This window comes from Cucurbita pepo, chromosome 17 (assembly GCF_057944985.1).
Source record: "Cucurbita pepo subsp. pepo isolate OVF chromosome 17, ASM5794498v1, whole genome shotgun sequence".
Lineage (NCBI taxonomy): Eukaryota > Viridiplantae > Streptophyta > Magnoliopsida > Cucurbitales > Cucurbitaceae > Cucurbita > Cucurbita pepo.
This window is the reverse complement of record NC_141814.1, coordinates 9,545,156-9,617,244: the sequence shown is the minus strand read 5'-3', so window position 1 is coordinate 9,617,244 and position 72,089 is coordinate 9,545,156. Positions and strand designations below refer to the sequence as shown.

The 72,089-nt window shown below is 37.6% G+C and overlaps 1 non-coding gene and 1 pseudogene across 1 annotated transcript; both read right to left on the bottom strand.

The window, feature by feature from the left end:
- Positions 1 to 28,802: 28,802 nt before the first annotated feature.
- LOC147787540 (uncharacterized) lies at positions 28,803 to 54,985 on the bottom strand (annotated as a pseudogene).
- On the bottom strand, positions 44,462 to 44,533 carry TRNAD-AUC (transfer RNA aspartic acid (anticodon AUC)). The gene has a single exon. It is a non-coding gene; the product is annotated as a tRNA-Asp (tRNA).
- Positions 54,986 to 72,089: the final 17,104 nt, after the last annotated feature.

Sequence of the window (72,089 nt, the reverse complement as noted above, 5' to 3'; positions counted from 1 at the left end):
GGGTGTGTGCCTCTGTTTGCCGATGAGGCACCCGTCGCACAGCTTGTTCACGCCTTTGATTTCTGGCAAGCCGTGCACCAACTCCTTCTTCTATAGCTTTTTTAGGGCAGGAAAGTTTAAGTGCCCGTACCTTACGTGCCACCTCCAAGATACCTCTTCGGTCTTGGCCGAGAGGCTGACGGGTTGGTCTATCTCTAACTCCAGGATGTAAAGACGGTTTGTCATGCGCCTTGCCTGCGTGAGCAGCCGTCGTTGATTATCGCAGATTTTGAGTAGTCCGCGCTCGATGGAAATGAAGCAACCTGTCTCATCGAGTTGACCCAGGCTCACAAGGTTAACCTTGAGCCTTGGGATGAAGTAGACGTCAGTCAGCTTGCGATGATCGCCTCCCTTACTGACGAACAAGATGGTGCCGCGCCCTTCAATCTCGACGACGGAGCCGTCGCCGAATTTCACCGTTCCACGGATCCTCGAGTCGAGCTCGGAGAATGCAGATCTAGCCCCAGTCATATGGTTTGTTGCCCCTGTGTCAAGGATCCATCGCCGGTGCTCGTGTTGCTCGTCCCTTCCTCCAGTTGAATTGGCTCCCCAGCTGGTGCCACCTTTGCTACGCCCAGCTGGAGCTCTTTCTCGGGTTCAACATCGTCGTCGGATGTAGTTACCATGAAGAGAGCTGGCTCGTCCTCCTCGGATTGGAGCCACATGGGCCTTTTCGGCCTTCTCCTTAATTCCTGAGCTTGCTCCAGCAATTTCTACTCAGGTGTTCTCTCTTCCCACAGTTCGACCATTGGGATCGGCCTGCCATTGGTCGACTTCTTCTTTTGATTCCCATCTATCCTGCGTGTGCGCCCCGTGGGACATCCATGGCTTCTTGCCACCTTTGCGGCTGGAGGAGGACCCGTTGCTCTCGCCGGTGTTGTCGTGGAGGGAGCTTTAGGCGTGCAAGTCATTCCTCCTCCGTGAGGAGTAGACGGTCCTCTCGACGTTACGTAGTCTTCCGAAAGCAATGTCTCAATTGAAATCGTGACTTGCTCGAGGTGATCGGGGACGAACCTGCAACATCTTCTTCACGATTTCTGTCTCACTGATGCCAGGTGGTGGTGCTGTTGGCGAGCCCCGTGATCCGGCATTGAAAAATCATCGACGGATTCACCGTCCTTAAAGCAGATCTCCGAGAGCTTTCTTTCGCAGCATTCCCGCAGCGCCTGTACGTTGACGCGCATCAACAAGGCCCACTCGTTGTAGTTTGACCTTGTCAACATCGGGGTACTGAACGACGTCAGTCGTTGTCTCCCTGTTCAATCTCGCTCAACAACAACTCGATGCCCGTCATCACGGCGTCGGCCTCTTCGTGGTGGTGATGGAGATGCCAGCACTTGACGGTGGCGTGGAGGAGTGAGGGAGCCTGCTTGGGATGGGGACCCCACGATGTGCTTATTTACACACTTTGCATTTTCTTCTACTCGAACCTGAGACCTATGTGTTGTTAGGTCGACACTCTAACCACTTGAGCTATTCAACTTGATTGTTGATAGGTTGGCTCTTCTGTGATGGTATACTACCGATCGCTTCAACCTGGCTCTGATACCACTTGTTGACTCTGGCAACTCGGAAGACAGTGTCGACGAAAAATTGGCCGAAGGTTTCTTCGAAGGAAAAATTAGCGGAAGTAAAAGGAGAGAGAGTGAGAGATTCGCGTCGATTGCTGAAGACTCGATATCTTATTTTACTTCAGTTGAACGGTTTAAATAACAAATCTAATTACAAAAATAGAAAAACCAATTATACAAAAATAGAAGAAGTGGATGAAGACTTCGCCCAAATTGCCAAAACAATGGCCCCTAGAATCACGCTCCTCCATTCGCGTGAATTCAGATGTTTTACAAACCTAACTAAATAAGGCATGGCTTTTATTTAACAGGGTGTCGATACTTTACCGTTATCTTGTTGATGGCTCGACAATCAACACACATCCTCCACGTGCCATCTTTCTTGGGTACCAAAATCACAGGAATCGAACAAGGACTCATGCTTTCTTTAACATATCTTTTATCCATGAGTTCTTCTACTTGTCTCTGAATCTCCTTAGTCTCGGTGGGATTAGTCCTATAGGCAGCCATATTTGGAAAAGTTGCCCCATGTACGAAGTCAATTTGGTGCTCAATCCCTCTTAGAGGGGGTAACCCCGTACATGCATCTTCATGTGGAAATATGTCGCTGAATTCCTGAAAAAGAGACTTAAAAGCACTTGGTAAAGCATCATCAGTTTTTTGTTCTATTGCTAAACACATTGCTTTGCACATAAGTACAAATTTTGGTTCTTGGGCTAACATATTCCTCATTTCTCCCTTTCTTATAACCAAACTCACATTTTCTCTCTTTTCCTCAAAATCACTTTTTTTTCTTTCTTTGTTTCCACTCATCCTTTGCCCCTCACTTTTCTCTTTTTTTTCACTCTTATCTCTCTCTTTTACCTGAGTTTCTTCTCTCCACTGTGGTTCTTCACATTCTTTTCTTTTCTTCTCTAATTTCAATTGGTCACAATGTACTTCATATGGAGACAACGAAAGTAAAGGAAATTTCTTCCCACAAAAAGTAAAAGTACACTTGTTCGTCAAACCATCAAATGTTACCTTTCTATCATATTGCCAAGGTCGGTCGAACAAGATGTCCCCCACATGCATTGGTACGACATCACAAAGGACTTCATCTTTATATCTTCCAAGAGTAAAAGAAATAAGAGCTTGGGAGTTCACCTTAATTTCTTCATTGTTTGCCAACCATTGAAGTTTGTACGGTTTTGGATGTGGATGAATAGAAAGTTGAAGTCTTTTTACAAGGAAGTTGCTTACCACATTTGTGCAACTTCCACTATCAATCATCAAACTGCATGGGTTTCCTTTGATCAAACATCTTGTGTGGAACAAGTTTTCCCTTTGATCTTCAAATTTCGCTTCTTTGATTTGAACATTGAGTACCCTTCTTGTGATCAAAGATATGAAATTACCTTCTTCAACATATTTATCATCATATGCTGCGATTTCTTCCACAAGTTGTGAATCATGATCCTCACATTCATCATCTGAATCAAGTATCCCATTCCTTATCACCATAACTTTTTTATTAACACACTCTTTGCTCATGTGTCCAAATCCTTTGCACTTCCAACATTGAATAGAACTAGACTTCTCCTGTATCGTCTTTGAAGCTTCATTCTTTTTGCATTTGGAACTCTCAGCCTCCACCCTTTTAGCAGCCACAAACTTTTCTTTTGGTGACAACAATTCATTTTTATTCACAAAATTATCCTTGTTCCAAGTTTTAGAATTTGAAAAGGTGTTAGTTCATGATGTGTACCTTTTTTAATGCTCTTTTTCTTCCTTCAATTGGTCTTCAATTTTGAGAGCATAATGATACATGTCTTCCAGATATGGTGGTGGATTTCTGTCAACAAGATGAACAATTTCTCGATTCAAACCTCCAAGGAATCTAGACATGGTATCTTCTTCTTCTTCTCTAACATTTGCTCTTTCCATCATAGTCTCCATCTCTTGATAATATTCTGCCACACTTTTTGTTTCTTGCTTCAAACCTTGCAATTTAGTTTTCAAATTTCTTTCATAATGTTTTGGAACATACCTTTTTCTCATGGCTTCTTTAAGTTCTTCCCAAGTCTCTATTGGATCCTCCTATTTTCGTCTTCTCTCGGATTTGAGATCTTGGTACCAATCACCAGCATGATTGGTAAATTCGGCAATAGCAAGTCTCATCTTCTTATTTTCACTATAGGTGTTGCAATCAAACACATGTTCTATCTTTCTTTCCCATTGCAAGTATGCCTCAGAATCTGGCGTTCCACAAAATGGTGGGATTTTGAGTTTAACTCCCCCATCTCTATCTTCATGTACTCTTTCCATCCTTCTAGGTTGCATAATAGTTGCATGGTTATTTCTTCCTCTCCATCTTCCTTCAACTTGTCTTTTTTGTACTACTATACCTTCATCTTCTTGTAATGTTCGTTCTTGTCTTTGTTGTTGCGCCCTTCTTTTTTGTCTATCTTCCATCATCATTTCCATCATACCTTGAATTGCTTGAGAATGGTTGTATTAAGATCTGGTACTGGTGGTACTCCTTCTCCATTATGTGACATTTTGAGATTAGAATCTTAATGGAGAAGGAGTAGGAGTACCACCAGTACCAGATCTTAATACAACCATTCACAAGCAATTCAAGGTATGATGGAAATGATGATGGAAGATAGACAAGAAAGAAGGGCGCAACAACAAAGACAAGAACGAACATTACAAGAAGATGAAGGTATAGTAGTACAAGAAAGACAAGTTGAAGGAAGATGGAGAGGAAGAAATAACCATGCAACTATTATGCAACCTAGAAGAATGGAAAGAGTACATGAAGATAGAGATGGGGGAGTTAAACTCAAAATCCCACCCTTTTGTGGAACGGCAGATTCTGAGGCATACTTGCAATGGGAAAGAAAGATAGAGCATGTGTTTGATTGCAACACCTATAGTGAAAATAAGAAGATGAGACTTGCTATTGCCACATTTACCAATCATGCTAGTGATTGGTACCAGCATCTCAAATCCGAGAGAAGAAGAAAAGAGGAGAATCCAATAGAGACTTGGGAAGAATTAAATTTGAGGACAAATCCTTTTAAAGAAAGGGGGATGATATGAATCCAACAACTAAACACTTCCATGTACCCGAACGAGCAATTACAAGAAGCAATACAAAGAAGATTCAAGTATTAATTCAAGAAAATAATGGAGTGGCTGACATTGGAAAGTGATTAGAAGACTTGCCATTGGTAGTTGAATTACAAATTTTGTGAAAACCTTCTCACCTCTACAACTGTAGCCAAATAACCCTCTCTCTTCCTTTTTTCTTCAATTTCATCTCTTTTTTCATTTTCTTCTTTTCTCTTTGATTTTTCTCTATTTTTTCACTCAACTCTTGTTTTTCTTTTAACTCTTTTTCCTCAAACTCTTTCTTTCCTCCAACTTTAATTGATCAGGAAATACATTTGCAGAACTCAAAGGTACAAGAGTGGTTTTTCTACCATCTTTTACAAAAGAATACCTATTCAAATAGCCATCATACATAACTCTCTTGTCAAATTGCCATGGTCGGCCCAGCAATATATCTCCAGCTTCCATTGGTTACATCACAAAGAACTTCATCTTTATATTTTCCCAAAGTAAAAGATATTAAAGCTTGAAAAACTACCTTCATTGTTCCACTATCATTGAGCCATTGAAGCTTGTAAGGTTTAGGATGATCTTGGGTTGGAATTTGTAACCTTTTGATCAACATGGTACTCACAACATTGGTGCAACTTCCACTATCAATGACAAGACTACAAGCAGTCCCCTTGACGAAACACCGCGAGTGGAACAGGTTGTCTCTTTGATCATCAACATCATTCTCCGTAACTTGAGTTTAAACAAGTCTTCTTGTTATAAGTGACAAATGAATCTCATCTTCCAGTTCCTCCTCATTCTTCTAGAATTCTTCAACTAGATCATTGATCTCCCTTCCATTTTCCTCGTCTTGGTTCATGATTGTACAAACAGTAGTGAAATATGTTTAAGATCTCAGACACTCAACTCACTAATTTTACACTCAGGGACGCTCGTGTTTATGATGGTGGTAATATAACACATGCGGAAGTAATTTGGATCTTAGGCACTTTTAGAACATTAATTATAGTATATAACTAGCATGTTCATAAGTATAGAAACTTAATTAGTTTAGATACTAACCTTTTGTAGTTCAAACTCCTTTTTCCTCACGAACCGGTTTCGAACCACCACTAGTGTCTTCTCCACTATCCTCCGGCCTTAGAACGGGATTGTGGAATTCGGTGAGTGACTAAACTTGGGAGAGATTTTGTATATGTGAAGAGAGTGTTTGTGAGAGATTTTTCTCAAGGTTTTCCACCAAGAAGAAGAAGACCTTCCATGTACCATGATCACTTTATTTAAAGAGTCATGTTTGCATGTTCATGCAAATTTGAGATCATCAAATTTTGACACTTAAAATTCCACTCAAATGTTTGGGATTATGTGGCAAGCATGCATGTTTGAGTTAACCAAATTTTGACACTCAAAATTCCACTTAAACTTGTGGGGTTTATTTGGCAAACATGCAAGTTTGGTTAAACCAAATTTTGACACCTCAAAATTCCACTAACATGGATTTTTCCATTAAATGAAGTCAACATTTTGACTTTCTTCATTTTAATTCTACAATTAATTTGAATAATGAATTTCAAATTAAAGTAACATTAAATGATTAATTAAACTATTTAATTAATATTTAATATTAATTCAAATGCCAATCCCAATCAATTCCGACACATAATTGATTAAGATATTTAAATCTTATTTAAATATCTCAGATTCTCTCCTTTTGTTTAATTTGTAAATAAAACAAAAATGCGGTTAAATATATCGTATATATGTAGCGCATATTCCCTATTCGAACACTTCGAACTCACTCGTCACACTGTTCTATGGTTTAGTCTGATATGAGCTAGCAGAGGGACCTAATGAACCTATAGATCATGGGCTCCAACGATCCAAGATTAACTGGCTAAACTCATTAACCTTGTTAATCAACATTCGTTAACTACTAGGACACTCCACTATAGCCTAGTAGTTGCACTCCCCTCACTATAGATATATTTCTGTCCATTTGATATAACCATGATTAGTAAGTCGATCCTTCACAGGTTGTTCGTAACTAGAGCTGGGTCAATTTATCGTTTTACCACTAAAGTTACTTCTTGTTCCTTATGTCTCACTGATCCTCTAATGAACAATTGGTTTGTGGTCCAACCAGTAAACCGAATCCCTCTCAGGCCAATGAGAGGGTGGGGCCCCTTGTTCAAGACCTGGAGTCAGTGCTTAAGGGAACTACCTTTCTTTTATCCCTAAAAGTGGGTAGGAGTGAATTCCATCTTGCACCCCACGTCCCCAGCCATTCACCCAGTCTTACCCCTGAAATGGAAGGCCTATTGAGTCGGCGAACTAGAGCCACTCTCACCCATGCAAATCTAAGGATAATTCCGAATAAACAGGAGTTCATGGTTAGCTCAGGATTAAAACTGAGTTACCTAGGTTATCGAATGAAAAGAAAATCAGTCTCAATAGTAAACGACATTATAAAGTGAGTGGTTTTCTTCATGGTTCGATCTTATGAAATACTCATTGCATAGGACGCCCCCACTCACATGTCTCCACATGTACAATTTAGTGATCACATTGTTTATATCATATACAAAAGTGGGCCGCATCCATAGTGTCCCCAGAATAAGGTACTCAGCCTTATCCTTATACTGTAGATCATTTTGACTATATACTTGAACTTGATTCACTCTTATGTCTCTACATATAATTCAAATAATCATACTATAGCCAGAGTGTTCTTAGTTTATTGGATTTAGATTAATGATCGTAAAGTTCACTTTATTCAATAACAATCTTTACTGAATAAATAACAATAATAACTTTATTGAAAATAGAATATATTTTTTTTTTTGTTTACAAACTACGAGTTTTAGGACATAAAACCCAACAATTTATACACACAAAGTTAGGTTGTTTGGGAAAGTGACTAAATTATGATCAAGGTAGGCTAATATATGGGTAAAGCAATTCTGATGGTAGCAAGCTATTCAAGGCAATCAAGATAAGTTAATTATGAAATAACAGCAAAATAAAACAAGAAATGAACAAACAAATAAGAGACACAGATATTTTGGAATAGAGTTGCACACTGAAAAATAAAATAAAAAATTCAAAAAAGAAAGGACGTGAAGATTTTAAGAACGATCTAACTCTCTTTTTACAGAATTCGGAAAATTTTTAGAAGTTATCTTCAAGCGTAGATTATGAGAAAAAAAATATCAAACACAACGGTTCTAGATTTAGATGAATTAAGAAAAAGATGTGAATCAAAGTTTATTTGATCTTCAAATAAACATGCAAATGAAAAAAATGATAAAGATCGTTTATAATCACAATCGTAAGAACAAATATGATAAGATTTTTTTTTTTCAAGATCTAAACATGATCTTTAGGAAGAAAATGAGAACAAAGTGAAAAGTTGATGAATAATGGCGGAAATGACCGTAAGAAAATAAATGAAAGTAATTAACAATAGCAAAAATGAAAGACAAAATCAATTCTAGAGTCGGCCATAAAGATGTAAACCTAGGCTCTCATACCAAATTGATAACGCAATCCTAATCCTCAGCCCAACGATCCAAGCTTTTGTTGAAACAAGAACCCTTGAATCAAAGTAATTAACACCTCCCTATACGAAATTTGGATCAACCAAGAGATAAGGCTAGAATTAGATTACCTTTTATGATCGAAGATCTAGAAGCAAGATTTTGAACCTTGTTCTAAATTGAGTCACTCCACAATCTAACTTGTTCAAGGCTTGATTGAATGGCTTAGGTGCAATTCTACAACAAAAATTGCTTGAAACTTAGAAATGACAAATATGATGCTCGGATTTCTAAGGGAAATGTCTCAATTTGAGAACTAAATTACATTCATCACGAATCTGAATTTTACATAACATATTGTGGGTATTTATAGTCTCCCAACAAAACATGTTTGTGGACGGGATTTATTCGAGACGTTTGTGGACAAGATTTATTCCCGATCCCCTTTAATCTCCACAAAAGAATAAGTCAAATTGACCATTTAACTTTTACATAATTTATGAAATTAAACATAGTTCTTTCTAATAAATGTTGATGTGCTTGAGTGGCTAATGCGACAGGTTTGAAATCAATAGAGCTCTCCGCACCGTGATTCTTATCATAAAAAGTATTGGATGTAGGTTTCAAACTACATCTCTCAGAACGTATGAAACTTTGGGTATAGGTATTTGGACTATAGTGCTCAGAACGTATGAAGCCTTCAACGTAGGTATTTAGACTACACCGCTCGGAACGTATGAGTTCTTCATACTAAGTCACTTGAAACGTAAAAAGTTTTGGATGTAGGTTTCAGACTACACCGCTTTGATTGTAAGAAGCCTTGGGTGTAGGTTTCAGGTTGTATCGTAGGGAATGCATAAAGCCATGGATGTAGGTTCAGACTATGTCGCTTGGAACGAATGAAGCCTTAGACACAGATTTTCGCTTTCATGACTCATACCGTAAATATTAGGATAGATATAAATTAACAATACCCCCCCCCCCCCCAGAACCGTATAAGAAGTTTTCTCCTCGTACGGCTCGAGGAAATTCAAAGTCATGTATAGTATTCTAATTAATGTCAAATGGATTCATAGATTATGAAATCAATTAGACTATGATTTAAATACCTTTTTTCTGATTCTTTTGTTTATTTTTTATTCTCGTCGAGGGGCAAAGCAACTCGATGAGAAGAGGAGAGGGGAGAAAAAGCTCGATGAGAAGAGGCGCGAAGCGGTAAGTCCGAGTTTACGAGGCGAACGCGCGAAGCGGCAGAAGACTGGAAAGGAGAGGAGAGGGTTCCTTCCAGTGCACTCTCATTCATCTTTCGTCTTCTTCCTTTTCTGTACTCTCCTGTAGTAAATGGAATATCTGATTCTGATTCTAGCTTTACCTCAATAAGGTCGTATAAGGTTCCTGAGGTTGAGTCTTTCTTCTTTCTTTTCTTTCCAGTAAACTAATGAATTTCTTCTTTCTTTCAGTTGGTAAAGCTGCTTCGTTCGCTCAATCCCTTGTCCCTGTCCTTTCCATTCCGGTTGAGTCAATTCATTGAATCCCTTCCCTCTTCCTATTTGTTTGGTTTGTTTCTTTCTCCTTCCCCTCGGTCTGTCAGCTTCTCCCCTCTCCTTGCTCCATTGATTGATTACGCTAACGCCCCGCTAGTATACTGGAATATATAAAGGAAGGCCTTACCCGGACCAATGGTTCCTAGACTCAGAGTCAAATTCTTGAGTCCTAAGGCCCTCTTGAGGATTTACTGACAGTGAACTCTCAGTCATAAATAGTCTTTACTGTTTCAATAGGGTAAAGACAGACTTTGATCCCTAAAAATAGGGTAAAGATACACTTTTATCGTAGAAATAGACAGAGGATAGCATTTTATTCCTCAAAATAGGGTAAAGATAGACTTTGATCCCTAAAAATAGGGTAAATATACACTTTTTAATAAAAAAAAAATAAGGGAGAGATAAGACTTTTTAATCCTCAAAATAAACAGAAGATAGAATGAATCTTTAGTCTTTCCTTCCAGTTCACTCTCATTGATTCTTCTTTCGTCTTTCCTGTTTCAATAGGGTAAAGATAGAATGAATCCTCGTCAGCCGATTGAATGGTTGGTTGGATAGCCACTTAAACTGTTATGAATAATGAAAGATGAGGAAGGAAGAGTAACCCCTGTAGTCAGAAATTACTAGACTTCCTCTAGCCCACTCCCTCCCTATCTCTCTCGACCCATTCACCGGAGTATGTTGGGCTGGAATGCCTTTATTCCTATCCCATCCTTGATTTATGATCTCTGGGCTTGGCTGAGGGGGATGTATTTCCACGGTGCTCTTTTTCAATTATGAAGCATGGCTAGGTGATCCTACTCACATTGGCCCTAGTGCCCAGGTGGTTTGGCCAAAGATGAGAGTAACCCTCCGACTGATTGAACTCGCTCGGTAATATAGGTTCAGGTTCATGAGCTTCTCTTCTCTTTCTTTCCTTCTCAGGAGAATGAATCTTTCGCTTGACTCTCCACTCTCCCTGAATTTAGTCTTTCACAGTAAAGGAGAATGTTTGTTTTGTCTTCCTGTTCCGAAGTAAGTAGCTCTACTGTCAAGGTTCTTCATTCAAGTGATTGAGTTCAGTTCGTTCCGTCTCATTCATCTTCTATTGCTTTCTTTCGTCTTTCTCTTTTTCTTTTATTTTCTTCTTCGTCCGGGTAAAGGACAGGTGATTGAGTTCAGCCGCAAATCTTTCTCTAAACTCGGATAGGAAAAGGTGAAGGTCAGGTAATATCGGAAAAGGAGTAAGTCGCTTCTCTTTCTGGCATTTCTTTCCTTTCTCTGATTCTTTCATTTTCTTCTTCTTTCAGTTCTCTTGTAAAGCAGCTAATGAATTGACTCTCATGTTTTTGTTCAGGTTTCGCCCTACTGTTCGTTCCGCTGGCAACAATCCAATGAGTTCTCCAGGTGAACATTAGACATTCTGATGAAACCAACACTTTTCTCATTTAGATATGTCTATTATGGATCTCCACCCCCTGCCCCTAGGATCGAGAACCCTTTTTGATCTTATTAACCAAAGAAAGAGAGAGATACGACTTTGCACTTTAGTTCAGCACCAATCAAACCCATGGAATTCCAATCATTCTTGTTATACGCCAGTTCCATTCCAACCAACCCTCAATTCTCTTTTCTAGGTAATCAAAAGAAAGAACGCACTTCTATCTAATACTTATTACAGGCTTGCTCCAGAACACCCTTACAGCAGGAAAGAAAAACAAAGAGAAGAATATTTTCAATAAATAGGAAAAAGAAAAGAAAGAAAAAAGAGTGCTTTACCTCCGAAGAATCGATGGGCCTACCCTGTAAACTCTCATATAGTATAGGTTCCCTGGGAGAAAGAGAAGTTCCAGAATAAATAGGTATAGGAGTGAAAGAAGGGAATGAGGGAAACAATCTAGGCCTTCTTTTGGAACATCCTCCATGGCCATTCATGTAACAAATCTGAAATAATGAATCTAGCTAATACATGTATCCACCAAATGAATCTAACTTCAAATGTATCCAATGAACCTCCTTTTCCATCCATAGGTTACGGAGTTCACTCTCATTCATCTTTAGTCTTTGGTCACAGAATAATTCACACACAAGAACTGATTGTAATAGTAGATAGAGTCAAAGAAAAGGAGAACGCCTGGTGATTGAATAGGCTGAGATTACCTCCCGAACCGGAACCTTCTTGAACTGGGTCTTGTGGCTTCGCCCCTTTTCCTATTTATTCTGGAACAGTAAACTCGTTAAAGCTATTTTACGGTCTCTCATCTGTTCTTTCCTTTGATTCTTCAGACTCAACAACTGAAGAGAAGCTCCAGAACCGGAGACAAGAGAATGGAAGGTATCTTTTTCGAGAGCATGCCCCTACAACTGGTCCTGCCTATAGTTATAGTGTCGAAGACACAATCGATTTTGTTGTTCTTACGACGGTTGGCAAAGACTGGATCTTTACACTTCGCGACCCTGGTGGGATCCACAGATGTAGTGGCTGGTGAACCGCTTTTTATTCTTCCACGAAGATTCAGACAAAACTGAGCTTGGATGGAACTGAACAAAATTCATTTTCTTTCTGTGGTTTCCCTGATCAAACTAGAAGTTACCAAGGAACCATGCATAGCACTAAATAGGGAGCCGAGGAATACACCAGCTACACCTAACATGTGGAATGAGTGCATAAGGATGTTGTGCTCAGCCTAGAATGGAATACAATCGTGAAGTTGAAAGTACCAGAGATTCTGTCAGGCATACCGTCAGAAAAGCTTCGTTGCCCAATTGGGTAGATTAAGAAAACAGCAGTAGCAGCTGCAACAGGAGCGGAATATGCAACAGCAATCCAAGGACGCATACCTAGACGGAAACTAAGTTCCCACTCTCCACCCATGTAACATGCTACACCAAGTCAGAAGTGTAGAACAATTAGCTCATAAGGAACCACCATTGTATAACCATTCATCAACGGAAGGAAGCTGCTTCTCACCTTCTTTCTGTAGGTCTATGAACTCCTTCACCTGTCGGTTTCACAGCTTCACTCCTACACCTGGACTATTCTTCTTTCACTCAGTAAAGGAGCTTCTGTCTCTCCTTTTCCTATTCATTTCCTCTTTTCCTCTCCTGTAAGAAAGATGAATGAGACAAACAATTGAACAAGGTAAAGCTATTTGATTGAATGAAGAACCTTTACAGTCGAGCTATTGTGGTAGTAAAGGAAGAGAGGAGTTCAGTCGAATTGAAAGCCCGAAAGATGAATGAGACTCAACCTCAACCCTGAGCTACTAAGCTGGAACCTTCTTGCTTTCACTGCTCTTGATCCCGGCTGACGAGGAGAAGAAATTAATGAAATCCGGAACTGAACTTATTCTTCTTTGACAGACTAAAAGTTAGATCAGAGTTGACGTCACTCCTTCCTTCTTGTGTATCGTCCAAATAAATTCCCTTTGTGTATGTGCTTCCCGGAAACGTATAGTACTCGATTCCAGAGTAGCTTCGCTCCGGAACCCTTTATTTAACCTGACCGGAACCTTATACTTTCATTCCCTCTTTATTCAAAGACAAGGTAACATAGGCTTCGCTACTTCTCTTGCTTTTTCCTTTACTGAATAAGTGTAACAACTACAGCTATAGCTCTATAAAGTACTAGAGTGGAGTGCCGACCTGAAAGATCTCCTTCAGGGCTTGGACAAGATTTGGATCTTATCTTGTTCTTGTCTTCTATGCTGGTACACAAGAAACTAAGCCAATCCCTCCCTTTTGGAGCTACCTCTGAATCCAAATCCACTGGCAATGAGAATCCCAATTCATTTTGAATAGGTAAGTCAATCTTCGCCAAAGCTAACATCATCTTTATTGAGGTCAAGAAAAGACAAGTGATTGAGTGAAGGAAAATCCCTCTTTCTTTCGGCTTTACAGTTCAAGAATAGGAAAAAAGGTGAATGAGCAGCTAATCATACAGCCAGTCTATTTCCCTCAAGACTACAAGAACAGAAGTAAGGTAAGTACAATGCAGGGTCAGGAGCAAGCAAAGAGAAGAGACCTACTAAAATCAGGTTACGTACGGTGCGGTTCAGGTTCTTCAAACAAATAGCTTTAACGTAACAACAAAGAGGAAGAAAGAAGAATGAATGAATGAATGAATAGGCCAGGGCCGAAGACATGAAACCGAGTTGGAGAGGGGTGAGGTTTCGTCTTGACTACACTTCCTAACAACCGAAAGAAGAAGAAAAAGAAATAGATAGGTAGGTTCCGTTCCAGATTGAATGAATAAGGTAACATAGCTGAAAGGGTCCGGATCATTAATCATAGGAAATGTCTTATGGAACAGAAAAAGAACGAAGGAAAGAACTTAGAACAAGACTAAGCCTAAGATAAGAATAAAAATTAAAGTACCGATAAAGACCTAAGTTTTTAGAACTTAGGACCCTGAACCTTAAAACTAAAGTCTTTAGATCATTATTAAAGTTAAGACCTCATATCCCACTACTAAAGTTCTTGGACTAGATCATGAAAAGAACCTAGAAAGCTATAATAGAACTTAAAGGGCCTAAGTTCTAAAGACAAGAATTAGAATCGAATCCAAGTATCTTATAGAAGAGACACAACTATCGAATCCAACGACCAAATTCAAAATGGAGATCAGTTGCCCACTAATCATAGATAATATTTATGGCAGAAATTTTATAATATTTAATCTCAAATTCACGACAATCTAGAAGTTTTAATGTCGGTCTAAGCTCCCTCTATAAAGCCTGAAGCAAGGGCTTTCTTTTGGAGTAAGAATCGAGCTAAGTTAAGCCTTCAACTATGAATTGTTATAGCCTTTGAGATTTTGGGTTTCTTACTATCAAATTTAGTCAAAATTTGAGAGCCATAGTCAACCATTTTCCTTCAAACTTGCTTCTATACCTTCTAAATGAGATTACTCACAAAACTCACAAGTTTGGTGAAGAAATAAAGTGTTGAGGGTACCTCAAACACAACTTCCCAATTTTGTTTGCCATTAAAGGAAGAAGGTTAAGCTCGAAAATAAAATCTAAGCCTGCACCCATATTTGTAAAGAGAAACATATCCTGAGTTATTGGAGTATCTTTGTTTGTGCTTGGTATTTGATAGAGTTTTGAACACTTGGATATGATATCTATACCTACAATTTCATGTATGTACCTCAAATAGGAAAGGAGAGAATTAATAAGAGAAGATAAACATGAACTCAAGACCTCCCGCATCCTAAGCGAGAATCATACCACTAGACCAAATGCCCACTTGTGACAAATTTTTTTATTGAATATATTATTATTTCATTCATTTATTTGATTTGAATATCGATAAAATTCATGTGCATGTATTATAATCCTATCTTTTAGTTTTGACAGATGCAACTAAAATTATTTATACGAATAGGTGTAATAACAATTATATAATGATTAAAATCTATATTTTTTTAGTATCCAAGTGGTTACTCCTCTCCCAAGACTTCCATTCACTACTTATAATCCTATATGTTTGGATTGTTTTTTTTTTTTTTAGGTACGGTAGAAATATATTGAGAAAGTGGAGGATTAGATGTTGTATACTAGATTTGTGAAAACATTTGGGTACTAATTTATGTTATCTAATCGTAAAAAAATTATGTTTTTTTTTAATAAATCTCATTATCCCAGTAAATATGACTAATGATTTTGGGTCTTGTAGTTGACCAAGTTTTTTCAATACTCTCATCATCCACAGAACAAAGAAACTGCATGTTTCTCATCATCCACCCCTGGACAAGCAAAGAGAACAAAGGAACTACATGTTTTTTTTTTCTTTTGAGGACCAAGACAGAGCTTCTTCGTTGAGTTGAAACACATAACCATAACTATTTCTTCAATCGTCAATATCTTCTACATAATCATGTCAGTTATGCTATTAACTCTTGATTATCCTCTTTCCGATAAAGAACTCTCAAATTCATAATGTCTTTCAATTATCTAATTTGCTTTTGAAAGGGTACAAACATCATTTTCCCAAGTTCTATAGTTGTCATTAATAAGTAGTCAATTTTCTAGTGGCCAATATTAAGATTAAAGAGCTTCACGTACTACTGAAAATAATAATGAAAACATTCAAATATGTAAAGAGTATTCAATCAATTCTAAAATTAAAAAAAAAAAAAAAAAAGGATTTGAATTTCTAATTTTATCTTTCTTTCTACTCGTGCTCGGAGTCTTATAACATTATATCATAATATAGAACAAAACTTGTAAATCATCTGGTATTGTGGTGTAGTTGGTTATCACGTCAATCTAACACTGTAACGAATCGAAATTTTTAAAAAAATATTCAGTCGCCGGAAATTTCGTGACACACACGAAAGTCGTGTTCCCCCAACCCCTCACAAGGCTCCCTCGACCTTCAACCATTGCCACACGAACGTCAGCAACCCCTCCAAGACACTCAGACCACCTGCAACGAAGAAGAAAGTGAGGAACTGAGAGAGAGAGGGAATTATCGAGAACGTCGACAAGTTCCAAAAATGAAACCCACGACCTTAAACTGTCAGATCCGACATTAAAATGCTTGAAACACGTCGTGAAGAGAAGGTCAACCGTCTAGGACATGTTCCAAGCTGTATTTTTGTCGTCATCGTCATGAAAAAGGAGATCAAAATTGAGTTTCAAAAATATCAAAGATCCGTCATTACAGGTGGCTACAAGCCACGAAAATTCATGGAAGAGAAGAGGAGAGGTCCATAGAGAGATAGGGAGAGAAAATGGAAGAGAAAAGGCGTCAGAAACGTCGCGAAGAGGAGAGAGAAAATCGTGCAAGGAGTCGAGCGAAGAAGAAAAGATCTGTCGAATCTAGTTTGCACTTGATCCAAACTCGATGCCTAGCGAGTAAGCCTGCGACCAAAAATTCGTTGGCCTAGCAGCCAGAGGCTGGTCAAGCCTGTGACCTGCGTACAACCTGCGACCCGCTCTACAACCTGAAACAAACCTATAAACTCGAGGCCCAATCCCAACTCGACCCAAAACCCAATAATAAACCTAGTAGCCCAAACTCATCTGCGGCCCAGCCCACGAAGCAAAGCCCACACCTGCAGCCGACGAGCCGCGAGCCAACAAGAAATGCAATCCAACCTGCAGCCGAAGCCTACACCTGCAGCCGACGAGCCGAGATGTTTGCGTTGTCGTGTCCTACTCAGATGTCGGCACATGTCAAGCTGCAGCGCAAGCAGCCCTTCGGCTTGAGCGGAGTGTACAGCGCAGCGGTGGCTATTCGGCTCGATTTTCCAATTTTTGCCAGATTTCCACCGTTTCGATTGTCTCGAACCTGTTTTCAACCCCGATTAAGGTAACTGAGGTCGTTTTAGAGTCGTATTTCACATTATTAATTTTATTTTTAATTTAATTGTGAAATACTAACAGGAAGTGACGAACAGTGTGATTGGAAACAAACCCTGGCGACCTTTGGAGTAGAAAGCTAGAAATTGTATGTGTTACAATTATGATGTATGAGTTGTATCGTAGGATGCTATATACTAGTATATGATACTGTATGAGTATCTGGTGATGTATGAGTTATGATGCTTGATGATGTGCGTAATATATATTTCGATGAATGACGTACTTGATATGCTTGATGCAGTTTATGGCAATATGATGATTATGATTATTGCATGACGTTTGGCTTAATATGTTGATATTTTTCATATTAAGCATGATATATGATAATGAGCATAATATTGCATCATGTCGATAGACCGACATAGTACACAAACCTAAGAGCATGAAAATGATATTAATATAAATATTCAATGAGCATATGTTACTTAATGTAACAAAGAGATGAGACTAGAGGGTTGATAATAAGGGTATTCATGGAGAGCATGACACCAAGGGGTTCCGTCGACCTCCGGACGTCGCTATAGATTAGCTTAATCAGAGAGGGTCCAGGGGTGTGCGAGCCCCCTGGAGGTTCACACTTGCACGTGTAGGTCGTGTGTAGGGAAGTATTATACATCCATATTAGTTCGGATTGGAGACCACCCTTAAAGAACAGAGATAGGTCTGAAGAGCATGATTGCATGTGTTTGTTAGGTTTTAACAGAAGAATAACTTGATTTTTATAGCTTTACAAATAACCACAAATAGAAACCAACGACAAAGGTTCCAAAATAGTTAAACTAAATACCTAAAAATACTTTAACTACTAAAAAAGAAACCATCTTTATTTAACTATTTTCGACACACACATTAGCTTTGTTTCTTCTATTTGAGAGTGACGACTCTCTTTGGAACGTCTATGTAGAACTGAATTTTTGGATAGCTTAATAGTTGAAGTATTATCCCACATTAGCTTTGTTTCTTCTATTTGAGAGTGACGACTCTCTTTGAGTATCCTCCTCATCCAAACAGTTCAGGCACTAGTAGCAACAAACTCAGCTTATGTGGTTGATAAGGTGACTATAGGCGGCTTATGAGAAGGCCAAGCTACTGCTCCTCCACTCATCATAAACACATAGCCTGAAGTACTCTTGCTATCTTCCATGTCTCTGGCATAGTCCTTGATGAAGTAGGATTCTATTCGACTAAACCAGGTTCTAGGTGCTTATTTTAATCCTTAAAGAGTCTTTTGGAGTTTGGACACCGTGTCCTCACTTCCCTTCTTTTCATAGCCTTTTGGTTGTTCAACAAAAATATCTTCTTTTAACCTGCCATATAAAAAAGCTGATTTGACATCTAACTGATAGAGTTTCCAATCTTTTTGGGCTGCAAAAGCAATGATAATTCTCACAGTATTTATTTTGGCCACAGGTGTGTACACTTCTATATAATCTGATAGGGCAACCCTAATCCTCAGCCCAACGATCCAAGCTTTTGTTGAAGCAAGAACCTTTGAATCAAAGTAATTAACACCTCTTTATACGAAATTTGGATCAACCAAGAGATAAGGCTAGAATTAGATTACCTCTTATGATCGAAGATCTAGGAGCAAGATTTGGAAACCTTGTTCTAAATTGAGTCACTCCACAATCTAACTTGATCAAGGCTTGATTGAATGGCTCGGGTGCAATTCTACCACAAGAATTGCTTGAAACTTAGAAATGGCAAATATGATGCTCGAATTTCTAAGGAAAACGTCTCAATTTGAGATCTGAATTACATTCATCCACAAATCTGAATTTTACATAACATATTGGGGTATTTATAGTCCCCCGACAAAAGACGTTTGTAGACACTTGTTGATCGAATATCCTGGTTGATCGAATAAGATTCAGATTACCTTGTTGATTCGGATAACCTTGTTGATTGAATATCTCAAGGCAAGAACACTTGTTTGAGATTCGAATCACTCCACAAGCAAGATCGATCATGTCTAGCTTGAATGATTCTTGTTGATCAAATATCTCAAGGCAAGAACACTTGATTGAGATTCAAAACAATCCACAAGCAAGATTGATCATGTCGAGCTTGAATGATTCTACTTGCAACCTAAACTACATTGAATTGCAAATAAACTTAGCCTTTGGCTAAAGAAAAGCACAAATGCTTCTTTTAATATATTTTCCAAGTCTACTTATAAATACAACATACATGGCTTTATATAGTCTCAAAATGAAACTATTAAAGACATTCCAAGAGTTGTAACATACATACTTAATGGTCATAATTAACCATTATGTAATTGTAACCTAAAGTAAATAAATAGTCTTAAAATATATTGATGAAATACAATAATTCTAAATTACTCAAAATTGTAATCTACCAAAAATTTATAACTTGAAACTTCATTCTTCTTGAATGTGGCATGAATTGAAATATCTTTTGATAATTTCAACAATATTTTCTTCACATCTTCATTGAAGCATATTGTATGATTGATGTCTCTTGGTTCATATCATTCTCCACTTCTTCGAGAGGATTCGTCCTCGAATCTATTTGTGAAACTTTGCTGCAAAAAATAAGTTATGGAAATACAAAGGACCTCACAACATTCTCTCACGAATATACACTCAAGGAAATTTAGGCCACTCTTTTTACACTCATTTACACAAATGAAGCTCTCATTCTCACCTCTCAAAATTTTCAATAGAGCAAGATTCGATTTTAAACTCTTGGTCGATTAAAAACTAAAAAACTAAAAATAAATAAAAAATCAAATTGAGAAAAACAAAAACGCAAAGGAAACATATATCTGATCTTGAGCCTGAAGCTCTGATACCAAATGATAAGATAAGGAATCACTACAAGGGGAGTAAGATTCGGATTACCTTGTTGATCGAATATCTCAAGGCAAGAACACTTGTTTGAGATTCGAATCACTCCACAAGCAAGATCGATCATGTCTAGCTTGAATGATTCTTGTTGATCAAATATCTCAAGGCAAGAACACTTGATTGAGATTTGAATCACTCCACAAGCAAGATTGATCATGTCGAGCTTGAATGGTTCTACATGCAACCTAAACTACATTGAATTGCAAAGAAACTTAGCCATTGGCTAAAGAAAAGAACAAATGCTTCTTTTAATATATTTTCCAAGTCTACTTACAAATACATCATACATGGCTTTATATAGTCTCAAAATGAAACTATTATAGGCATTCCAAGAGTTGTAACATTCATACTTACTGGTCATAATTAACCATTATGTAATTGTAACCTAGAGTAAATAAATAGTCTTAAAATATTTTGATGAAATACAATAATTCTAAATTACTCAAAATTGTAATCTACCCAAAATTTATAACATGAAACTTCATTCTTCTTGAATGTGGCATGAATTGAAATATCTTTTGATAATTTCAACAATATTTTCTTCACATCTTCATTGAAGCATATTGTATGATTGATGTCTCTTGGTTCATATCAAAATCTCATTTTGTTAGTAAAGGATAAGATCAGATATTTATTCATATAGTTCTTGTTTATTAAATGCATTACTCATCAATAAAAATGGGTAGAGTCGTTTCTAGGGAAAAAAATAATTAAATCAAGTGCCTTAAGAAAAAAAGTCGTTGATGTTATTTTCAAGTTAGCATTTTGGTAATTGTTGTCGATACAGTGTCTGTAGAACTTCAACTTCTCTTTCAACTCCAGTATGGAACCTTTGACTTAGGCGTGAGATTGGTTATGGATGTGTCACTTGATAGTTTATTTGATTGTCTTGCCCAATGGCTCTGTCCTATAGGAGGATGTTGATCGTGCGGGTTGTCAGTGATTTCCAAGATAGCATGTAGGCTGATAGTAGACTCAATAAGTAGCCTACTTGTAGGGTCTTACTCATGTCCTTGGTATGCTAGGGTATAATTGATAAGAATCACGGTGTTCCAAATAGTCCTATTGCCAAGAAGATTCAAAAAACATGTCAACAACAGAATTCAAACCTACGCGCAAAGAGCTCAATTAATTTCAAACCTGTCGCATTAGCCACTCAAACATATCAACATTTGTTAGAAAGAACTATTTTTAATTTCATAAATTAGGTCAAAGTCAAATGGTCAATTTGACTTATTCTTGTGTGGAGATTAAAGGGGATCGGGAATAAATCCCGTCCATAAACATCTTTTGTTGGGAGACTATAAATACCTTCAATATGTTATGTAAAAGTCAGATTCATGGATGAATGTAATTCAGATCTCAAATTGAGACGTTTCACCTAGAAACCCGAGCATCATATTTGTCATTTCTAAGTTTCAAGCAATTCTTGTGAATTGCACCCGAGCCATTCAATCAAACCTTGATCAAGTTCGCTTGTGGAGTGACTCAATTTAGAACAAGGTTTCCAAATCTTGCTTCTAGATCTTCGATCGTAAGAGGTAATCTAATTCTAGCCTTATCTCTTGGTTGATCCAAATTTTGTATAAGAAGGTGTTAATTACTTTGATTCAAGGGTTCTTGCTTCAACAAAAGCTTGGATCGTTGGGCTGAGGACTAGGGTTGCCTTATCAATAATACTCTTTCTTTTCTTGTTGTAAGTACTTAGGCCCCTTTAGTTATGTTCTTGACTTATGAATTTTTATTGTGATCTATCTTGAGGACCTTGGTCCTAGAATTCAGAGGTCTCAACTTTGGTCTCAACTTTGGTCTTGATCTAAGGGCCTTAGTACTATGGTTCTAGGTTCTTGTTTTCAAAATTTGGATCTTGATCCATGTTCTAGTCCTTGATCGTTGTTTTGTTCATGGTTACTGATAAGATAAGGAATCACTACAAGGGGTGTAAGATTCGGATTACCTTGTTGATCGAATATCTCAAGGCAAGAACATTGTTTGAAATTCGAATCACTCCACAAGCAAGATTGATCATGTCGAGCTTGAATGATTCTACATGCAACCTAAACTACATAGAATTACAAAGAAACTTAGCCATTGGCTAAAGAAGAGCACAAATGCTTCTTTTACTATATTTTCCAAGTCTTCCTAAAAATACAACATATATGGCTTTATATAGCCTCAAAATGAAACTACTAAAGTTATTCCAATAGTTGTAACATTCATACTTAATGGCCATAATTAACCATTATGTAATTGTAACCTAAAGTAAATTAAAAGTCTTAAAATACATTAATGAAATACAATAACTCTAAATTACTCTAAATTGTAATCCACCCAAAATTTAAAACATGAAACTTCATTCTACTTCAATGTGGCATGAGTTGAAATATCTTTTAATAATTTCAACAATATTTTCTTCACATCTTCATTGAAGCATATTGTATGATTGATGTCTCTTGGTTCATATCAGTTACTTTTTAGGTTCTTAGTTCTTTCTCCAAGACACTCCCCATAGGATTTATGTTATCAGTCATGAACCTGACAACCTGTGTCCAAGGCTTCATACGTTCCAAGAAACATAGTTTGAACCTGCATCTAGGGCTTGCTATGTGATACGATCTGAAAACCTACATCCAAAGCTTCTTACGTTCCAAGCGATGTAGTCTGATTCTGCATCCATGGCTTGCCTTGTGATACAACCTGAATACCTATGCCTAAGGCTTCCTGCATTCCAAGCGGCATAGTCTAAATACCTACTCTCAAGGTTTAATACATTCCAAGTAGCGTAATCTAAAATCTTTCATCCAGTGTTTGCCATGTGATACAGCTTGAATATCTATGTCCAAGGCTTCATACATTCCAAGCAACGTAGTCTGAATACCTACGCTCAAGGTTTCATACGTTCTAAGCAGCATAGTCTGAGTCATGAACATTCTGTACGGTGGGAGGTCTTAGGAGTTTCTTGCGTTTCTGTGTCTGAAGACCTTGGTCCCTTACCCTTGAGTAGTACCTAGCATTCTTGTTACATTGGTAGTGGTAGAGCTTATAAGTTTCTAAGTTTCTTTATTTCTTGAGGCATAAATTGTAACATGTCATCTTAAGCTTGTGAACCAAGCATAGTAACATGCCTGAGTTATTCTAAAAATTCATAGAGTCATAATATATTCTTTATAGAGTTCTAGAAGAATCTTGAATACTCGGTAAGAATTCCTTGAAGTACTTTCCTTTAAGTGTTTATAAGGCCCTAACTTGGTTTAGCTTCCAAACTTGCTCAAATCAACATGAAATCTTGAACGTTCCTTCATGTCCTTAGGAATAGATCATATAAAAAGTAGTAGGTCATTTGGAGTATGTTTAGATCCTGATATCATAAAGAGTCCGAGAGGCATTTTCATCATTTTACCCCCAATATTTAGTTTCGCTACTTAACATGTTTTAATGACTTTCAAACTTCACATCATTAAACATCATAAAATAAGATCTACTACAAAGTTTCATAATATTTTGAAGTCATTTAGAGCATGAACCAAAGATAACTTACCTTAAGGGTATTATGCCAATTTTACACCGTTTCTTGGTTTAGCTACTTAACCTTATCCAATCACAGCTAAATTTCATATATAATGTTAACATATCATAATATGCTCATAATTAAATTTTTATAGGCAACAGAATTCATTTAATGGGTTATTTTAATGTTACTTCAACCCCGAGCAATTTGATCGGTTCAGAGCCTTAATTATCGGTTCTTGGTATTTTTCTTTCATAATCCTTTAAATCATACTTAGTTTAAGGTTCATACAAAGATTCAAGTAATTCCTACAAGTATTTTTTAAGAAAAGTCCATGATGGGTACTTACCTTGTCGTCGATGTTCGGGACCTCCGTCGTCGTCGATGTTCTAGTTTCTGGAACCATAAAATATTTCATGAGAAATGGTCTGTAAGAGAGTTAAAAATGAGAAAAATCAATGGAGAGTCATTTTTTTTATATGACATCGTCTAGATAGGAAGAAGACGCGCGCAACACATAATGCCACCACTTGAAAATTCTCCTCCACAACTCCGATCACGGGATTTCTCCCCTCGATTTCTTTATGAAACTTGAAGATGATGTTACAAGGAAGGGCTTGAGATTGGTTTCATACCTTCTCGTGGATCGTAGCCTAAGTTATTAATCTCTAAAGTTTGTCGGAAATCTTTTTCCTCGCCAGATCTCTACCAAAAAAAAACTTATGAGACAGTCGTTTCCAGAGGTTATTAGGACCCAATTTCTTCATGGAACCTCTTCCTCATTCTTCCCTCAAGCTAAAGGAATTGGTTTAGAGGAACTTCTTTCGGTGTGTGTAACACCCAAGGCCTTTAATAAGAGATAATGTATAATTCCTAATAGGTTGTACAAGGTTTTGGAAGCAAATAACCACGAAAATTGGAGAAAATTTTAGAAAATGGAATTTTTTCCAATTTTTATGAAAGTTCCAAAAATTTTAAATTCTTACGGAGGAAGAATTCAAGGTGCTCAAGGTGCTCATTAAGGGGTATAGAAGTTTTGGAAAAATTCTAGATTTTTTTTTTGAGAAAATAATATTAAAATAGTAAAAAATGGCCAAATTACCAAAATGCCCCTGAAAAATATAGATAATTACAAAAATACCCTTTGCCTAGAATCAAAACTTTCACACCGATCCTCTACCAAAAATCTATTTAATCTCAAAATCTAGCCATTGGATCTCCTCTAAAATTGGACACAATCTAGAACATTCATAGATCATCTCATTCAATGGCTAGAATTCAAAACTAAAGTCGGAAAGGCTCTAATCGGAGTAGGTATTTTCAGTGGAAGATCCAGAAAAATCAAGAATGGAATTAATGAAAATATAGACGTTTGAGGATCATCCATCTATAAATTATTAGGTAGGGACAACTAATAAGAGCAAGACCTCAATCGTGAGTTACGATTTTGGGTATCGTGTTCTTGGGTTTTCCTCGAATTTGGGAGCTACAGTTTATCATTCCTCCTCAAACTTGTTTCTTCACCACGTGACTTACGGTGAATGCTGGAACAGCCATGGAAATCAGGATAGGGCAATAGTATGCATTGATTTTCATTTAGTAGTTGATAGGAGGTTTATTTATTTAATTTTTTTTTTTTTTTTTTTTTCAAAAACTATTGAAAATGTTTGCTAAAACCACCACCACCTAAATAGGGATGAAAGTTCTCTATTTATAATCATTTAGAGAATAGAGAAATACGGTAAATTAAAAATAATATGGAAAGAGCAATAAAAGGAAAGAATAATAAATGAATACAATATATTTGCCTTTAATAAAACGGCAAAGATGGTAAGCTGAAATGTAAGGCAAATATCTAGATATTTGCCTTATAATAAATGGTCAACTATCCTTAACACCCCCCGCAAGCTGAGCATCGGATTTGAACAAACGTGAAGCTTGGATCTGAAAAATTCGAAGAGAGGTCGAGAAATACGTTTTGTGAAGATGTCAGCAACTTGGAGATGGGAAGGTACATATTGTGCGCGAAGTTTGCCAGCGATAACAAGTTCTTGAGAGAAATGATAATCTAGTTCAACATGTTTAGCCTGCTTGTGAGAAACGGAATTAGAGCTAAAAAAAAATAGCACCTTTTGTTGTCACATTAGAGTAAGGGCTGCTGTGAAATAGGGAACTTGAGATCATGGAAAAGATGCGTAACCCAAAGAAGTTCAGCAGCAGTCGTGGCAAGAGAACGATACTCAGATTCACAACTGGAGCGTGAGATAGTAGGTTGCTTTTTGGCACTCCAAGAAACGTGATTGTTACCAAGATAAATAGAATAGCTGGATGTAGAATGACGAGTATCAGGACAACCAGCCCAGTCAGCAGCCGAGTAAGCGACTAACGTACTAGGAATACTGAATGGACGAAATGTAAGACCAAAGTGGAGTGTTCCTTTGACATAGCGAGGAATACATTTGACAGCAAGAAAATGATCTGCAGTAAGGGCATGCAAGAATTGGCTGACAGAATTGACATCATAAGCAATATCTGGACACGTAATAGTTAAGTACTGAAGGGCGTCAACAAGAGATCTATAGAGAGTAGGATAAGAGAAAGGAGAACCATCAGCAGTCAGGTGTTGAGAAACAACCATGGGAGTGTAGACTAGTTTGCTATCGAGAAACTGAGCACGAGTAAGAATATCTCAAGCATATTTTAACTGACTAATAAAGAGACCATCTAGGAGTTGGTGAAACTTCAAGACCAAGAAAGTAACTGAGAGAACCCAAATCTTTGGTAGCAAACTCAAAATGAAGCTTGCGAGTAAAGCTATCAATAAGAGATGAGTGGTTGTTGGTAATAATAATGTCATCAACATAAAAAAGCAAATAGATAAGGTTAGATTACTAATGAAAGACAAAAAGGGACGTGTCAGCGCGACTGGAAGAAAAACCAAGTGTGAGAAGAAATGAGCTAAAACGCTGAAACCAGGCCCAAGGAGCATGCTTTAAGCCATAAAGGGCTTTCTTTAATAGACAAACATGAGTGGAAAATCAAGGATCAATATGCCCAGGAGGTTGTTCCATATGAACACGTTCAATAAGAGTTCCATTAAGAAAAGCATTCTTGACATCAAGTTGTCAAAGAGGCCATTTATTTGTGACTACAATAGAAAGCACAACATGGGATAGTGGTAACTTTGACAACCGGACTGAAAGTGTTAGTGTAGTCAAGACCAGGAATCTGAGTATAACCTTTGGCAACAAGACGAGCCTTGAAACGCTCGACGGATCCATCAAGAAAATATTTAATACAAAACACCCATTTAGAGCCCATGATGTTGGTGTTGGCCCCGAGGAACCAAAGTCCAAGTATCATTTTGTTGTAAAGCTTAAATTTCTTCATCCATGGTAGCAACCCAAGCAGGATTCTTAGCTGCAAATTTGAATCCTTTTGGCCCAGTGGATGCAAGACGAGCAGAAAGAAGTCCAGATGAGCCAAAAATACCAAGATTTGCTGGATAACAAGTCTTGAATATACCAGCTTTGACTCATGTTATCATAGGATGAGAGCCTAAAGAAGAGGAGTCAACAGTAGGTTCAATAGAGGCCGGATCAGAAGTCGAGGGTGGTAAAGCGGAACCTACACAAGAAGTATCAACCTGCACAAACTCATCCACAAGATCAGAACAAATATCACACTGGGATGAACTTGATCGAGAAATGTGTGATGATGAAGTGGTAGGGGGGATGAATCAATATGATAAAGATGTGGTTTCAAAATTTTGAAATATGAAGAGAGGAAAGAGGTTGGGCGTGAGCGCTAGGGATAGCAGGAAAATGAGTTTCATCAAATTGAGAATGGTGGGTGATATATAGCTTAGTGGTGGCGGGATCAAGATAGCAAAACCCTTTATGAGCAGGATTATAACCCAAAAAAATACAAGAAATGTTGTAGGGAGAAAGCTTATTAGGCATATAATCACGCAAGTATGGATAAACACGACAACCAAAGAAATGAAAATTGTCATAATGCGGAGAGTAGCCACAGAGGAGTTCAAAGGGTGACTTACCTCCAAGAAGTGGAGTAGGCAACCAGTTGATAATATAAGCTGCAGTGTTGAAGGCGTCAACCCAAAAACGAGGAGAAAAATGGGAGTGAAAGAGAAGAGCCAAGCCAGTCTCAGTCACATGACGGTGTTTTCTCTCAGCACGACCATTTTGAGTAGGTGTATATGAACAAGAGAGTTGATGGTGGATGCCAGAAGTACGTAAATAAATTTAGAAACAAGTGCTAGTAAATTCGGTACCTCCATCGCTTCGAAATACCTTGATAAGAGAAGAATATTGATTTTCCAAAAAAAATTTGAAATTATAGAAAAATATCAAAGAAATCAGATTTAAATTTAGGGTAAAGCCAAGTGAATCGAGAATAATCATCAATAAAAATAACATAGTAAAGAAAACCCAAATTTGATTTGACGGGGGAAGGACCCCAAAGATCACAATGAATAAGATCTAACACATGAGACGACCTATTTTCATTGCGGAAATAAGGCAATCGATGACTTTTCGCAAGCTGACAAGTACTACATAGTGATGGAGAAGGCAATAAAGACGTAAGAGTACCTTTTCTATTTAAAAAAGAAAAAACAGAATGATTCACGTGATCCAGTCAAGTATGCCATAAATCATATGAAACATGTAAAGATTTGTTTCTAAGGACTTATAAAAGCAGAGTTGTTGCGCTCCAGCACATGTAGCCCTCCATCTCTTTTACCAATTGCCACCACCCTTCCTGTTTGACAAGTCTGGATAGTAAGAAGATTATTAGTAAATGTAACGGAGAAAGAAAAATTAGACGTTAAGTTACTAATTGAAAGAAGATTTTTAGTGATATGAGGGACAACCGAGACATCTAATAAGTAAATATTTAGAATAAGAGAAAGAGTACCAGTGTCGGTAATGGGTAGGGATGCACCGTTTCCTATGATCACAGAGTCCTTACCCGTGTAATTTTTAGACTGATCCAAAATAGATGGGTCGGCGGTCATATAATCGAAGCCCCAGTATCCATAAACCAATCAACAACATCGGGTCCAGCAATAGAACAGGATGTGTTGAAGGCTTCAGCAAGGTGAGCATGAATAGAATCAGGTCGAACATACCGTTGGTTGCAGCGGTCAACATAATGGCCCTCTTTGCGGGATATTTGGCAGTGAGGTTGTCGACGACCCTGACCTGAGTGGGTTCGTCCTCGATTGGAAGAGTTATTTTTATGGAATTAAGAACGACCTTGCTGGTTGCTAGAGGAAGCAGGGTGGCTTCCATGGGTACGACCACGATTAGTGGCTGTGAATGCTGTAGGAGTGGAGCCAGAGGACTCAAGGGAGCACTGAAATAGCTCAAAACTTTCAGCTTTAGAGACTAAATCTGCAAAACAGGAGATAGGGGTGAGAGCCATCTGAGCAATACAAAAAGCTAAAAAATCGGTGCCGAGTCCACAAAGGAACCAGTGCACTTTATCAATGTCCTCGACGGGTGCCAATGGCATGAACTTGGTCACAAATTGTTTTGAAGGCACGGGCATACTCAACTACAGGTTTGGTGCCACGTTTCATCAACTGCAAGTCATCCTTGAGTCTCAGTTCACGAGCTTTCGAATGATGGCTGAACGTAGTTTCCAACGCAAGCCAAACATCACGTGCAGTGGAGAGACCAACGACGACAACAATGGCTTCCTCGGTGAGAGAGGAGAGTAGGAGACAGAGAAGTCATTGATCGGCTACTCTCCAAGCCACATATTTGGGGTTGAGTGTTGAGGAGATTTCTGGTTCAAAGCAAGGTGGTGGAACCATAGTTCCATCAACATAGCCTATCATGTCTTGACTCTCAAGGAGAGGGTGAAGTTGGCTTTTCCAAAGAAGATAATTGGAGGAAGAAAGTTTGATGGTGATCATATGGATTAGAGTGTTGAAAGGAAGAAGATGATACCACCAAAAGGGTTGTAAAACCAAAAGGGCTCTGATACCTTGAAAATGTTAGTTGAAACTACTACACCTAAAAGGTGGTGAAAGTTCTCTATTTATAATGAAACCACCGCACCTAAATGGTGGTGAAAGTTCTCTATTTATAATCATGTACATGTTGGCTTTTTGGCCCTTGATCTCACTTTAATTAATTTCAATCAATTAATTGATTGATGTTTTGATGATAACAAACCTACTTTTAATTATTAACTATTTTCTATTTTGAACTGTCCACAGTATAAGGTCGGGAATAACGATTACAACGACTTTTCAATTACTCAAATCAGAGCTAAAATGAAGAAATAGAGTCGAGACAACATACCCGACGTGATGATGTGGCAGCAAAATCAAAATGATGGACAAATCAAAATATATCAAAGTATGACATTTATAAGGTTGAAAAAGTAACAAATTGTGGAGTTTTTCTTATTATTATATTTCTAAATAAAATTATTTTTACAAAATATAAATTTGAATCTAACCGTTACTCGTATCGATTTTTATTATTACTATATTATATTATTATATTTTAAAATTTTGGTAGTTACTCACATAGTTTTTATTATTATTATATTATTATATTATTATATTTATAATAAATTTTGAATTTTCATTTGACGGTTACTCACATAACTTTTTATTATTATTATATTAAAAATTTTAAATAAATGAATTTGAAAATTTTTCTTATTTATTTACTTTTAATCTCCACCTTCTATTATTCCTAACACAATCCAATGGTCAATATTAATTCCTACATTTTGCCACTTTTCTCCTCTATATAAACTCATCTTCCCCCACATTTTAAAATACACAACTTTCATAAATTCTCCGATCATCATTTGTTCAAAGTCTCCATTGTTTTTTTTTTTTTGCTCTCTCCAAGCTTACAAGTTTATTTCTCTTCATCTTATTCTTGAGAGAGATTATTATTGTATTGTGAGGAAATAGTTGTGAGTGTCCCAAATTGTAAATATACTCTTTGAGAGACTTGTGGTGTGTTATTATCAAACTCAAATAATTGTATCGGTTTGATCCTGCGCCGTGGAAAGGATTGAGTTTGCTCTTGACCTCGTAAAAAGAGCGGTGTAGTGGTTTGGCTCTAATCCGTGGAAAGTCGAGAAAGTTCTTTATTCAAATTCCCAAGAGGCGCTTGGGGAGTGGAGTAGGTCGAGTTTGACTGAACCTCTATAAAACTACGGTGTCATTTTCTCTAACTCCTTCCTATTTAATTTCAAAATTATTATTGTGATTTATTGCATGTTCTACTTGATTATTGTTTTGACTTGAATTATTTTGTTCTAGTAATTATCATCTTCTACTTATTTGTAAAAAGTTTCATCGTTAGAAAAATTAATCACGTTTGAACACTTTTATCGTTAAAACCCTATTCATCCCCCCCCCCCCTCTATGGTTGCCATACCGATCCAACAATTGGTATCAGAGCGGGTTGCTCTTATAGATTTTTTATATAAACTTTATTGTTCGAGCTTATGGCCAACCTACATGTTAAAAATGGTTTTAGTGAAGGACAATCAACCTCTAGACCCCCTTATTTTAATGGAACAAATTATACATGTTGGAAAGCTAGAATGAAAATTTATTTACAATCGATTGATTATCAATTGTGGTTAAATGTTAGTAATGGTCCTTACATTCCAATAAAAATTTTTAATAATGTTGAGGTGCCTAAATTAGAAAGGAATTTGATGAGCATGATATGAAAAAATGTTCTTTGAATGCTAGTGCTATCAGTTGTCTTTATTGTGCCTTAAGTAATGATGAATTTAATAGAGTATGTATGTGTTCTTCGGCATATGAAATTTGGAAAACTCTTGAAGTAACTCAGGAGGGAACAAATCAAGTTAAAGAAACAAAAATTAGCATGTTAGTTCATAATTATGAACTATTTAAAATTGAGGAAAATGAACCTATTGGTGATATGTTTACTAGATTTACTAATATTCTAAATGCTTTGAAAAATCTTGGAAAAGTATATTCTACTTCCGAAAATGTAAGAAAAATTCTTAGGTCCTAAAAGTTGGGAGGCAAAAGTGACGGTGATTCAAGAAGCAAAGGATCTCACAAAGCTTCCTTTGGATGAACTTGTTGGTTCTCTCATGACACATGAGATTACCATGAAGGGTCACATGGAAGAAGAATCCAAAAAGAAGAAAAGTATAGTCCTAAAGTCTATCAAAGTTGACTTTGAAGATGAGGACGTCCTTGATGAAGATGATGTCGCCTACTTCACACGTAAGTATAAAAATTTTATTATAAACATTTTATTAAAAGAATGAAACAATTTAAGAAACATTTCACCAATCAAAAAGAGTCAAAAGGTGAAAAGAGAAAAAACGATGAGGTAATATCTTATGAATGTAAAAAGCTGGGTCATATAAGAACGGATTGTCCTCTCCTCAAATCATCTAAGAAATCCAATAAGAAGGCAATGAAGGCTACTTGGGATGATAGTGATGAAAGTGCAAGTGGAAGTGATGAAGAAGTGGCAAATTTTTTCTTCAGAGCTCATAGTGACAAAGAGGATGAACAAGAAGATGAACAAGAAGATGAGGTAACTTTTGAATCTCTTTCTCATCATGAATTATTTAAACTTGTTGATGAGATGCAAAGTGATTTAGAAAAACTAAGTACAACAGCACAAAAAGAAATATAAGACTTCAATCATTAAATATAAGTCTTTATTAAATGAAATTTCTTGCTTAAAAGTCTTTATTAAATGAAATTTCTTGCTTAAAAGAGAAGGATCATAATATTGTTAAAATTGATGTACCTTGTGAAAAGCATGTATTTGATTGTTATGAGAAAAATGCATTAATTGATAAAGTCAAGTCTCTTGAACATGATTGTTGTGAAAAAGATAAATTAATTAAATTGCTCAAATAAAATGAATCAAATAATTTACAAGGACTTGGTAGGGCTAAGGAGTCTATTAAAAAGTTAACAATAGGTGCTCAAAAATTAGATAAAATACTTGAAGGAGGTAAGTTATATGGTGATAAAGAAGGATTAGGCTATATTGATGAATGTTCTACACCTTCAAGTTCTAAAACAATATTTATTAAAGCATCCCCTATCATGTCTAAATCTAACACATGTAAATTTGTATCTAAGTATGATAAATCTAGATTTGTGCTTGTATGTCATTATTGCGGTGTTGAAGGTTCATATTAGACCTAAGTGCTTTAAATTGAAAAATTCTCAAAATATTCATTTAGGAAGAAAAGTTTCTCAAAATACAAAGTTTAACAATGCTTTAAAAATAATTTTTCGAATAAAAATAGAATACACAAATTTAGTCGAAGAAATAAATTCTTGCATAATGTTGTTTGTTTCTCGTGTGGTAAGTTTGGACATAAAGATTATTCTTGTTACTTATCCAAATACAATGTCTTTAATATGAATGCAAACATGAAATGGATTCCTAAATTTGTGAAGACTAACTTTATAGGACCCAAACAAGTATGGGTACCAAAAGGTCAATCTTGAATATTTTTATTTTTAGGTTTGTTTGAAAGCCTCCAAAAAAAATAAGTGGTACTTGGATAGTGGTTGCTCAAGACACATGACGGAAAATCAATCCAAGTTTGTGAATCTTTCAAAGAAGGATGGTGGCTTAGTAACCTTTGGTGATAACAAGAAGGGTAAAATAATTGGTAAGGGTACTATAGGTAATGATTCTTGTAGTCTCATTGAAGATGTACTTTTAGTTGATGGTTTGAAGCATGACTTACTTAGCATTAGTCAATTATGTGATAAAGGTTTTAGAGTTGTGTTTGATAAGAATAATTGCATAATTGAAAATGCTAGTGATAGAAAAGTTTTGTTGGTAGGAAATAGAGATGATAATGTGTATACTATTGATTTAAATGATTGTTCTACAAATGATAAATGTCTTTCGGTTTTGCTTGATAACTCTTGGCTATGGCGGAAATTATTATGCTTTTGTAATAGTTGATGATTTTTCAAGATTTACTTAGGTTTTGATAATAAATTATAAGGATGATGTTTTGAAAAGATTTGCTAGTTTTGTAAAAAGAGTTCAAAATTAAAAAGGTCTTTTAATTACTAAAATTAGGAGTGGCCATGGACGAGAATTTAATATATTGCCTGTGAAAATTTTTGTGAAGATAATGGTTTTTCTAGACTTTTACTCTCCAAGGACTCCTCAACAAAACGGTGTGGTTGAAAGGAAAAATCGTACTTTACAAGAATTTGCTAGATCAATGTTAAATGAGTATGATTTACATAAATACTTTTGGGCGGAAGCCGTTAATACCGCTTGTTATATTTTAAATAGAGTTTTAAGTAGACCTTCATTAAATAAAACTCCTTATGAACTTTGACATAACAAAATTTCAAATGTTGGGTATTTCAAAGTTTTTGGTGGTAAATGTTTTATTTTGAACCATAAAGAAAAGCTTGGAAAGTTTGATTCAAAAACGGATATTGGTATTTTTCTTGGTTATTCATCTACTAGTAAAGCTTATAGAGTTTTCAATAAGAGAACTTTAGTTATTGAAGAATCTATGCGTGTGGTATTTGATGAATCTTGCAATAACATTTCTAATGAGTCTATTTGTAGGGATGATTTAGAAAGAAATTTGGGAGATTTACTCGTTAGTGAGAATAGAGGTGAGCTTAAAGGAAGAAGGTTCTTCGTCAATGCCAAAAGAATGGAGGTATGCCTTATCTCATCCCAAGGACTTGATTCTTGGTGATCTCGAACAAGGTGTGAAAACTCGTTCTTCTGTTAATTTATTTAATAATCTTGCTTTTGTTTCTCAAATTGAACCAAAAAGTCTTAAGGATGCCGAAAATGATGAGTTTTGGATTTTAGCTATGCAAGAAGAATTAAATCAATCTGAAAGGAACAAAGTTTGGGAATTAGATCCGAGGCCGTCTAATACTTCTATTATTGGAACCAAATGGGTTTTTAGAAATAAAATGGATGAAAATGGGAATATCATTAGAAATAAAGGTAGGCTTGTAGCTCAAGGTTATTGTCAAGAGGAAGGCATAGATTATGAAGAAACTTTTGCACCCGTTGCTAGATTAGAAGCTATTAGAATATTACTTGCTTTTGCTTCTTACAAAAATTTTGTATTGTATCAAATGGATGTGAAAAGTGCATTCTTGAATGGTTATATTATAGAGGAAGTTTATGTAGAACAACCTCCCGAATTTGAAAATGTTGAATTTCCTCATCATGTCTTTAAGCTGAAAAAGGCTCTTTATGGCTTAAAACAAGCTCCAAGAGCTTGGTATGATAGACTTAGAAATTTTCTTATCAGGAATGATTTTAAAATGGGTAAACGACACTACACTCTTTATTAAGATTAAAGAAAACGATATGCTATTAGTGCAAATATATGCGGATGATATCATATTTGGTTCTACTAATCCTTCTTTATGTGAAGAATTTTCTAAATGTATGCACAGTGAGTTTGAGATGAGTATGATGGGAGAACTTAGTTTCTTTCTTAGATTTCAAATCAAACAACTCAAGGATGGTATCTTCATCAATCAAGAGAAATACAGAAAGATTTGCTCAAAAGGTTCAAGTTCAATGGAGGTAAGATTGCAAAAACACCGATGAGCACATCCACTAAGCTTGACAAGGATGAAAAAGGTAAAAGTGTGGATATTAAAGCTTATCGAGGTATGATTGGATCTTTACTTTACTTGACCGCTAGTAGACCCGATATTATGTTTAGTGTATGTCTTTGTGCTAGGTTTCAATCTTGTCCTAAGGAATCTCATTTACATGCCGTTAAAAGAATATTTAAATATTTGCTTGGGACTATTGATTTAGGATTGTGGTATCCTAGAAATGTTGAATTTAAATTGGTAGGATATTCTGATGGAGATTTTGCTGGAAGCTTACTTGATCGTAAAAGTACTAGTGGAACTTCAATTTCTTGGTAGTTCCTTAGTTTCTTGGTTTAGTAAAAAGCAAAATTCGGTTGCCTTATCTACTACAGAAGCGGAATATATTGCGGTTGCTAGTTGTTGTGCTCAAATTCTTTCGATGAAACAAATTCTTTGTGATTTTGGATTAAAGTTTGATAGTGTGCTTATATTTTGTGATAATACGAGTGCTATTAATTTAACCAAAAATCCTATTCATCATTCTAGAACTAAACATATTGATATTAGACATGATTTTATTAGAGATCAGGTGCAAAATGGACATATTATTCTTGATTTTGTAAACTCTAATAATCAACTAGCTTGAGTTTGGTATTATTGGTTGTGATATATCTTGAATTTTATAATCTTGTTTATAATTTTTGAATGCATGTTCTTAAATGTATTCTTTTTCAATTGTTCTTTTTTATGATTACAAAGGGGGAGAAAATTAAAAAAAAATACGTTCTGAGTTTGTTGTTTTATAATTTATGAATCATTTACTTGATGTGATGTTTCATAATTTCTTGAGGCATTAATATAGGGGGAGAATATGCTCTTGAATGAAATTTATGATAATATATTAGCTATTGATATTATTATATGAATTTTCTTGAAATGGTTTGTCATCATAAAAAAGAGGGAGATTATTGGCTTTTTGGCCCTTGATCTCACTTTAATTAATTTCAATCAATTAATTGATTGATATTTTGATGATAACAAACCTACTTTTAATTATTAATTATTTTTTAGTATTTTGAACTGTCCACATTATAAGGTCGGGAATAACGATTACAACGACTTTTCAATTACTCAAATCAGAGCTAAAACGAAGAAATTAGAGTCGAGAAAATAAAATGAAAATCGCGCCGTTGCCGAGGATCGAACCTGGGTCACCAACGTGACAGGCAGGAATACTCACCACTATACTACAACGACTCATAAAAGATATTGTTTGTTAACGCTCCAGATTTTACCAATCGTCTTTAGAAAGAGTGATCTGTCGTTAACGCTCTAGATTTTATCAGTCGAAGATTCGGAACAAGCAATCCAGTTTCAAATCCGGTGAAAATTGTCAAAAGAAAATTAAACTTATTATTGTCGGGGTTCAAACTCAGGTGTCTCGAGTGACAAGCCGGAATACTCACTACTGTATTGCATCGACCTCTGTAAAATATATTATTCGCTAACACACACGAGAGAAAAAGGAATCCAATTCCGAATTTCGTTGTTGGGGAACAAACCCAAATCATCCGGTTCACCACTGCCGAATTTCGAATTCAATTAAAACAAACCAAAAGAAAATTAAAATCGTCGCTGCGGGGGATCAAACTCGCGGGAGTACTCACCACTCTACAACGATGACTTTCGAAAAATTATAATATTTGTTAACACACCAGATTTCATCCATCGCCGTTACAGAGAGTAGTCCAATTTTGAATCCGATTAAAATTGTCAAAACAAGATTAAACTTGTTATTGTCGGGGATCAAAGTCGGGTCACTCGAGCGACAAGCAGGAATGCTCACCCTTGTACTGCAACGACCTCTGGAACATAATAACTCGAGCGACAAGCGGAAATACTCACCACTGTACCACTGCAACGACCTCTGAACACATATTATTTGTTAACACACGAGATTTCATAAACCATTTTTTAGGCTAGGAACAGCAATCCAGTTCCGACTTTCGTCCAACTACCGTTGTTGGGGATCGAACCCAAACTGCCGGCATGACAGGTTCACCGCTGTCCAATTTCGAGTTCCGTCAAAACTACGGAAATAAAATTAAAATCGTCGTTGCCGGGGACCGAACCCAGGTTCACCGCTGTCCAATTTCGAATTCCATCAAAACTACGGAAAATAAAATGAAAATCGCGCGCCGTTGCCGGGGACCGAACCCGGGTCACCTGCGTGACAGACAGGAATACTCACCACTATACTACAACGACTCATAAAAGATAAATTGTTTGTTAACGCTCCAGATTTTACCAATCGTCTTTAGAAAGAGTGATCCGTCGTTAACGCTCTAGATTTTATCAGTCGAAGATTCGGAACAAGCAATCCAGTTTCAAATCCGGTGAAAATTGTCAAAAGAAAATTAAACTTATTATTGTCGGGGTTCAAACTCAGGTGTCTCGAGTGACAAGCCGGAATACTCACTACTGTATTGCATCGACCTCTGTAAAATATATTATTCGCTAACACACACGAGAGAAAAAGGAATCCAATTCCGAATTTCGTTGTTGGGGAACAAACCCAAATCATCCGGTTCACCACTGCCGAATTTCGAATTCAATTAAAACAAACCAAAAGAAAATTAAAATCGTCGTTGCGGGGGATCACACTCGCGGGAGTACTCACCACTCTACAACGACGACTTTCGAAAAATTATAATATTTGTTAACACACCAGATTTCATCCATCGCCGTTACAGAGAGTAGTCCAATTTTGAATCCGATTAAAATTGTCAAAACAAGATTAAACTTGTTATTGTCGGGGATCAAAGTCGGGTCACTCGAGCGACAAGCAGGAATGCTCACCCTTGTACTGCAACGACCTCTGGAACATAATAACTCGAGCGACAAGCGGAAATACTCACCACTGTACCACTGCAACGACCTCTGAACACATATTATTTGTTAACACACGAGATTTCATAAACCATTTTTTAGGCTAGGAACAGCAATCCAGTTCCGACTTTCGTCCAACTACCGTTGTTGGGGATCGAACCCAAACTGCCGGCATGACAGGTTCACCGTTGTCCAATTTCGAGTTCCGTCAAAACTACGGAAATAAAATTAAAATCGTCGTTGCCGGGGACCGAACCCAGGTTCACCGCTGTCCAATTTCGAATTCCATCAAAACTACGGAAAATAAAATGAAAATCGCGCGCCGTTGCCGGGGATCGAACCCGGGTCACCTGCGTGACAGGCAGCAATACTCACCACTATACTACAACGACTCATAAAAGATAAATTGTTTGTTAACGCTCCAGATTTTACCAATCGTCTTTAGAAAGAGTGATCCGTCGTTAACGCTCTAGATTTTATCAGTCGAAGATTCGGAACAAGCAATCCAGTTTCAAATCCGGTGAAAATTGTCAAAAGAAAATTAAACTTATTATTGTCGTGGTTCAAACTCAGGTGTCTCGAGTGACAAGCCGGAATACTCACTACTGTATTGCATCGACCTCTGTAAAATATATTATTCGCTAACACACACGAGAGAAAAAGGAATCCAATACCGAATTTCGTTGTTGGGGAACAAACCCAAATCATCCGGTTCACCACTGCCGAATTTCGAATTCAATTAAAACAAACCAAAAGAAAATTAAAATCGTCGCTGCGGGGGATCAAACTCGCGGGAGTACTCACCACTCTACAACGACGACTTTCGAAAAACTATAATATTTGTTAACACACCAGATTTCATCCATCGCCGTTACAGAGAGTAGTCCAATTTTGAATCCGATTAAAATTGTCAAAACAAGATTAAACTTGTTATTGTCGGGGATCAAAGTCGGGTCACTCGAGCGACAAGCAGGAATGCTCACCCTTGTACTGCAACGACCTCTGGAACATAATAACTCGAGCGACAAGCGGAAATACTCACCACTGTACCACTGCAACGACCTCTGAACACATATTATTTGTTAACACACGAGATTTCATAAACCATTTTTTAGGCTAGGAACAGCAATCCAGTTCCGACTTTCGTCCAACTACCGTTGTTGGGGATCGAACCCAAACTGCCGGCATGACAGGTTCACCGCTGTCCAATTTCGAGTTCCGTCAAAACTACGAAAATAAAATTAAAATCGCCGTTGCCGGGGACCGAACCCAGGTTCACCGCTGTCCAATTTCGAATTCCGTCAAAACTACGGAAAATAAAATGAAAATCGCACGCCGTTGCCGGGGATCGAACCCGGGTCACCTGCGTGACAGGCAGGAATACTCACCACTATACTACAACAACTCATAAAAGATAGTTGTCTGTTAACGCTCCAGATTTTACCAATCGTCTTTAGAAAGAGTGATCCGTCGTTAACGCTCTAGATTTTATCAGTCGAAGATTCGGAACAAGCAATCCAGTTTCAAATCCGGTGAAAATTGTCAAAAGAAAATTAAACTTATTATTGTCGGGGTTCAAACTCAGGTGTCTCGAGTGACAAGCCGGAATACTCACTACTGTATTGCATCGACCTCTGTAAAATATATTATTCGCTAACACACACGAGAGAAAAAGGAATCCAATTCCGAATTTCGTTGTTGGGGAACAAACCCAAATCATCCGGTTCACCACTGCCGAATTTCGAATTCAATTAAAACAAACCAAAAGAAAATTAAAATCGTCGCTGCGGGGGATCAAACTCGCGGGAGTACTCACCACTCTACAACGACGACTTTCGAAAAATTATAATATTTGTTAACACACCAGATTTCATCCATCGCCGTTACAGAGAGTAGTCCAATTTTGAATCCGATTAAAATTGTCAAAACAAGATTAAACTTGTTATTGTCGGGGATCAAAGTCGGGTCACTCGAGCGACAAGCAGGAATGCTCACCCTTGTACTGCAACGACCTCTGGAACATAATAACTCGAGCGACAAGCGGAAATACTCACCACTGTACCACTGCAACGACCTCTGAACACATATTATTTGTTAACACACGAGATTTGATAAACCATTTTTTAGGCTAGGAACAGCAATCCAGTTCCGACTTTCGTCCAACTACCGTTGTTGGGGATCGAACCCAAACTGCCGGCATGACAGGTTCACCGCTGTCCAATTTCGAGTTCCGTCAAAACTACGGAAATAAAATTAAAATCGCCGTTGCCGGGGACCGAACACAGGTTCACCGCTGTCCAATTTCGAATTCCGTCAAAACTACGGAAAAATAAAATGAAAATCACGCGCCGTTGCCGGGGATCGAACCAGGGTCACCTGCGTGACAGGCAGCACAATACTCACCACTATACTACAACGACTCATAAAAGATAAATTGTTTGTTAACGCTCCAGATTGTACCAATCGTCTTTAGAAAGAGTGATCCGTCGTTAACGCTCTAGATTTTATCAGTCGAAGATTTGAAACAAGCAATCCAGTTTCAAATCCGGAGAAAATTGTCAAAAGAAAATTAAACTTATTATTGTCGGGGTTCAAACTCAGGTGTCTCGAGTGACAAGCCGGAATACTCACTACTGTATTGCATCGACCTCTGTAAAATATATTATTCGCTAACACACACGAGAGAAAAAGGAATCCAATTCCGAATTTCGTTGTTGGGGAACAAACCCAAATCATCCGGTTCACCACTGCCGAATTTCGAATTCAATTAAAACAAACCAAAAGAAAATTAAAATCGTCGCTGCGGGGGATCAAACTCGCGGGAGTACTCACCACTCTACAACGACGACTTTCGAAAAATTATAATATTTGTTAACACACCAGATTTCATCCATCGCCGTTACAGAGAGTAGTCCAATTTTGAATCCGATTAAAATTGTCAAAACAAGATTAAACTTGTTATTGTCGGGGATCAAAGTCGGGTCACTCGAGCGACAAGCAGGAATGCTCACCCTTGTACTGCAACGACCTCTGGAACATAATAACTCGAGCGACAAGCGGAAATACTCACCACTGTACCACTGCAACGACCTCTGAACACATATTATTTGTTAACACACGAGATTTCATAAACCATTTTTTAGGCTAGGAACAGCAATCCAGTTCCGACTTTCGTCCAACTACCGTTGTTGGGGATCGAACCCAAACTGCCGGCATGACAGGTTCACCGCTGTCCAATTTCGAGTTCCGTCAAAACTACGGAAATAAAATTAAAATCGCCGTTGCCGGGGACCGAACACAGGTTCACCGCTGTCCAATTTCGAATTCCGTCAAAACTACGGAAAAATAAAATGAAAATCACGCGCCGTTGCCGGGGATCGAACCCGGGTCACCTGCGTGACAGGCAGCACAATACTCACCACTATACTACAACGACTCATAAAAGATAAATTGTTTGTTAACGCTCCAGATTGTACCAATCGTCTTTAGAAAGAGTGATCCGTCGTTAACGCTCTAGATTTTATCAGTCGAAGATTTGAAACAAGCAATCCAGTTTCAAATCCGGAGAAAATTGTCAAAAGAAAATTAAACTTATTATTGTCGGGGTTCAAACTCAGGTGTCTCGAGTGACAAGCCGGAATACTCACTACTGTATTGCATCGACCTCTGTAAAATATATTATTCGCTAACACACACGAGAGAAAAAGGAATCCAATTCCGAATTTCGTTGTTGGGGAACAAACCCAAATCATCCGGTTCACCACTGCCGAATTTCGAATTCAATTAAAACAAACCAAAAGAAAATTAAAATCGTCGCTGCGGGGGATCAAACTCGCGGGAGTACTCACCACTCTACAACGACGACTTTCGAAAAATTATAATATTTGTTAACACACCAGATTTCATCCATCGCCGTTACAGAGAGTAGTCCAATTTTGAATCCGATTAAAATTGTCAAAACAAGATTAAACTTGTTATTGTCGGGGATCAAAGTCGGGTCACTCGAGCGACAAGCAGGAATGCTCACCCTTGTACTGCAACGACCTCTGGAACATAATAACTCGAGCGACAAGCGGAAATACTCACCACTGTACCACTGCAACGACCTCTGAACACATATTATTTGTTAACACACGAGATTTCATAAACCATTTTTTAGGCTAGGAACAGCAATCCAGTTCCGACTTTCGTCCAACTACCGTTGTTGGGGATCGAACCCAAACTGCCGGCATGACAGGTTCACCGCTGTCCAATTTCGAGTTCCGTCAAAACTACGGAAATAAAATTAAAATCGCCGTTGCCGGGGACCGAACACAGGTTCACCGCTGTCCAATTTCGAATTCCGTCAAAACTACGGAAAAATAAAATGAAAATCACGCGCCGTTGCCGGGGATCGAACCCGGGTCACCTGCGTGACAGGCAGCACAATACTCACCACTATACTACAACGACTCATAAAAGATAAATTGTTTGTTAACGCTCCAGATTGTACCAATCGTCTTTAGAAAGAGTGATCCGTCGTTAACGCTCTAGATTTTATCAGTCGAAGATTTGAAACAAGCAATCCAGTTTCAAATCCGGAGAAAATTGTCAAAAGAAAATTAAACTTATTATTGTCGGGGTTCAAACTCAGGTGTCTCGAGTGACAAGCCGGAATACTCACTACTGTATTGCATCGACCTCTGTAAAATATATTATTCGCTAACACACACGAGAGAAAAAGGAATCCAATTCCGAATTTCGTTGTTGGGGAACAAACCCAAATCATCCGGTTCACCACTGCCGAATTTCGAATTCAATTAAAACAAACCAAAAGAAAATTAAAATCGTCGCTGCGGGGGATCAAACTCGCGGGAGTACTCACCACTCTACAACGACGACTTTCAAAAAATTATAATATTTGTTAACACACCAGATTTCATCCATCGCCGTTACAGAGAGTAGTCCAATTTTGAATCCGATTAAAATTGTCAAAACAAGATTAAACTTGTTATTGTCGGGGATCAAAGTCGGGTCACTCGAGCGACAAGCAGGAATGCTCACCCTTGTACTGCAACGACCTCTGGAACATAATAACTCGAGCGACAAGCGGAAATACTCACCACTGTACCACTGCAACGACCTCTGAACACATATTATTTGTTAACACACGAGATTTCATAAACCATTTTTTAGGCTAGGAACAGCAATCCAGTTCCGACTTTCGTCCAACTACCGTTGTTGGGGATCGAACCCAAACTGCCGGCATGACAGGTTCACCGCTGTCCAATTTCGAGTTCCGTCAAAACTACGAAAATAAAATTAAAATCGCCGTTGCCGGGGACCGAACCCAGGTTCACCGCTGTCCAATTTCGAATTCCGTCAAAACTACGAAAAATAAAATGAAAATCGCACGCCGTTGCCGAGGATTGAACCCGGGTCGGTCACCTGCGTGACAGGCAAGAATACTCACCACTATACTACAACGACTCATGAAAGATAAATTGTTTGTTAACGCTCCAGATTTTACCAATCATCTTTAGAAAGAGTGATCCGTCGTTAACGCTCTAGATTTTATCAGTCGAAGATTCGGAACAAGCAATCCAGTTTCAAATCCGGTGAAAATTGTCAAAAGAAAATTAAACTTATTATTGTCGGGGTTCAAACTCAGGTGTCTCGAGTGACAAGCCGGAATACTCACTACTGTATTGCATCGACCTCTGTAAAATATATTATTCGCTAACACACACGAGAGAAAAAGGAATCCAATTCCGAATTTCGTTGTTGGGGAACAAACCCAAATTATCCGGTTCACCACTGCCGAATTTCGAATTCAATTAAAACAAACCAAAAGAAAATTAAAATCGTCGCTGCGGGGGATCAAACTCGCAGGAGTACTCACCACTCTACAACGACGACTTTCGAAAAATTATAATATTTGTTAACACACCAGATTTCATCCATCGCCGTGTTACAGAGAGTAGTCCAATTTTGAATCCGATTAAAATTGTCAAAACAAGATTAAACTTGTTATTGTCGGGGATCAAAGTCGGGTCACTCGAGCGACAAGCAGGAATGCTCACCCTTGTACTGCAACGACCTCTGGAACATAATAACTCGAGCGACAAGCGGAAATACTCACCACTGTACCACTGCAACGACCTCTGAACACATATTATTTGTTAACACACGAGATTTCATAAACCATTTTTTAGGCTAGGAACAGCAATCCAGTTCCGACTTTCGTCCAACTACCGTTGTTGGGGATCGAACCCAAACTGCCGGCATGATAGGTTCACCGCTGTCCAATTTCGAGTTCCGTCAAAACTACGAAAATAAAATTAAAATCGCCGTTGCCGGGGACCGAACCCAGGTTCACCGCTGTCCAATTTCGAATTCCGTCAAAACTACGGAAAATAAAATGAAAATCACACGCCGTTGCCGGGGATCGAACTCGGGTCACCTGCGTGATAGGCAGGAATACTCACCACTATACTACAACGACTCATAAAAGATAAATTGTTTGTTAACGCTCCAGATTTTACCAATCGTCTTTAGAAAGAGTGATCCGTCGTTAACGCTCTAGATTTTATCAGTCGAAGATTCGGAACAAGCAATCCAGTTTCAAATCCGGTGAAAATTGTCAAAAGAAAATTAAACTTATTATTGTCGGGGTTCAAACTCAGGTGTCTCGAGTGACAAGCCGGAATACTCACTACTGTATTGCATCGACCTCTGTAAAATATATTATTCGCTAACACACACGAGAGAAAAAGGAATCCAATTCCGAATTTCGTTGTTGGGGAACAAACCCAAATCATCCGGTTCACCACTGCCGAATTTCGAATTCAATTAAAACAAACCAAAAGAAAATTAAAATCGTCGCTGCGGGGGATCAAACTCGCGGGAGTACTCACCACTCTACAACGACGACTTTCGAAAAATTATAATATTTGTTAACACACCAGATTTCATCCATCGCCGTTACAGAGAGTAGTCCAATTTTGAATCCGATTAAAATTGTCAAAAAAAGATTAAACTTGTTATTGTCGGGGATCAAAGTCGGGTCACTCGAGCGACAAGCAGGAATGCTCACCCTTGTACTGCAACGACCTCTGGAACATAATAACTCGAGCGACAAGCGGAAATACTCACCACTGTACCACTGCAACGACCTCTGAACACATATTATTTGTTAACACACGAGATTTCATAAACCATTTTTTAGGCTAGGAACAGCAATCCAGTTCCGACTTTCGTCCAACTACCGTTGTTGGGGATTGAACCCAAACTGCCGGCATGACAGGTTCACCGCTGTCCAATTTTGAGTTCCGTCAAAACTACGGAAATAAAATTAAAATCGCCGTTGCCGGGGACCGAACCCAGGTTCCCCGCTGTCCAATTTCGAATTCCGTCAAAACTACGGAAAATATAAATGAAAGTCGCGCCATTACCGGGGACCGAACCCGGGTCACCTGCATGACAAGCAGGAATACTCACCACTATACTACAACGACTCATAAAAGATAAATTGTTTGTTACGCTCCAGATTTTACCAATCGTCTTTAGAAAGAGTGATCCGTCGTTAACGCTCTAGATTTTATCAGTCGAAGATTCGGAACAAGCAATCCAGTTTCAAATCCTGTGAAAATTGTCAAAAGAAAATTAAACTTATTATTGTCGGGGTTCAAACTCAGGTGTCTCGAGTGACAAGCCGGAATACTCACTACTGTATTGCATCGACCTCTGTAAAATATATTATTCGCTAACACACACGAGAGAAAAAGGAATCCAATTCCGAATTTCGTTGTTGGGGAACAAACCCAAATCATCCGGTTCACCACTGCCGAATTTCGAATTCAATTAAAACAAACCAAAAGAAAATTAAAATCGTCGCTGCGGGGGATCAAACTCGCGGGAGTACTCACCACTCTACAACGACGACTTTCGAAAAATTATAATATTTGTTAACACACCAGATTTCATCCATCGCCGTTACGGAGAGTAGTCCAATTTTGAATTCGATTAAAATTGTCAAAACAAGATTAAACTTGTTATTGTCGGGGATCAAAGTCGGGTCACTCGAGCGAAAAGCAGGAATGCTCACACTTGTACTACAACGACCTCTGGAACATAATAACTCGAGCGACAAGGGGAAATACTCACCACTGTACCACTGCAACGACCTCTGAACACATATTATTTGTTAACACACGAGATTTCATAAACCATTTTTTAGGCTAGGAACAGCAATCCAGTTCCGACTTTCGTCCAACTACCGTTGTTGGGGATCGAACCCAAACTGCCGGCATGACAGGTTCACCGCTGTCCAATTTCGAGTTCCGTCAAAACTACGGAAATAAAATTAAAATCGCCGTTGCCGGGGACCGAACCCAGGTTCACCGCTGTCCAATTTCGAATTCCGTCAAAACTACGGAAAATAAATTGAAAATCGCGCCGTTGTCGGGGATCGAACCCGGGTCACCTGCGTGACAGGCAGGAATACTCACCACTATACTACAACGACTCATAAAAGATAAATTGTTTGTTAACTCTCCAGATTTTACCAATCGTCTTTAGAAAGATTGATCCGTCGTTAACGCTCTAGATTTTATCAGTCGAAGATTCGGAACAAGCAATCCAGTTTCTAATCCGGTGAAAATTGTCAAAAGAAAATTAAACTTATTATTGTCGGGGTTCAAACTCAGGCGTCTCGAGTGACAAGCCGGAATACTCACTACTGTATTGCATCGACCTCTGTAAAATATATTATTCGCTAACACACACGAGAGAAAAAGGAATCCAATTCCGAATTTCGTTGTTGGGGAACAAACCCAAATCATCCGGTTCACCACTGCCGAATTTCGAATTCAATTAAAACAAACCAAAAGAAAATTAAAATCGTCGCTGCGGGGGATCAAACTCGCGGGAGTACTCACCACTCTACAACGACGACTTTCGAAAAATTATAATATTTGTTAACACACCAGATTTCATCCATCGCCGTTACGGAGAGTAGTCCAATTTTGAATTCGATTAAAATTGTCAAAACAAGATTAAACTTGTTATTGTCGGGGATCAAAGTCGGGTCACTCGAGCGAAAAGCAGGAATGCTCACACTTGTACTACAACGACCTCTGGAACATAATAACTCGAGCGACAAGGGGAAATACTCACCACTGTACCACTGCAACGACCTCTGAACACATATTATTTGTTAACACACGAGATTTCATAAACCATTTTTTAGGCTAGGAACAGCAATCCAGTTCCGACTTTCGTCCAACTACCGTTGTTGGGGATCGAACCCAAACTGCCGGCATGACAGGTTCACCGCTGTCCAATTTCGAGTTCCGTCAAAACTACGGAAATAAAATTAAAATCGCCGTTGCCGGGGACCGAACCCAGGTTCACCGCTGTCCAATTTCGAATTCCGTCAAAACTACGGAAAATAAATTGAAAATCGCGCCGTTGTCGGGGATCGAACCCGGGTCACCTGCGTGACAGGCAGGAATACTCACCACTATACTACAACGACTCATAAAAGATAAATTGTTTGTTAACTCTCCAGATTTTACCAATCGTCTTTAGAAAGAGTGATCCGTCGTTAACGCTCTAGATTTTATCAGTCGAAGATTCGGAACAAGCAATCCAGTTTCAAATCCGGTGAAAATTGTCAAAAGAAAATTAAACTTATTATTGTCGGGGTTCAAACTCAGGCGTCTCGAGTGACAAGCCGGAATACTCACTACTGTATTGCATCGACCTCTGTAAAATATATTATTCGCTAACACACACGAGAGAAAAAGGAATCCAATTCCGAATTTCGTTGTTGGGGAACAAACCCAAATCATCCGGTTCACCACTGCCGAATTTCGAATTCAATTAAAACAAACCAAAAGAAAATTAAAATCGTCGCTGCGGGGGATCAAACTCGCGGGAGTACTCACCACTCTACAACGACGACTTTCGAAAAATTATAATATTTGTTAACACACCAGATTTCATCCATCGCCGTTACAGAGAGTAGTCCAATTTTGAATCCGATTAAAATTGTCAAAACAAGATTAAACTTGTTATTGTCGAAGATCAAAGTCGGGTCACTCGAGCGAAGAGCAGGAATGCTCACCCTTGTACTGCAACGACCTCTGGAACATAATAACTCGAGCGACAAGCGGAAATACTCACCACTGTACCACTGCAACGACCTCTGAACACATATTATTTGTTAACACACGAGATTTCATAAACCATTTTTTAGGCTAGGAACAGCAATCCAGTTCCGACTTTCGTCCAACTACCGTTGTTGGGGATCGAACCCAAACTGCCGGCGTGACAGGTTCACCGCTGTCCAATTTCGAGTTCCGTCAAAACTACGGAAATAAAATTAAAATCGCCGTTGCCGGGGACCGAACCCAGGTTCACCGCTGTCCAATTTCGAGTTCCGTCAAAACTAGGGAAATAAAATGAAAATCGCCGTTGCCGGGGACCGAACCCGGGTCACCTGCGTGACAGGCAGGAATACTCACCACTATACTACAACGACTCATAAAAGGTAAATTGTTTGTTAACGCTCCAGATTTTACCAATCGTCTTTAGAAAGAGTGATCCGTCGTTAACGCTCTAGATTTTATCAGTCGAAGATTCGGAACAAGCAATCCAGTTTCAAATCCGGTGAAAATTGTCAAAAGAAAATTAAACTTATTATTGTCGGGGTTCAAACTCAGGTGTCTCGAGTGACAAGCCGGAATACTCACTACTGTATTGCATCGACCTCTGTAAAATATATTATTCGCTAACACACACGAGAGAAAAAGGAATCCAATTCCGAATTTCGTTGTTGGGGAACAAACCCAAATCATCCGGTTCACCACTGCCGAATTTCGAATTCAATTAAAACAAACCAAAAGAAAATTAAAATCGTCGCTGCGGGGGATCAAACTCGCGGGAGTACTCACCACTCTACAACGACGACTTTCGAAAAATTATAATATTTGTTAACACACCAGATTTCATCCATCGCCGTTACAGAGAGTAGTCCAATTTTGAATCCGATTAAAATTGTCAAAACAAGATTAAACTTGTTATTGTCGAAGATCAAAGTCGGGTCATTCGAGCGAAGAGCAGGAATGCTCACCCTTGTACTGCAACGACCTCTGGAACATAATAACTCGAGCGTCAAGCGGAAATACTCGCCACTGTACCACTGCAACGACCTCTGAACACATATTATTTGTTAATACACGAGATTTCATAAACCATTTTTTAGGCTAGGAACAGCAATCCAGTTCCGACTTTCGTCCAACTACCGTTGTTGGGGATCGAACCCAAACAGCCGACATGACAGGTTCACCGCTGTCCAATTTCGAGTTCCGTCAAAACTACGGAAATAAAATTAAAATCACCGTTGCCGGGGACCGAACCCAGGTTCACCGCTGTCTAATTTCGAGTTCCGTCAAAACTACAGAAATAGAATGAAAAATCACGCTGTTATTGGTGATCGAACCCAGGTCCACCGGCGTGATAGGCAAGAATACTCACCACTATACTACAACAACTCATACAAGATAAATTATTTGTTAACGCTCCAGATTTTACCAATCGTCTTTAGAAAAAGTGATCCGTCGTTAACGCTCTAGATTTTATCAATCGAAGATTCGAAACATGTAATCCAATTTCAAATCCGGTGAAAATTGTCAAAAGAAAATTAAACTTATTATTGTCGGGGTTCAAACTCAGGTGTCTCGAGTGACAAGCCGGAATACTCACTACTGTATTGCATCGACCTCTGTAAAATATATTATTCGCTAACACACACGAGAGAAAAAGGAATCCAATTCCGAATTTCGTTGTTGGGGAACAAACCCAAATCATCCGGTTCACCACTGCCGAATTTCGAATTCAATTAAAACAAACCAAAAGAAAATTAAAATCGTCGCTGCGGGGGATCAAACTCGCGGGAGTACTCACCACTCTACAACGACGACTTTCGAAAAATTATAATATTTGTTAACACACCAGATTTCATCCATCGCCGTTACAGAGAGTAGTCCAATTTTGAATCCGATTAAAATTGTCAAAACAAGATTAAACTTGTTATTGTCGAAGATCAAAGTCGGGTCATTCGAGCGAAGAGCAGGAATGCTCACCCTTGTACTGCAACGACCTCTGGAACATAATAACTCGAGCGTCAAGCGGAAATACTCGCCACTGTACCACTGCAACGACCTCTGAACACATATTATTTGTTAATACACGAGATTTCATAAACCATTTTTTAGGCTAGGAACAGCAATCCAGTTCCGACTTTCGTCCAACTACCGTTGTTGGGGATCGAACCCAAACAGCCGACATGACAGGTTCACCGCTGTCCAATTTCGAGTTCCGTCAAAACTACGGAAATAAAATTAAAATCACCGTTGCCGGGGACCGAACCCAGGTTCACCGCTGTCTAATTTCGAGTTCCGTCAAAACTACAGAAATAGAATGAAAAATCACGCTGTTATTGGTGATCGAACCCAGGTCCACCGGCGTGATAGGCAAGAATACTCACCACTATACTACAACAACTCATACAAGATAAATTATTTGTTAACGCTCCAGATTTTACCAATCGTCTTTAGAAAAAGTGATCCGTCGTTAACGCTCTAGATTTTATCAATCGAAGATTCGAAACATGTAATCCAATTTCAAATCCGGTGAAAATTGTCAAAAGAAAATTAAACTTATTATTGTCGGGATTCAAACTCAGGTCTCTCAAGTGACAAGCCAGAATACTCACTACTGTATTGCATCGACCTCTGAAAAATATATTATTCGTTAACACACAAGAGAAAAAGGAATCGAATTCCGAATTTTGTTGTTGGGGAACAAACCCAAATCATCCGGTTCACCACTGCTGATGTAACAGCCAAAAATAAATAAATAAAAATTATTATAAAGAACAAAAAAATTATTATTATGTAAAATAATAATAATAATAATAATAATAATAATAAATTAATTAATAAGTAAATAAAAATAATTATTCCCTCTTCTCTCCGAGTCACTCTCCCAACAATCTCTCCTCAACCCACATGATAAAAATGAAACAGAAATGAAAAAGGTCAGATTTGAGAAAACAGAAATACCTGCGTCAAATTTACAGGAGATGGGTTTGTAGAGATGACTGAGATTTACATGGGAGAGAGATTAGAGATTTCTCTTTAAGTTATATCTCAGATCTCTTTTTTTTATCCAATTATTTATTTTTATTTAGCAATTTACCTTAGAAAGATCGGATCAATAGCAGAAAAAGATAGAATCGATTAAATTGGCCAAAATAATTGCTAACCTAATTGAAAAGGTAGAAAAACAAAACTAAAGAAGAAGGGTTAAACAGATTTAACGTATCAGAATTTCTTCTCCCCAAAAAAACAAACACAACAAAAAAAAGTTCAAATTTAGTTTTGGCAGTGAAACATATTTTGATAGAAAAAGATTTTGCATTTGAAGAGGTCAATAGTTTTCCTTTTATTTTATTTAATGATATTAAAAGGATTTTTTATATAGAAATCAACTGGAAAGTATGGAACGAATTACCTTGATGATCAAGATCAAGAGTAAAGAAAACTCGTGATTCGAATCACTCCACAAGAGGTTTGATCAATACCACTTGAATGACTCTACATGCAAGTCCTAAACACAAGAATTTGCAAAGAAAGTTTAGCTCTCAACAAAGCTAAAATAGAAATTCTATTCTTAATTCCAAAATCTGATGTCTAATTAAAGAAAAGAAGGCTTTATAGACCCTTTACAAACCTTAACCTATGTGATACATAACTCCAAAACCTATGTGATACATAACTCCAAAATTAAATGGGCTAGTAAAGGAGAAATACCCCTAACCTCCATATTAAAATGGCTATTAATGGTGGAATATAGTAACTTAGGTGGGTTACAATATAACCTTAACTTCTATATTTAAAACTAGCTTAAATATGACAACAAATAGTTAAACTATAATTAAATAATAGAAATAATAAAATGTGCTTATTAGTCATCCTTGAATTATTTGATAAATTCAGCGGAGTTCATTAAATGCACTTTTAAATGCAACTTAAAGTGCATTTAATTCATCCCTGTCTTGAAGCTCAACTTTGCATAACATATAAGGGAGGTCTCCAACATCTTCTAGAATTTCCTTTGATGAGCTCACCATAGCTTGAATATAACTGTATAAGGTTTGTTGTAGCTTCTTGGCTCTCGTCCTTGTAATTGGACCTTGAGGTATGGAAATTCCTTGGTCGTGGTTCATATCATTCTCCCCCTCTTGAGAAGGATTCGTCCTCGAATCCAAGCCATCACCTACATCAAAAGGGCTCAAATCAACAACATTAAAAGTTGCACTAACACCGTACTTGCCTGGTAAATCAATTTTATAAGCATTGTCGTTGATGCACTCAAGAACTTGAAAAGGTCCATCTCCTCGTGGTAAAAGCTTAGATTTTCTTTGAGTAGGAAATCTTTCTTTTCGGAAATGCACCCAAACCCCATCTCCTGGCTTGAAGATGACAATCTTACGTCCTTTATTAATTCGGGTGGCAACCTTGGAATTTTGTTTCTCAATTTGTTCTTTTACTTGCTTGTGCAGTTTATGAACAAACTCAACCTTGGCATTTGCATCAAAATTCACAAATTCTTTTGACGGTATAGGTAACAAGTCGATGGGGGTTAAAGGATTAAAGCCATAAACAATTTCAAAAGGTGTGCATTTAGTAGTGCTATGAACAACCCTATTATATGCAAATTCTATAAATGGAAAACAATCCTCCAAGTCTTAAGATTCTTATCAATAATAGCCCTAAGCATAGTAGTCATGGTTCTGTTAACAACTTCAGTTTGTCCATCCGTTTGAGGATGACAAGTAGTTGAATATACGAGCTTAGTTCCTAACTTACCCCATAAAACACGCCAAAAGTGGCTTAAAAATTTGACATCACGATCACTAACGATGCTTTTAGGAATGCCATGCAATCGTACAACTTCCCTAAAGAACAGGTCTGCAATATGTTTTGCATCATCAGTTTTGTGACAAGGAATAAAATGAGCCATTTTACTAAATCGATCAACCACAACAAAGATGCTATCATAACCTTTCCTAGTCCTAGGTAAACCTAAAACAAAATTCATTGATATATCAATCCAAGGACAATTAGGAACTGGTAATGGGGAGTATAAACCATGTGGTTGAAGCCTAGACTTAGCTTGTTTACATGCTATGCAACGAGCACAAACTTTATGAACATCATGTCTCATTTTAAGCCAAAAAAAATGTTCAGAGAGCATATCATAAGTTTTAGAAACTCCATGGTGTGCCATTAAACCACCTCCATGAGCTTCCCTCACAAGTAGCTCACGTATGGAACAAGATGGTATGCAAAGTTTGCCTTTTCGGAACAAAAATCAATCTAACAACAAGTAATTATCCACAATGAGTCCTTTTTCACAAGATTCAACAAAAGGAGCAAAGAACATGTCATGTTGATACAAATCCTTTATGTGTTCAAAACCCAACAACCTAGCATTCAAAGTATTGAGGAGGACATACCTTCGTGATAAAGCATCTGCAACAATGTTCTCCTTACCTTGTTTATATCTTATGACATAAGGGAATGTTTCAATAAATTCTAACCACTTAGCATGTCGTCTGTTGAGTTTATTTTGTACTCTCAAATGCTTTAAACTTTCATGATCCGTATGAATAATGAACTCCTTAGGCCAAAGATAAAGTTGCCAGGTTTGCAATGCACGAACCAAAGCATAAAGCTCTTTGTCATAAGTTGGATACCTCAAAGATGCACCAGTCAACTTCTCACTAAAGAACATTAAAGGTCTTTGATTTTGCATTAATACAACACTTATCCCTACTCCACTAGCATCACATTCAATTTCAAAAGTAGACTCAAAATTAGATAATGCAAGTAAAGGAGCAGAACTCAATTTTTCTTTCAAAGTATTAAAAGCAAGTTCTTGATCTTTTTCCCAAGGATACATTTTTCTTAACAAGTTCATTCAAGGGTGAAGCAATTGTACTAAAATTCTTAATGAACCTACGGTAGAAACTTGCAAGACCATGAAAACTTCTTACCTCACTTACCTTTTTAGGTGTAGGCCACTCTTTTATAGCCTTCACTTTCTCCTCATCAACCTCAACACCATTAGATGAAACTACAAACCCAAGAAAGTTAAATTTTTCCATGCAAAAGCTACATTTCTTTAAATTTACATACAAACATTCATTTCTTAAAGTAGTCAAAATATTGCTTACATGGGTAATATGCTCATCTAAAGATTTAGAGTAAACAAGGATGTCATCAAAATAAACAACCACAAACTTACCTAAGTATTCTCGTAAGACATGGTTCATTAATCTCATGAATGTACTAGGTGCATTAGTTAATCCAAAAGGCATAACCAACCATTCATAAAGACCATACTTGGTTTTAAAAGCTGTTTTCCACTCATCCCCAATATGCATGCGAATTTGATGATAACTCGATTTTAAATCAATCTTAGTAAAAAGACTACATCCATGAAATTCATCAAGCATATCATCTAATCTAGGAATTGGATGCCTATACTTTATAGTTATCTTGTTTATAGCACTACAATCAACACACATACGCCAAGAACCATCTTTCTTAGGTACAAGAATAACTGGAACAGAACAAGAACACAAACTTTCACGTACATACCCTTTAGCAAGGAGTTCACTTACTTGCCTTTGTATCTCTTCAGCCTCCTTTGGATTAGTCCTATATGCTGGTCGGTTTGGAATGGGTGCGCCAGGAATGAAGTCAATCTTGTGTTCAATCCCTCTAAGTGGTGGCAAACTACTAGGCATCTCCTCAGAAAATAAATGTTCAAACTCTTGCAAAAGCACAACAAAATCACTAGGCAAAGAAGGGTTAAGCATGTTAGTAAAGTAACAAGACCCCTTGCACATAAGTACAAGAATAGTCTGGTTAGAGAGCAAAACATTTCTAGCTTCACTTGATCTAACATACAAGCTTACTGATTTGGCTTTTCTCTCTTTTTTTCTCTAGGCTGAGTGTTACTCTCTTGCTTTTCACTCAAGCTCATTTTTTCACTTGATTCTTTTTCAATCTCTGCTTTTGCTTCAGCCTCTTGCCTTTTCTTTTCAAGTTTGCAATGATCAATAAATACATCTTTTGGAGACAATGGAACAAGAGTAGTTTTTCTACCATTGTGAGTAAAAGAGTATCGATTTGCATACCCATCATACATTACCCGACGATCAAATTGCCATGGCCTCCCCAGTAGTAAATCTCCAACATGCATGGATACAACATCACATAAAACATCAACAACATATTTTCCAATAGTAAATGAAACAAGAGTTTGTTGAGTTACCCGTACTTCCCCACAATCATTCAACCATTGAAGCTTGTAGGGTCTTGGATGTGGTTGTGTCTTTAAATTAAGTCTTTGACCAGAATGGAACTCACAACATTGGTGCAACTACCGCTATCAATGACAACACTAGAAGGTACAGATTGAACAAGACAACGAGTTTGAAACAAGTTCTCTCTTTGGTCTAGGCCGTCCTCCTTAATGTGGGTGTTTAGAGCTCGTCGAGTAACCAAAGATATATGTATAGGGTCCTCTTCGCTAAACTTCTCACTCTCATTAGTTTCCTCATTTATGTCGTCATGTGCCTCGTCATCCGTAACAATTTCTCCCTCCTTGATGGTCATAATTCTTGCATTTGGGCAATCTCTACTATAGTGTCCTACCCCTTGACATCTCCAACACTTTAAATCCCTATTTCGAACATTAGACTTTTCTACTTTTTCTTTCCCTATTCTAGAACTCTCCCCTTTCTCAAATTTAGCTTGAGGCTTCTCATTAATCTCTGGATTTCTATGCTTATAATCAGTATTCTTACTATCCTTTTTCCATGTAGAAGTAGAATTGGGAAAAGTTTTAGAAGAATATCGTTGAGACCTTCTTTGGATTTGCCTGTCGATCTTAATTGCAATGTGCAACAACTCCTCAATATTAGAATAAGGCTGTAAATCAGTCTTGTCTGCAATCTCTATGTTTAACCCATTAAGAAACCGCGCCATGAGAGCCTCCATGTCCTCATCGAGATCAAGTCGATCTATGAATGTATCCATCTCCTTGCAATAATCTTCCACAGACTTGCGTCCTTGTTTCAATGCTTGAAGCTTTTGCGCCATGTCCCGTTGAAAATATTGTGGAACGAAACGCTTCCTCATGGACTATTTGAACTCGTACCATGAATCAATTGGTGCTTCAAGGTTTCTTCTCCTACTTGACATCAATTTATCCCACCAAATTTGAGCATATTGTTTGAATTGAGCAATGCATAACAGTACCTTCTTTTTATCACTAAAATTATGACAGTTGAACACCGACTCCACCGTTTTCTCCCATTGAAGGTACTCCTCTGGATCGGTTTTGCCATAAAACTTGGGAAGTTTTAATTTGACGCTCCCCACGTTACGATTAATTCTATTATCATAAGGAACTCGTTGTTGTAAATTATGATACCTTCTTCCATGGTCTCTCCCTCGCATCAAGCCATGACCAACCGCATGTGGATTATCCTCGTGGTGATCAGAATTGTCGCCCTCATATGTATCGGTCGAGGGCGTAGGTTGTGGAATCCTCTGTCGTGCTTGATTTTGAATCTCCAATCTTCCTATTCGATCAGTCAACTCTTCTATTCCTCGAATTAGTCTTTTCATGGTTCGTTGTTGTGCTTCTCGCAATCGTGCATCAGTAATGTTAGTATTGTCTTCTGGATTTTCCATGCTACAAAAGAAAGGTAAAAGAAAAAAAAAAAGGACCTCACAAGCGCTCCCTCACGTGTATTCACTCGTAAATGTAGTTCACTCGTGTTTAGCACTCAACACTCGAATCAATGTGTCACTCCCTTACAAACTCACCCTCACAATTGAGCACACACAAATCACACTCCAAAAAAAAAACAAATTGGGATGTGAGACAAGCTATGTTATAGAGCTAAGTGCAATTCAAAGTGAATAGACAGCACACTCAACACATAAACAAGGGTATTGAAGGAACAATCCGAATAACGACAAAGAAACGAATTAAAGAAAGAAAATTATTAACGACTAATTTAGACGTAGTAACATGAGAGTTACATATAATAATCAAGAGGAAAAAAGAAAGACATTTAACATCAATATGCTTTCTTTCTTTCAATGGTTTTTTTGTTTTTTTTTTCTTATTGGCAAAATCTAATCAATTTACCAACAAGAAAATTGATTTAGAAGATCTTAAAGAAGAATAAAGTGTTGATAAGATCCAGATCTAACACTTTAAAGAACATAAAAAAAATGTATATTTTTTTTTGTTATATATTTTTGTGATAGAATATGAACATTCTACACAAACTGAGAAAAAAAAAAAAAGAGAATTAAAAGATATAAGTGCAATGAAACATATATCTGATCTTGAGCCTAAAGCTCTGATACCAAAATGATATGGAAATCAACCGAAGGAAAAGTATGGAACGGATTACCTTGATGATCAAGAATAAGAGTAAAGAAAACTCGTTTCTAAACTCGTGATTCGAATCACTCCACAAGAGGTTTGATCAATACAACTTGAATGACTCTACATGCAAGTTCTAAACACAAGAATTTGCAAAGAAAGTTTAGCTCTGAACAAAGCTAAAATAGAAATTCTATTCTTAATTCCAAAATCTGATGTCTAATAAAAGAAAAGAAGGCTTTATATAGCCTTTACAAACCTTAACCTATGTGATAAATTAAATGGGCTAGTAAATGAGAAATACCCATAACCTCCATCTTAAAATGGCGAGTTAAGGGTGGAATATAGTAACCTAGGTGGGTTACAATATAACATTAACTTCTATATTTAAAACTAGCTTAAACATGACAACAAATAGTTAAACTATAATTAAATAATGCAAACAATAAAATGTGCTTATTAGTCATCCTTGAACTATTTGATAAATTCAGCGGAGTTCATTAGATGCAACTTAAAGTGCATTTAATTCATCTCTGTCTTGAAGCTCAACTTTGCATAACATATAAGGGAGGTCTCCAACGTCTTCTAGAATTTCCTTTGATGAGCTCACCATAGCTTGAATATAACTGTATAAGGTTTGTTGTAGCTTTTTGGCTCTTGTCCTTGTAATTGGGCCTTGAGGTATGGAAATTCCTTGGTCGTGGTTCATATCAATTTTGCATTTCAGTAGTTTTCCTTTTATATTATTTAATGATATTAAAAGTCATCCTCAAACACAGGGGATAATTAAAAGAAGGGAAATACAGTAAGAGACAGGGGAAGATTGTGAATATAATTGAAATTATCTGGAAAATGTTAAAGAGTATTAAACACGGTAAGAGAAAATAGAATATCTGGAAAATTTTAATGGGTATTAAATGGTTTATATGAAAATAATACTATAACAAATGTATGTAAATATTTCAAGACCTAATTCAGGCAAAGACTCTAACGTTCGCATGAACTATAACACATGGATCAATATAAATTAGAGAAACAATTTTGTAGAAATTCAAACTCGGAACTGATGTCATGGGCTCACATAGGTTGACTTGGAGTTCAATGGACTTTCATTAAGGATAATGACGGAATCGAACTTTCATTAAGGATATATTCGTGACAACGACTTAAGCTAACCAGGTAAGTGACCGTACTATCGGCATGGTTATATTTGATGTTGACACGTGCCCTGTGGTTCTGCACGTGTCATATATATTGATATGTGAGAATTGTCTGTGGATCGATATGCTTCCTATATGTTATGTTATGTTATAATATGTGGTTTGTATGATAATAATTATGGTACGATGTGCTCAAGGATATGTTTGAGATAGGGTACGAGAAGGATGCACAAAACGAAATGTAACGATAGGAGTAAGATAGGTTCATGAAACGTTAGAGTTAGGTTACATACCGGAGTGCTATGGATAGGAGAGATTGATGAAAGAATACGGTTAGGTTATGGGTAGAAAGGGATAGGTTTATGATAGATTGGTAGAACGATAGCGTTAGGGTACGTTCTTGTGATGAATGACTAAGGTACGTCACGTAATGATATGTCTATGATAGGTATAAGAACGTTAAGGCTATGGTAAGTTAGAGAACGATATGACTATGAAGTGTTTACGTTATGACTTGGTTATGATATGATACATTGTATGCTAGATTATTGTGCTTAAGTACGAAATCATGTGAACGTGAATGTATGTTATTTATGCTGCTTAGTTGATGTGATATGAATGCATGTGACGATGTGTGGCCCTTGTACGATTATGACTTGTTGTATGAGTATTGGAATGTAACTGAATGAATTGTATGACATGAAATACGGTAAATTGCATGATACATAACCCCGCTAGGAATATGTATGATATGTAACGAAATGAGAATGACAATGACATGTAAGCATGAAAACGTGACACGGGGTTATCTTCATTAAATGATGACTGTAGGACTAGTGGGACTTCATGCATATTGTGTGATCATGCATTTAGGGGGATACCCCTATCCCATCACGAGGGTACGGACGCGTACATCCAAATGGCAGGACAACGATCGTTATGCCCTGCATAGCGCTGCCGTGACGGTTTTAGTTTTAACGGGTCCCGGTGGGCCCCTAGAGCATGCCCACCGGCTAGGGATAGTGGCCCAGCGGTGTGCGAACTAGCTGGTGAGCCCATACTTGCACGTATGGGCTGCGTGTAGAGTATATGGTACACGTCCACGATTACCTGTTAGGAGTACACTGTAGGGAAAACGAAAAGAAACGAAACGAAACGAAACGAAAGATAGGTCTCATCAGTTCATTGCATGTGATTGTTGCATTTAACCCCAATAGTGGGGTCACTTACTGAGTATTTCCTTAAATACTCAAGCCATGTGCTACTAGATTTTTCAGGTTAAGGCAAGGCATTCCTGTACAGCTGACGACGGCATCGCAACTAGAGATCATAGCACATGCATAGGATAGTAGTATTTATTTTCGTAGACTTAGGATAGAATAGGATGTTTTAAACTTAAACGCTTATTTATTTTATTTCAGGTCTTTTGTTGTGTAGTTTTAAAGATGTTTTCGAAACACGTAAGTCCATGGCTGTGTTTTAAGATAAAGGTTATGTTTTATGGAATTTAAATGAAGTCTTCCGCATTCAATGTTTATGGTATGTATACAGTAGTGACCTTAAACTAAGTAGAAAATTTCAGGTCGTTACAGCCGAATTTCGAATTCAATTAAAACTAACCAAAAGAAAATTAAAATCGTCGCTGGGGGGATCAAACTCGCGGGAGTACTCACCACTCTACGACGACGACTTTCGAAAAATTATACTATTTGTTAACACACCAGATTTCATCAATCGCCATTACAGAGAGTAATCCAATTTTGAATCCGATTAAAATTGTCAAAACTAGATTAAACTTGTTATTGTCAGGGATCAAAGTCGGGTCACTCGAGCGACAAGCAGGAATGCTCACCCTTGTACTGCAACGACCTCTGGAACATAATAACTCGAGCGACAAGCGGAAATACTCACCACTGTACCACTGCAACGACCTCTGAACACATATTATTTGTTAACACACGAGATTTCATAAACCATTTTTTAGGCTAGGAACAGCAATCCAGTTCCGACTTTCGTCCAACTACCGTTGTTGGGGATCGAACCCAAACTGCCGGCATGACAGGTTCACCGCTGTCCAATTTCGAGTTCCGTCAAAACTACGGGAATAAATTTAAAATCGCCATTGCCGGGGATCAAACCCGAGTCACCTGCGTGACAGGCAGGAATACTCACCACTATACTACAACGACTCATAAAAGATAAATTATTTGTTAACGCTCAAGATTTTACCAATCATCCTTTTAGAAAAAGTGATCCGTCGTTAACGCTCTAGATTTTATCAGTCGAAGATTCGGAACAAGCAATCCAGTTTCAAATCCAGTGAAAATTGTTAAAAGAAAATTAAACTTATTACTGTCGGGGTTCAAAATCAGGTCTCTCGAGTGACAAGCCAGAATACTCACTACTGTATTGCATCGACCTCTGAAAAATATATTATTCGCTAACACACACGAGAGAAAAAGGAATCCAATTCCGAATTTCGTTGTTGGGGAACAAACCCAAATCATCCGGTTCACCACTGCCGAATTTCGAATTCAATTAAAACTAACCAAAAGAAAATTAAAATCGTCGCTACGGGGGATCAAACTCGCGGGAGTACTCACCACAATACAACGACGACTTTCGAAAAATTATAATATTTGTTAACACACCAGATTTCATCAATCACCGTTACAGAGAGTAATCCAATTTTGAATCCGATTAAAATTGTCAAAACAAGATTAAACTTGTTATTGTCGGGGATCAAAGTCGGGTCACTCGAGCGACAAGCAGGAATGCTCACCCTTGTACTGCAACGACCTCTAGAACATAATAACTCGAGCGACAAGCGGAAATACTCACCACTGTACCACTGCAACGACCTCTAAACACATATTAATTGTTAATACACGAGATTTCATAAACCATTTTTTAGGCTAGGAACAGCAATCTAGTTCCATCTTTCGTCCAACTACCGTTGTTGGGGATCGAACCCAAACTGCCGGCATGACAGGTTCACCGCTGTCCAATTTCGAGTTCCGTCAAAACTACGGAAATAAAATTAAAATCGCCGTTGCCGGGGACCGAACCCAGGTTCACCGCTGTCCAATTTCGAATTTCGTCAAAACTACGGAAAATAAAATGAGAATCGCGCCGTTGCCGTGGATCGAACCCGGGTCACCTGCATGACAGGCAAATACTCACCACTATACTACAACGACTCATAAACAATAAATTGTTTGTTAACGCTCCAGATTTTACCAATCGTCTTTAGAAAGAGTGATCCGTCGTTAACGCTCTAGATTTTATCAGTCGAAGATTCGGAACAAGCAATCCAGTTTCAAATCCGGTGAAAATTGTCAAAAGAAAATTAAACTTATTATTGTCGGGGTTCAAACTCAGGTGTCTCGAGTGACAAGCCGGAATACTCACTACTGTATTGCATCGACCACTGTAAAATATATTATTCGCTAACACACACGAGAGAAAAAGGAATCCAATTCCGAATTTCGTTGTTGGGGAACAAACCCAAATCATCCGGTTCACCACTGCCGAATTTCGAATTCAATTAAAACTAACCAATAGAAAATTAAAATCGTCGCTGCGGGGGATCAAACTCGCGGGAGTACTCACCACTCTACAACGACGACTTTCGAAAAATTATAATATTTGTTAACACACCAGATTTCATCAATCGCCGTTACAGAGAGTAATCCAATTTTGAATCCGATTAAAATTGTCAAAACAAGATTAAACTTGTTATTGTCGGGGATCAAAGTCGGGTCACTCGAGCGACAAGCAGGAATGCTCACCCTTGTACTGCAACGACCTCTAGAACATAATAACTCGAGCGACAAGCGGAAATACTCACCACTGTACCACTGCAACGACCTCTAAACACATATTAATTGTTAATACACGAGATTTCATAAACCATTTTTTAAGCTAGGAACAGCCATCTAGTTCCATCTTTCGTCCAACTACCGTTGTTGGGGATCGAACCCAAACTGCCGGCATGACAGGTTCACCGCTGTCCAATTTCGAGTTCCGTCAAAACTACGGAAATAAAATTAAAATCGCCGTTGCCGGGGACCGAACCCAGGTTCACCGCTGTCCAATTTCGAATTTCGTCAAAACTACGGAAAATAAAATGAGAATCGCGCCGTTGCCGTGGATCGAACCCGAGTCACCTGCGTGACAGGCAGGAATACTCACCACTATACTACAACGACTCATAAAAGATAAATTGTTTGTTAACGCTCCAGATTTTACCAATCGTCTTTAGAAAGAGTGATCTGTCGTTAACGCTCTAGATTTTATCAGTCGAAGAATCAGAACAAGCAATCTAGTTTCAAATCCGGTGAAAATTGTCAAAAGAAAATTAAACTTATTATTGTAGGGGTTGAAACTCAGGTGTCTCGAGTGACAAGCCGGAATACTCACTACTGTATTGCATCGACCTCTGAAAAATATATTATTCGCTAACACACACGAGAGAAAAAGGAATCCAATTCCGAATTTTGTTGTTGGGGAACAAACCCAAATCATCCGGTTCACCACTGCCGAATTTCGAATTCAATTAAAACTAACCAAAAGAAAATTAAAATCGTCGCTGCGGGGGATCAAACTCGCGGGAGTACTCACCACTCTACAAGGACGACTTTCGAAAAATTATAATATTTGTTAACACTCCAGATTTCATCCATCGCCGTTACAGAGAGTAATCCAATTTTGAATCCGATTAAAATTTTCAAAACAAGATTAAACTTGTTATTGTCGGGGATCAAAGTCGGGTCACTCGAGCGACAAGCAGGAATGCTCACCCTTGTACTGCAACGACCTCTGGAACATAATAACTCGAGCGACAAGCGGAAATACTCACTACTGTACCACTGCAACGACCTCTGAACACATATTATTTTTTAGGTTAAAACTACGGCTGTCCAATTTCGAGTTTCGTTAAAACTACGGAAATAAAATTAAAATCGCCGTTGCCGAGGATTGAACCCGAGTCGCCTGCGTGACAGGCAGGAATAAACACCACTATACTACAATGACTCATAAAAAATAAATTATTTGTTAACGCTCCAGATTTTACCAATCGTCTTTAGAAAAAGTGATCCGTCGTTAACGCTCTGGATTTTATCAATCAGAGATTCGGAACAAGTAATCCAATTTCATATCCGGTGAAAATTGTCAAAAGAAAACACAATCTAGAGCGTTCATCATCTCATTTAACGGCTAGAATTCAAACTAAGGTTGGAAATGCTTTAACCGGAGTAGGTATATCGTGGAAGATCCAAAAAAATCAAGAATGGAATTATGACAATTCTAGACGTTTCAATGGTGGTGGATCATCCATCTATAAATTATGAAGTAGGGACTACTAATAAGAGAAAGAAGTTTTCTTAATCGAGTCCTCAATCGTTAGTTACGTCTAGATTTTTGGTATCGTGTTCTTGGGTTTCCTCGAATTCGGGAGCTACAGCCTGTCATTCCTCCTCAAACTTGTTTCTTCACCACGTGACTTACGGTGGATGCTGGAACAGCCATGGAAGTCAGGATATGGCAGTAGTATGCATTGATTTTCATTTAGTAGTTGATAGGAGGTTTATTTATTTCTTTCTTTTTTTGTTATTTCTATTTTTATTGTTTTAAATTAAATGTATGTCCATGGCTTCAATTGTAAATGTTTTATTTCAAATTTTCGCATATGTTAAATAAGGCATGCATGTAGTGACGACTTTAACTTAGATAAAAAAATTATGGTCGTTACGGTTAGTATCAGAGCCCTAAGTTTTTAGATTCTGTAGGCCAGTCTACAATGTAGGCCTAACATACTTTCGTTGTTCTTTGGCAGAAATACTGTCATCGTTAGGTATGCCTTACTAAAGATAATAAATGATATTGTTTTGTTATGATATGATTTACCTTGATGTATTGATGATATTTAGATTTAGTAAGGTTTATATTGTGAATGAGTAGTTGTAGTGTACTAATCTATTAAAAACTAGATAGTGAAGTCTTTGTTTTATGAGGAAAAAATAGGTTCTTCAAGTTGATAGCTCTAGGCTTATAAATTCAATTGACTAGTCTAAATTGTAGGTCCAAAATGTTTCCATGGTCTTGCCGGAGACTTTTTGTCATCTTCACATATGCTCTATGAAAGATAATAAATGTTCTCATATTATATCATGATTTATTAGAGATGAAAATGCTATTTGATATAGTGATGATTCAAAAACATGTTTATATTTAGTAAAATTTGTATTGTAATGGTGGAGATATAGTCAAATGAAAGGAACTCACTAAACTATTTAACACTAGAATATGGATGAAAATAATTTTTGTTGAGGCATGTTAGATGTTTTAGTTTGATCTCAAAACATAGAAAAATGATGAAATTCTATCCATAGAGATGAAGAAAAAAATGTATCCACTATTTTTGCTTCAAATAAAAATAACCAAGGAGGCACTAGATAGTAATATCTTATAGCGTGCTATAGACAATCAGAGTGATAATGTCAAAAGAAGATTTTGTAAAGTACATAACTATGAAATCAAAGGATTGGTATGACGAAATAAAAAAAAGTGATTTGGTATTACCAAATAGAAAACTTACTAGCTCACGGTTAAAAAAATGTACTACTTTCCATGAATTGCTTTGTGAATGCCACGAACGCCTATATTAGAGTTTGAGCTTTGGAAATAGCAAAGTGTTGAAAACCTCTCCATCGTGGCACAAACTAAAAGGTTTAAAGCTAAGTTTGAAAACAATTAAGGGTAGTTTAAAGCTAAGTTTGAGAACAATTAAGGGGTTGGAGTTATGAAGTGATTTAAAGTGATATGATCCTGTTTAAAGTTTTATAGAAATTTATAGAGATAAATTATGATAAGAGACTTTCAAGGTATGTCTTACATTTAGGAATCATGATTTGAGATTGAGTAGAGTGGAGAATTCATAAAGACTAAAGCGTAAGAATTATTCCCAAACCAACTATGTGTCATATCCATGATAGCCATACTCATACTCCTACATGAACATGTTTCAATAGCTAGTGTGATCCTCGATTTTTTAACACGTGTTTCAAACGTCCCGGATTAGGTTTTCCAAACCAGGTTCTCGATTTTACGCACTCTTTTAATGTTTTATACTCTATGTTTCTAACACATTCTATTCTAAATCATCAAAACTGATCATTCCCCACAAAAATTTTGAAAAACATCTAGTGTTACTTGGTTCTTTTTTGCACGTGCTTCAAACGTTACGGATTAGGGTTCGATTTTAAGCAATCGTTACCGTTTTATACATTATGTTTCTTCGAAATTCTATTCTAAATCATCAAGCCTAATCATTCCCTACAAAAATTTCAAAAAATGTCGCCTACTACACAGATTTTGTAGCACGTAGTTCAAACATTTCGGATTAGGGTTTCAAAATTATAATTTCAAATTTAAGCACTCTTTTCCTATTTTATACACTTCGTTTCTTCGACATTCTATTCTAAATCATCAAGCCTGATCATTTCGCACAAAAATTTTGAAAAACGTTGACCGTTACTCAGTTTTATTAGCACGTGCTTCAAACGTCCTGGATTAGGGTTTCCAAATTAGGGTTTTGATTTTAAGCACTCCATTCATGTTTTATATACTATGTTTCTACAACATTCTACTCTGAGTCGTCAAGCCTGATCTGTAAGGATTCGAATTTTTGTTTTATTTATTTTACATTTTATGCTAAGATTTTATTTTTGCTGCCAAAACGAAAAGATATTATGCTGTATTTATTGTCACTGGAAAAGGTATGATTTCTAGCAATGAAATTACTGCCTTAATGGAAAAGTCATAAAGACCTTTTATATTCTCATATACAACTCTCCTCCTTCGTTGGAAACAACTTTTGCTCTCCAAACGTTTAGGGTTTTCGAGGGTGTCTGAAAGTACGGAAAAATCGAGAGGGTTAGCCAGGAAAAACGTGTGAGGTGGTTCGCTGGATTTTCTTCGGTGAGTGGCCGGAGGGAGAAGCGACCGAGGCTATCGGTGTTGAATATCATTGCGCGTCGGTCGGAATAGGCGAGGGGTGTCGTCGCATCGCCGGAATCGGGGTTGTGACGTCGTCGTTGGCGGCGCAGCAATGATTAGGATTTTCATGAGATTTCGGGTAAGGAAGACGAAGGAAAACGGGTCGGGTTCACGTTCGGCCTCTGGACCAGCCCACGGAACGAACGCGGGCCCTGTGCGTTTCGGCCCAACGCGGACGCGCGCTGCAGCCTTGGTCTCGGCTCCGCACGCGTGCTCTCGGCTCGGCTTGACGTGTACGGCGGCTCGGCTCCGTCAAAACCCGCAGCTTGGCTCCGTCAAATCCCGCAGCTCAGCTTAGCGGCTTAATTGGTCGGCTCGGCAGCTCGGCTTGGTGAATCGGTACCACTATAATATATCGATTCCAAGGTTTTTGGTCCTTCCGAAGCCGTTTCTTGCCTTAGTTTTACCATCCGAGGTCAGTATGGCTCCTAAACGTTAAAGACAGATTAGGTCGAGGGTTTATTTTGATAAATAGCATGAGGTTTAGCTAGGGTACCTTATGAAAGGTTCTAAATTTTTATGTGGTTATCATAGGACATATTTAACCGTTGGGATTAGCTCGTTGTGAGTGACTTCAACCAAGACCATCGAGGTAAGTGACCTTACTGTTGGAGTTAGCTTTCTACGTGTTGTATGATGGTGCGTGCCCTGTGGCCCCTGCATGCACCATATTTTATGTGATATGATTATGTGATGTATAGATTGTGTTGACCGTAGATTGTGTATGTTATATGACGTATGAACTTGTGTTGACTGTTGACTGTTTATGTTATGTCATGAATGAGATGTTAGTATTGTATGCCATGAATATGTTGTTTGATGCCATAGATACACGTAGAATTATCGAGTCATGTTATGAGATGTTTATGCAACTGGAATGTTATGTAATATGCCATGTAATATAAGTCATGTGAGATGTCATGTGATGTAAGAAACGTAAATGCAATGTTAGCACTGCTTATGTAATGCCATGTTAAATATGTTAAGGGACCTCATGCATATATGTATGCCACGTGCATCGGGATTCTTCCCCTTTATGATACGAAAGAATGAAATACGATATTTATGTTCGCCATGATATCATGCGGGCTCTTTTCTGTTCTGAGGTGTCCGGCTACGTGTAACACGTTGTGCCCGACCAAGTCAGGCCCAGGGGGTACGTCTAAGAGCCCGCCTGGTGGGTTCATGTACACGTACATGGGCCATGTGTGAAGGAGTACCACACATCCAACCCTACCCGGAATAGAAAAGCGCCCAAGGCTATGAAAAGTTTATGAAAAGTTAGGTCCCGCTCATATGTTGCATGTGTTTGCATTCCTAACCCCAACAGTGGGGTGACTTACTAAGTATTTCATAAAATACTCAAGCCACGTGCTACCTACATTTTTCAGGTAAAGGCAAGGCGCCAATGTACGGTTGACGGCGGAGCTGAGGCTACCATGGAAGTTGGAGACGGGATATTTTTTTGAGTTTACTTTTATTAGACTATTTTAAGTTATAGGATTGAGTATCGTTTTATTTGGATTTATTTGGAATTCAGTATTGAAGGTTTTTTTTTCGGAGTTTAGGTAATGTTTTGGATTCATGAAATTTTATGAAAGACTATTTCAAGGTTATTTATTATGAGCTTCCGCTTAATGAGATAAGTATGCATGGGTGACGTCACTAATTAGGTTAAAGGAAAATTAGGGGCGTTACATGATCATTCCTTCCAAAAATTTCAAAAAATTTCGAGTGTTACTCGGTTTTTAGCATGTTCTTCAAACGTCCCGGATTAGGATTTCCATATTAGGTTTTCGATTTTACGTAGTCTTGTACTATTTTATACCCTATGTTTCTTCGACATTCTATCCTAAATCATCAAGCCTGATCATTCCCCACAAAAGTTTTGAAAAACATCTAGTGTTACTAGATTTTTTTTGGCACGTGCTTCAAACGTCCCGGATTAGGGTTTTGATTTTAAGCAATCGTTTACTGTTTTATACACTCTCTTTCTTCGAAAACCTATTCGAAATCATCAAGCCTAATCATTCCCCACAAGAATTACTAAAAATGTCGCCTATTACTTAGTTTTTGTAGCACGTATTTCAAACATTTCGGACTAGGGTTTCCAAATTGTGGTTCCAATTTTAAGCACTCTTTTACTATTTCATACACTCTGTTTCTTCGACATTCTATTCTAAATCATCAAGCTTGATCATTCCTGACAAAAATTTCAAAAAATGTCGAGCGTTACTCGATTTTTTCGCACGTGCTTCAAACGTCTCGGATTAGGATTTCTAAATTAGGTTTTCGATTTTACGCACTCTTTTACTATTTTATACCCTATGTTTCTAACACATTATATTCTAAATCATCAAGCCTGATCATTCCCCACAAAAGTTTTGAAAAACATCTAGTGTTACTCGATTTTTTTTGTCATGTGCTTCAAACGTCCCGGATTAGGGTTTTGATTTTAAGCAATCGTTTACTGTTTTATACACTCTCTTTCTTCGAAAACCTATTCGAAATCATCAAGCCTAATCATTCCCCACAAGAATTACTAAAAATGTCGCCTATTACTTAGTTTTTGTAGCACGTATTTCAAACATTCCGGACTAGGGTTTCCAAATTGTGGTTCCAATTTTAAGCACTCTTTTACTATTTCATACACTCTGTTTCTTCGACATTCTATTCTAAATCATCAAGCTTGATCATTCCTGACAAAAATTTCAAAAAATGTCGAGCGTTACTCGCTTTTTTTTCGCACGTGCTTCAAACGTCTCGGATTAGGATTTCTAAATTAGGTTTTCGATTTTACGCACTCTTTTACTATTTTATACCCTATGTTTCTAACACATTATATTCTAAATCATCAAGCCTGATCATTCCCCACAAAAGTTTTGAAAAACATCTAGTGTTACTCGATTTTTTTTGTCACGTGCTTCAAACGTCCCGGATTAGGGTTTTGATTTTAAGCAATCGTTTACTGTTTTATACACTCTCTTTCTTGAAAACCTATTCGAAATCATCAAGCCTAATCATTCCCCACAAGAATTACTAAAAATGTCGCCTATTACTTAGTTTTTGTAGCACGTATTTCAAACATTCCGGACTAGGGTTTCCAAATTGTGGTTCCAATTTTAAGCACTCTTTTACTATTTCATACACTCTGTTTCTTCGACATTCTATTCTAAATCATCAAGCTTGATCATTCCTGACAAAAATTTCAAAAAATGTCGAGCGTTACTCGATTTTTTTCGCACGTGCTTCAAACGTCTCGGATTAGGATTTCTAAATTAGGTTTTCGATTTTACGCACTCTTTTACTATTTTATACCCTATGTTTCTAACACATTATATTCTAAATCATCAAGCCTGATCATTCCCCACAAAAGTTTTGAAAAACATCTAGTGTTACTCGATTTTTTTTGTCACGTGCTTCAAACGTCCCGGATTAGGGTTTTGATTTTAAGCAATCGTTTACTGTTTTATACACTCTCTTTCTTGAAAACCTATTCGAAATCATCAAGCCTAATCATTCCCCACAAGAATTACTAAAAATGTCGCCTATTACTTAGTTTTTGTAGCACGTATTTCAAACATTCCGGACTAGGGTTTCCAAATTGTGGTTCCAATTTTAAGCACTCTTTTACTATTTCATACACTCTGTTTCTTCGACATTCTATTCTAAATCATCAAGCTTGATCATTCCTGACAAAAATTTCAAAAAATGTCGAGCGTTACTCGATTTTTTTCGCACGTGCTTCAAACGTCTCGGATTAGGATTTCTAAATTAGGTTTTCGATTTTACGCACTCTTTTACTATTTTATACCCTATGTTTCTAACACATTATATTCTAAATCATCAAGCCTGATCATTCCCCACAAAAGTTTTGAAAAACATCTAGTGTTACTCGATTTTTTTTGTCACGTGCTTCAAACGTCCCGGATTAGGGTTTTGATTTTAAGCAATCGTTTACTGTTTTATACACTCTCTTTCTTCGAAAACCTATTCGAAATCATCAAGCCTAATCATTTCCCACAAGAATTACTAAAAATGTCGCCTATTACTTAGTTTTTGTAGCACGTATTTCAAACATTCCGGACTAGGGTTTCCAAATTGTGGTTCCAATTTCAAGCACTCTTTTACTATTTCATACACTCTGTTTCTTCGACATTCTATTCTAAATCATCAAGCTTGATCATTCCTGACAAAAATTTCAAAAAATGTCGAGCGTTACTCGATTTTTTTCGCACGTGCTTCAAACGTCTCGGATTAGGATTTCTAAATTAGGTTTTCGATTTTACGCACTCTTTTACTATTTTATACCCTATGTTTCTAACACATTATATTCTAAATCATCAAGCCTGATCATTCCCCACAAAAGTTTTGAAAAACATCTAGTGTTACTCGATTTTTTTTGTCACGTGCTTCAAACGTCCCGGATTAGGGTTTTGATTTTAAGCAATCGTTTACTGTTTTATACACTCTCTTTCTTCGAAAACCTATTCGAAATCATCAAGCCTAATCATTCCCCACAAGAATTACTAAAAATGTCGCCTATTACTTAGTTTTTGTAGCACGTATTTCAAACATTCCGGACTAGGGTTTCCAAATTGTGGTTCCAATTTTAAGCACTCTTTTACTATTTCATACACTCTGTTTCTTCGACATTCTATTCTAAATCATCAAGCTTGATCATTCCTGACAAAAATTTCAAAAAATGTCGAGCGTTACTCGATTTTTTTCGCACGTGCTTCAAACGTCTCGGATTAGGATTTCTAAATTAGGTTTTCGATTTTACGCACTCTTTTACTATTTTATACCCTATGTTTCTAACACATTATATTCTAAATCATCAAGCCTGATCATTCCCCACAAAAGTTTTGAAAAACATCTAGTGTTACTCGATTTTTTTTGTCACGTGCTTCAAACGTCCCGGATTAGGGTTTTGATTTTAAGCAATCGTTTACTGTTTTATACACTCTCTTTCTTCGAAAACCTATTCGAAATCATCAAGCCTAATCATTCCCCACAAAAATTACTAAAAATGTCGCCTATTACTTAGTTTTTGTAGCACGTATTTCAAACATTCCGGACTAGGGTTTCCAAATTGTGGTTCCAATTTTAAGCACTCTTTTACTATTTCATACACTCTGTTTCTTCGACATTCTATTCTAAATCATCAAGCTTGATCATTCCTGACAAAAATTTCAAAAAATGTCGAGCGTTACTCGATTTTTTTCGCACGTGCTTCAAACGTCTCGGATTAGGATTTCTAAATTAGGTTTTCGATTTTACGCACTCTTT